The sequence below is a fragment of the Lathyrus oleraceus genome, chromosome 5 (genome assembly GCF_024323335.1).
Source record: "Lathyrus oleraceus cultivar Zhongwan6 chromosome 5, CAAS_Psat_ZW6_1.0, whole genome shotgun sequence".
NCBI lineage: Eukaryota > Viridiplantae > Streptophyta > Magnoliopsida > Fabales > Fabaceae > Lathyrus > Lathyrus oleraceus.
Genome location: NC_066583.1, coordinates 52,485,192 through 52,546,139, shown reverse-complemented (window position 1 = coordinate 52,546,139; position 60,948 = coordinate 52,485,192). Strand labels below are relative to the sequence as shown.

The 60,948-nt window shown below is 40.0% G+C and overlaps 2 protein-coding genes and 1 long non-coding RNA gene across 3 annotated transcripts; all 3 read right to left on the bottom strand.

Annotated features, from left to right (window-relative positions):
- Positions 1–14,239: 14,239 nt before the first annotated feature.
- Positions 14,240–15,543, bottom strand: LOC127083889 (uncharacterized). Its single transcript, XR_007788573.1, has 2 exons — positions 14,779–15,543; positions 14,240–14,612 (listed from the first exon to the last, which is right to left on the bottom strand). It is a non-coding gene; the product is annotated as an uncharacterized LOC127083889 (long non-coding RNA).
- A 26,251-nt stretch (positions 15,544–41,794) lies between these two features.
- LOC127078676 (uncharacterized mitochondrial protein AtMg00860-like) lies at positions 41,795–42,355 on the bottom strand. Its single transcript, XM_051019109.1, has one exon. It carries the CDS (start codon positions 42,353–42,355, stop codon positions 41,795–41,797), a length of 561 nt encoding a protein of 186 aa, XP_050875066.1.
- Positions 42,356–42,623: 268 nt separating this feature from the next.
- On the bottom strand, positions 42,624–44,108 carry LOC127078675 (uncharacterized). Its single transcript, XM_051019108.1, has one exon. The coding sequence runs from the start codon at positions 44,106–44,108 to the stop codon at positions 42,624–42,626; it is 1,485 nt and encodes a 494-aa protein (XP_050875065.1).
- Positions 44,109–60,948: the final 16,840 nt, after the last annotated feature.

The following is a 60,948-nucleotide window of genomic DNA, read 5'->3' as shown; positions in this document are numbered from 1 at the left end:
TATCAGGTCGAGTTCTGCGCAACTTCTGTTTCACTGGAGGACAATCTGCTCTCAACGGTAGCTTGTGCATAACAATATCGGTATCCAACCCTGGCATATCTTGATAAGACCAGGCAAAGATGTTGACATACTCTTTTAACAATGCTACCATTCTGCTTTTGACACTTTCCTCCAAAGCAGCCCCGATTTTCACTTCTTTCTTGACCTCGTCGGTACCCAGATTCACAACCTCAATCGGTTCCTCATGCGGCTGAATCACCTTCTCCTCTTGTTTCAACAACCTGGCTAATTCCCCTGGCAGTTCACAATCTTCTTCGTCTTCTTCTTCAGCATGATAGATTGGATTGTCGAAGTCATACAGAGGTGTAACAGGATTGTTATCAATGAGATCCGGAGAATAATCGCATCTGCATGAATGTGGATTCATGCATTGCTTTAGAACCAGTGTGAGACAAATTGAAAAAGAAAAATGAAAGCATTGCCATTTTTATTTTGTTTTTATTTTTAAACTGCAAAAGTAAATGAAAAACAGGGAACACCGCTTTTAACTGAAAAACATCCTTTTATTGATGATGCGAATTTGCAAATTAAACATGAGGTGGCCCTTACAATGAACCATTACGTGTCGGGCAACACGTATGGCTTTCATGCATATAAAATCGAAACAGGAAAAATATTACTCTTCAAGCAGAGTGACCCGAATGATCTTTTCAGCCTTCCAGTTCTGGATTCCCATCCCTGGTGCGCACGGCTTTATCCATTGGTCTATTTCACAGTCACTATCAGCTTCATCACTCATCATGCAGATGTGATCCGGATCCAGCATTCCGGCACTAGTGAAGGTGACTGACGTACGGCGTCCTCTGCCTTGTCCTGACGAGCCTCTGTTCGGCTGATATCCCACTCCGAAGCGGTCCTTCTTTGCAGAGATATCCATCATCCTGCCCCAACCAGGAGCCTCTCCACTCTTTACCACCTCAGCGGCCTGTTTGTACGAAGCAATGGACGGTTTCTCCTCTTCTTTTGCAAAAAGAGCATTCTCCACCTTAACGGTTTCGAATGCTTGACTGGGCGTCTCCCAGATTTCGCCGTCCATCTTTACATATTTGAATGAGGACAGGTGGCTGACAAAGATGTCCTCTTCTCCGCACACAGTGACAACTTGGCCCTCCCAGATATACTTCAGCTTTTGGTGTAACGTCGAGGTTACTGCCCCAGCAGCATGGATCCACGGCCTACCCAACAAGCAACTGTATGCCGGCTGAATATCCATGACATAGAAAGTCGACTTGAACACCTCTGGGCCTATCTTCACAGGCAGCTCAACCTCTCCAAACACAGCCCTCTTCGACCCATCAAATGCCCGCACTATTAGATCGGTCGGAGTCAGAATCAGCCCATCACAGTTCAGCTTAGCCAGAGCCTTCTTCGGCAACACATTCAATGAGGAGCCGGTATCAACCAGCACATGTGAAATCACGGCCCCTTTACATTCCATGGCGATGTGTAATGCCCGATTGTGATTCCTCCCATCCACAGTCAGGTCCATGTCTGTAAAACCCAACCCATGGCTGGCATGTACGTTAGACACGACCGTCTCCAACTGGTTAATTGTTATCTCTTGAGGAACATAGGCTTTCTTCAGGATCTTCATCAAAGCCTCCCTGTGCCCCTCAGAGCTTAACAGCAAAGATAGAATCGATATTTCGGAAGGAGTTTGCTGCAGATGGTCCACCAACTTGTACTCAGATTTCTTGATGATCCTTAAGAATTCCTCTGCATCTTCATCAAGTTTTTCTTCCGACCCAACCGGCGCCGGTGTCACTACTGGAGTACCGTCGTTCACCACTGCTTTCCCTTTTGCCCTGGCTAAAGCCTCGGCCTTTTCTTTTTTCTCTTTCTCTCCTTCTCCCCCCCTCAAGGCATCCGGAGCAAATAATCTTCCACTGCGAGTGAAACCGCTGGGACCGGCATTATCCACCTTTGACACGGTGGTTTCACTTGCAGTCTGGTCTTCCACCTTCTCACCATTACAGTACACTTCTCCACCATAATGCCATGGCACGGTGTCATCTTTGTCATACGGAATTGGTCCAGGTACCGTGATGGTAACTGGAGCCGCCTCAGCAAGGGTAGACAAATCCACCGGATCAAAATAAATTGTTATGGTGGAGACCTCTTCCTTTCCCATATCAACCTTCTCAATTAAAATACTCCCCTCGTCCATCAGACCCTGGACAGTTTTCCTCAACAATGAACACCCATTAACAGAAACAGTGCACTCAGCACAATCAATACCGCAGCCCGGGTGAACCCCATTTAACATCAACTGCCTCTTGACCTCAGCCAAAGGAGTCTTCAACTGCTCAACAGTAGACAGCCCAACCCTACTCTCCTCAGAAATAGCATTCACCCCCCTTTGACCATGCGCGGGCATGGGATTAGCATTGACATTGGGAGATGGTGCAAGGTTGATTGCCTTCGAATCCACCAGGTCTTGAACTGTATGCTTAAAAGCTTTGCAGTTCTCTATGTTGTGTTCGGGCGCACCTGAGTGAAATTCGCATTTTGCATTCTCATCATAATTGGCTGGCCTTTGATCAGGTCTCAAAGGTGCCAGAGTCCTTAACTGTACCAACCCCAGGTCTTGCAATTTCTTGAACAAGAAAGAGTAAGTCACAGGTGGCCTGTCAAAATGCCGATCATTCATCCTTCCCTTGACTTGATAACCAGCCCTCTGAGGCCTCTGCTGAAAGGGTTGTCTCTGCTGTTGAGGTTGTTGTTGTTGTTGTTGCTGATTTTCAGCAGGAATAGTTACCGCAGTGGTGTGTTGGAAGTAACGATCCCTACTGGGTCCTCTCTGTGCATACACTGCACTGGTATCTCCCTCTTTCTTCCTCTGACCATTACTGAAGGGCTTCTTCGATCCTGACGACGAAGCTGCACCCTGAATCTTCCCGAGCTTCAACCAGCTTTCTATTCTCTCCCCTGCTACAACGATATCAGAAAAGTTGGTCACCGGACAACCAACCATCCTCTCAGCATATGCCCCCTGCAGGGTCCCCATGAAGAGATCAGACATTTCCCTGTCAACTAGAGGAGGTTGCACTCTGGCAGCCAACTCCCTCCACCTTTGGGCGTATTCTTTAAACCCTTCATTATTCTTTTGAGACATACCCTGCAGCTGGGTACGACTCGGGGCCATATCAGCATTGAACTGATACTGTTTAAAGAAAGCGTCCCCAAGATCCTGCCAGTTCTTGATATCTGAGGACTTGAGCTTGGTGTACCACTCCAGTGAGCCTCCGGACAGACTGTCCTGGAAGAAATACATCCACGGCTTTTGGTCCATGGTGTATGCAGAGATCTTGCGGACAAAGGCTTGAAGGTGAGTCTCCGGGCAGGAACTTCCATTATACCGATCAAATGTGGGCGCTTTAAACTTCTGCGGGATCACAATCCCCTCTACCAGCCCCATGTTTGACATATTGACCAACCCAGGAGTGGCATAGCTCTCCAAAGCTCGGATTTTCTCAGCCAGCAGCTGAATCTCTTTGTTCTGTGGCGGAGCACTATACGGACCGAACGGTTCGTTGTGCATCGAGAACTGATCAGCCTCCCGGTCTTCCTCTCTATCGTCATCAACCCCGAAGAATGGAGGGAAAAGACTATCTTTCATGTTCTGACCTGGTTGGCCACCCGCAGCACCAAAACCTCCAGCAGTGTTATTCACTATACCGACTATTGTCCTCTTACCGCCGTCTCGAGAACCACCCAGCCCCTGGTTGGAGACTCCATCCAGGTTCACACCACTGTTTGCTGCTGAAGCCCGCTCGAGCTTCTCAACCTTATCAGCTAAAGCCTTTTGACCAACTGCAAAGCCTTGCATAATGTTGATCAGCTCATTCATCTTGTCCTTCAGCTCGAGGATATTTGTATTTGGGAGATCCATTAGTCTGGGAGTATTGCGTCTGGTGAAGTATCTGTGCGGGCGTGTTGAGTGCAAAGGTACAATTCTGCGAGCACGAGCAATGATTCCTGAAACAATCAAGCACGTTAGCAACAGATACCTGCAAAATAAAACACAAGTTATTATGATCATGCATGAATGCAGTTTTTATCCATATGAGGCACACTTTGTCTCTCAATCCTGGCTTCATCGAGACAAATAATAATCCGGCAGCAATATTCTGATATTCAGCATCGAATTTCGTCATACAGACCAGAGATATATGATTTAGCAAAATACCCCCCAACCATGTGTGTGCTTGTGTGAGTGCATACGGGAAAGCAAATAAAGCTTGAAGATCAATCACTGAATGAAAATAACCATCACATAACAGAATGCACAATAAGTGCCATAGTCATACATCAATTTAGATACAATTCTCCAGAATCGGGAAAGAAAATACAAGCAAAATGAATTCCGTCAACAAGCCTGACGGTAATCCACACAAATGATAAAGCTAGCCTGATGAGGGTCCCACAGAAGGCCCTATCTCATCAACCATCTTCGCGAACTCTGCGGCGAACCTGAGCTCGGTGTTCTCCTGCTGTAATCTCCCCACCTCTTTCTGGTGAATCTTCATCTACCTGAAGTAATGATCTCTCTCATCCATGTAATGATCTCTCTCGGCGATGATCTTTGCTTTCTCCGCTTCCCACTCTGCAGCGAGGACTCTGGCTCTGGCGTCTCTCTGATCTCTCACGAGGAATTGCCTCCTCTTCTCATCTTCAATGACCTTTGAAGCTCTATCCAATCTCTCTTTGGTGACGTCGTGCTCCTTTGTTGAAGATGCCAAAGCCTGACTGACCTTCCCATAGTAGGCAGTATCCATCTCAAAGCGCTTTGCTTCCAGGGCATGTCGCTTGTCTTGATCTTCCATCTTCCCTTTGATCTCCTGGTTAGCCATCTGAACCCGAGCAACAGTCATCTCCAATTCCGCTTTCTCTGCAAGCAACTGATCTCTTTCCCGCTTCATCTCTAAGAACTCGTCCATACTAACAGTAGAAGGAGACTCCTCAATCAACGGATACCACGGATCAACCATAGGAAACGGTAAACAAGTGAGTTCCACTCTCTTACGGAGCCAGTCATCAAACGGAGGAAAAGATCTGTTATTGGCTCTACCCCAAGAAAACTTGCCTTTCCTTTGAATACTGCGCCATGCATCAGATACCTGCTTCAACCTGGCCTGATTGCCCTCAGCTGGGAAGTACAAAGTCTCCTGAACTTCACTCTTGAACGGAGGAAGCTCCATAGCGAATCCCATTTGTCTCTTAAGAAGTGTCGGGTTATAATTAATGCAACCCTGAACTCCTATAAGTGGCACATTGGGAAAACCCCCACAACTGCAAATGAAGTCTTGTCCAACCCCACTACTGTGAGTCCAAGCTATGTCTTTGGCCCTCAAACCCATCAGCTTGGTCGCCCAATTGACATTTTGGCCAAGAAGAACAAAAGCACCCCTGGTAGGCAAATATCCCATAAACCACTTGTATAGCAACTGAGTGCAACATCGAATCAATCCCCCACGCCGCTTCTCGTTCCTGTTATGGACCGAGTAATAGACATCTCCGATCAAAGTAGGGATAGGATTCCTCTGAACAAACAAACGGATGGCATTAATATCCACGAAGCTCTTCTGATTAGGAAACAGAATGATCCCATAAATGCCCGCAGCAATCAAAGCACAGACAGCTTCCCAGTTACCCAACTCAGCATTCTCCTTGGCCTTAACTTCTAGGAAACTCAGATGAAAACCAGGCAACTTCCCCTTCTCTTTCAGACTCCCCTTAACCATCTCCGGGCTCAAATAAAGAGAACGGGAAATCCCACCAATATCAGGCTCTTCCTTAGTAGCATAGAAAGGAACCTGATTTCTGATCTGAATGCCCAAGATATCAGCATAGTCCTCCATCAAAGGCCCCAATAAGTAATCTGGGAAGACAAAACACCTCAGACCAGGATCATAGAACTGGAGGAGAGTATGAATGGCGCTCCTGTCTCTATCAGTGAGTCTGAAAACCATCTTCAGAATACCACCGTATGCCTCACGAAACATCCCCACATGGTCGGGTGTAATCAAAGCTATCATATCCTTCAACACACTGATCTCTGGGTCAAAGAAGCTATAGGCGACATCATCCTTCAAATCGGGCCTCCTCATGTCTAAGAAGTCTCTCAACCAAGATCTCGATCAAAAATGTCCCTGCATATGGATAAACATGTGTTAGATGCAGATAAATGCAGAATGTAATGATGCTGATGAATGAATGCAATGCATTGTGCCATCCTCCAAGTCATTTGATCATTTGTTGCACTGAAACCCTGATTTCTGAACCGATCACAACCATCTGAAGGAATATGTAACCACAAATCCGACTTGGTAGTTCCGAAATATACGAAAGACAGATACATCATCATCATCACCAAACAATCTCTGAGCAGATACCCATAATCCTCTGAATCGGCCCGGGGAATCCTGAAATAAACGGATCCCCACTGATAAAAAACTCGGACAGCACTTCGGCGTCTCAGAAACAAAGGTCCATAAATCCGACTTATAAATATGACTCTGATCAATGGAACCAATGGTCACCATCAAAGTCACCATCAGAACATGCGTCTGTAAGAATCACCCTCCCCTCACAGGTAAATTCTAATCAGGTCATCCTAAGGCGGATAATAGTCTCGACAATTGGGCGGAGATACTCAATGGGTTTGCCCTTTCGGGTGTGCCATTGTAGCTCCCTTAAGACCGTCTAAACCAAAGATCCGGGAAATGATCGGTCACCAGAGTCAATAATCCAAAAGAGGTAACCCAACCAAAGTGGAAAACCCCACTGAGGAAAAGCACTCTCAGATGAACCTCGTCCGACTTGTGGTATGTCACGTCGCAACAGCATGCCCAACCGACATGTGAGGAACGTGAGACCACACTAATCCTAGGTGTATACTCGGGCCTGGGTTTTAGCCCCACTCAGAACACCCACCCCAACAGAGGAATCACCTGTACAGAGGACAGCAACATGATAGTATGATGCATGCAAGTATTTATGCAAATATATACACAATCAGAATAATAAATGCCATAAATAAAGCAACACAAGCAACCTAAACTATCCTAGAACGCTAGGAGAGACTCGCTTAGGGAAGATGGACCAGCACAGGTCAACATCTATGCGTCCCCAGCAGAGTCGCCAGCTGTCGCATCCGCGAAAAACAACCGGCGGGCTGAAACAAAAACAACACAGAGCCGCCACCGTGCGTTATTTATCCCAAAAGAGGGAAAGGAAATGCTCAGAGTAAACCTAGGAAAAGCATGGTCTCGCGACCAAAGAGAAAGGGTACGGGAGTCGGTTACGCAAGGGGAAGGTATTAACACCCCTCACGTCCGTCGTACTCGACGGGATCCACGCTCTAAAAGAAAGAAAAGGTTGCTAAACAAACATCACACACACACACTGAAGACCACACAGGTGGGCTAAAAGAGGAGGGGGCTCGCTAGGACATCGCATCCTATGCCTACGTACCTCGTCTGGAATGAGAATTAGAGCTGCCGTAGTTCGGCTCACACACGCCAAACAAGCAAACACAAACACAGGCAAACATGGAGCTTGAATGCCAATCACTGGACTTACATCAGCATCCGAACCAAACAAACACACTCAGGATACGGACAGCCAATCGTTGGGCTTACATCCATATCCTGACACACAAGAGGGTTAACAAGCAAACACATACAAAAAGGAAAAAAAGTGCCCGGAGAGACCTCGCACGGTCTCCTGCCTACGTACCTCATCTGGTATGAGGATCAGGGCGACGTAGTTCCCCTGATCGGAAAAGAAATTCTAGCCAGAAACCAAGGGGAGACACACTACTAGGGAGCTGTACTCGAGCCTAGTGTTATCATGCATCATTGCCCTATGTTATGGTTTCTACCTACTTGCACCATAGCAAGCTAATCCTAACCAGGAAAAACAAGCATGCAAGCATCAATCAAAAATAAAACAAACATTCACATAGCACACACTATATCCAGTCAAGTGAGGCTCAAACAAGGGTGGATTGCCGAGGCAAGTCATCTGTACAGGGTAGTGTTCGCTCTTAACCCTGACATTGAGAGTCAGGGTGAAGCAGATGAAAGGTGAGTGAAGATTAGACTTCACAGCTCTTATCCCTGGCCAGGGAGAGCTTCAGACAAAAGAGTGTGGGTCCAGAATGGAGGAACCCTTCTACACTCAAGACTCTGACTCAATTGTACAAACGTACAAGATCTTGGGTTAATGTCCCAATGCATCAACACAGTGGTGTGAGCAGAGGAACGACTCAACAGAATAGCGGGGGATAGATTGCATATCCCTTGGGTTCCGCCAATTGCCTCATAGAGGTCTTTACCTGCTTGGGGACAAAAGTAAACAATCACAAACATCGCCTCTTAAGGAGGACTTCAGACAGTTGCCTGGCTAAATAACAAGCCAGGTCTTCCAGACTACATGGAGACAAGAGATTCTACCTCAACTGGTTTATACAACCAAGCAGCAGCACAACAAGTTCTTAAAGAACTAAAGCGACTAATGTACCTAAAATCAATCAAGTATCATCAGTATACTAGACAAACCAACAGTAAACAGCAAAAGTCAATCTGAACAGTCAAACACAAGTTAATGCACACAAGTGCAAGCCATGAGCTCAAACTCAAGCATCAAACCCTACAACACAAAGTCAATGTTAATCATAAACAATTCACAAGTCAACTTAATTAACTTGAAGCAATCTCCTTAAACCATTTGCATCTCAACCTGAAAATCCAAACCAAACATGAGAAACAAGACCACTAGGCCAAGCCTAGGGTCCAAAGGAGATGAAAAAATCAAAACAGCAAGTGAAAATTATCCAAAATCACAATTAAACAAATTAGAAACAAATGCAATTGGTACCATGCTCATATCCATCACCATTATCAGTTCATGCACAAAAAGGTATCACACATGCAATTTGCAACTTCAAAAGACCGAACAGAATGATCAACATCAAATCCATACCAAAACAATTCAATTAATTCCACAAAAATTCAAGTCTAAACAGAACATATCCAATGAATAGCATATCAAATTTCAGCTCATTCGGATCAAGGGAAATAGGTCAATGAAAATCAAGAAGTTCAGACAAGTTCAAGCAAGCCAACACATGGTATCCAAACAAGTATCACCTTCCATAAATCATAAAACAGTGACACAACAAGATAAATGAATGGGATTAAAACCAAAATGACCTATTATGTGTCTACAATCCACATGTCAAATTTCACACTCATACAATCAATGACCAGAATTTCACAAATCAAATGGTAACATGTGTCACAAACAATCAACAAAATGACCAAACAGAGGGAAAAATTTCAATCAAATAGGAAATGCCATCAATAAATCCAGAAAACTTCACATGTCATCTAAACATACATATGTTCATTCATGCAAAAAATTAGCTCAATCCAACAATCCTAAGAAAGGCAAATAAAATCATGAAATTCATCAAGCTTGGTGTGACACAAATTGTCACACCTCTATTCAAAAATTCATATCTCAACATCCAGGGATCCAAAAATTGCAAACCACATATCAAAATCACCATCCAAGAGTCCAGAATAAGCACAAAAAAATTTATGAATTTATTTGGAAACATCATCATTTCATGAGTGAAAAGGCAAGACATGTACAAATTGCATACATCCAATCAAACCCTAGGCATTTTTAATTTTCACACGTGCACAAAAATCAAAAAAATCACCATTAAATTCTACACATTACAAGGAGCACGGTGAAAAAAACCTCACAAATTTTGGACAAAGGATGAATTATTTATGATTTTTATAAAGATCATGGATGAAATTGAAATAGAAAATGAAAAAGAAATTGAAATAATGAAATAATAATGCTGAAAATGGCAAAAGCGTAATTCTTAAACGCATGACCAAAACGGCGCCGTTTCAATTTAATTCAGTGGCGCTTCCTCATTGGCTTGGAGGCGCGGGAAACAACTATTCAAACGCAGGCAAAGGAAATGAAGATCAAACATGGCCTGGCACGCGTTCTTGCTCAAGAACACCATCAGAATTTCCAGAAAATGATGAACATCAAATCTCAACCAAAATGAGCAAACTATACATCATTAGAACCAGCAAAGCACGCACATCATGAATATCCAATTATTTTAACCTAATTCTAAACATGTTAACCGGATCGATCAAAAAAGAAATGAGCATCAAACTTCAATCTCAGATCTCTCTCACAATTCTCAACCAAATCAAAAACTATGAGCATCATGTTAATCTACAATCAAAGACCTACACAAGCCATATAACAATTTGAGCGATGAAGAATTTCGAAAAATCACCTTGTGAATGAAGCAGATGAGAATTCGTGTGTTTTTGGCTCCAAGAAGGTGAAACAGATGGAGATCCTTGCTATGGAAGGTGATTGCAACACGTGCTTTAGCTCAAAGATGCTTCAGGTGCAAGAATCATGGAATTGCCATTGTTGTGCAAGCTTTGGACAGTCCAAGTTCTTGAAGCTTTTGGTACGGATTCAGCAAAACAGTTCTTCCTCAAGGTATATGGAGCATGGATCCACGAAGAATGAACAAGATTGATGAAGATTTGGATCAGAATTGTGAAAAATGTGTGATGAAGTTTTGAAGAATTTGAGAGGTTTTGATGAAAAAGTTTGTTGCAATCTTGGAGAATGTGATTGTGATTAGCAATTCTGTTACAGTTAAGGCTTTATACCAACTTCTTAATCCATCTCTTAATCAGAATTAACAAAATTGGATGAATTAATGTTAATGTGATTTTAAGTGAAAGTCCAAAAATGACCTTTTCAAATTGGCAATGTAACAGTACCATGACAGTTCCAACAAGTCATATTTGCTATTTGGAGTGTGTTGGAAGTGGTTTCATATGCATAGGCCTTGTAAATCTCAAATTCACATGTTCACACCAAAAATTCAAAAGAAGTCACTTAAAAAATGACTTTTTGCCTTGACCATTTTTGATGAATTTTGATTATGCATCATGAAAGTACATGTGAAATGGGGTATGCTCAAAGAAAGATCACCCAAATTGGACATTCCATGTGAAAGTTATGCCACTTTGAATTTAGGCATTTTTGAAAAATGATTGGACCATAACTTGTCAACCATACATGAGAAATTCAAGTTCTTGGACTTTTTGGAAAGGTGAGAGCAAGATCTACAACTTTAATGTTGAACAAAATTTCGTGTGAAGCCTTTTTGGACATGTAATTTTGTGGTGAAAAACTTTCCATTTTTGGAAACTTTCATTACAAGTCACTTTCTATCTTTGGCAACTTTTCTTCTGATTTTATTTTCTTCATTCTTGATGTTTGAAATGTCAAATGAAACTTGTTTAGACATGAATGAAGTGTATCCAACTCTCTCCCACCTCCAAATCCATAAAATCAAGCACAGTTGGCACAATTGACTTTTTCAACTGATAGATGAATTTGGCAATGCACTGATCAAGTTGAGCCTCAAACTCCTGATGAAATGGCTCAAGGATGAAACCCTAGCTTCCACAAGCTCAATACAATCATGAAATGATCCCCATATCCATTGTAGACCCCATCTCCTTCACAAGCCCTGATTGACCCCAATACAACTGATTAGGGTTGACCAGAGGTCAAAACCCTAATCTCAAGGTATCTGATCATGAACTTGAATCTTCTGGATGATAACAAAACCATGATGATGATGATGTATCATTTCAACCAAGACCAAGACCAATCTCCTTGAGCATCATAAAACCCTAATTTGAATCACCACCCTCAGATGGCTAATGATCAGTCCAATGAAACCCTAGGCTTGCATCTCCAACCTCTTATCTTCTGACCAAGACCTAGGAGGATGATTTGCACAATGTAACCACATGATATGCAATATGCCATGCCTAATGACCTACAAATGAAATGCAATATGTTAACCTAGTCCCAAGAGAGGAGGGCAAATTTTGAGGTGTTACATGAAGGAATAGGAAAATATCGATAAAACCTTTTTAGAAAATAGAATAATGGTCGTCGCAACCATATTCGGGTTCGGGAGTCGATTACGCAAGGGGAAGGTATTAGCACCCCTCACGTCCGTTGTACTCAACAGGAACCTTTTAGTCTAATTTGCTATTTGAATGTTAGTTAAATGTTATTTGCTTTCTTCGAGTAATTAAAGTTGATGATAGATATGGGTGAAGACCTCAGGAGGAGAACGGGGAGGTTTTTTATTAGTGTGCTCGCGAAGATACAGCAATCTCCTGCCTACGTATCCTTATGGTGTAATATGGAAATCAGGACATTCGTAGTTCGGGCAACTACGGTTTTGGTGTGTTTTGTTTGATGAACGACTGTGTAGGTCGGCGTTCTAAAGGCTAAACGCTGGCTCGTCTACTCTCGGCGGAGGCTTAAGCACTGGTTTGTTATGCGCATTAGAAAGGATTGACAGTGTTCTTTTGAAGAGGTTTTGGTCACGCGGGGGTGACGAGTTGATTTGATGTGTTTGGGTTTGATCGGTTTCGATCGCTCGGGGGCGAGAAGTTAGTTAGATTTGTTTGAGATGTTTTTGGAGAACGACGAAAGGTTGAGCAATGTGGTGTTCACCAATCGTCCAATTCTTTCGAGGAGTAATAAGGCGTCCGCCTTCTATTCCTTTTTCGTTCGAATTATTTTGAAAGTTTGTTTGTGGATGTTGAATATGCACGGTAGTGAGGCGTACGCCCCCTACTTGCTTATTCAAAGGATAATGAGGCGTACGCCACTTATTCCTTTATCTAAGTTTATTTAGCATGTTTTAGTCGGAAATCGATAATTTGTGCAATATGGCGTTCGCCAATTATTCAAATAATCGAGAGATGGCGAGGCGTACGCCTTTCATCTTTTATCATCCAAAGTTTAAATTGTAAAAGTAATGTTTGGATGTCATATTCGATTTGTGAAAATAATTTGTATTTTGATAGGCTTTAATTTGATGACGAAGATTCGAGCAATATGGCATACGCCAATTATTCGAATAATCGAGAGATAATGAAGCGGATGCTCACTATTCTCCTTTTCATCTGAAATGTGGAATTAAAAGGATTTAGGATTTGTAGAAATGATTTGAAATATTATGATTTGAAATGTTATGGTTTGAATAATTTGAATTCGGGAATTATATTTGATTTTGAAATGTGATTTGAAATTGTGTGGTTTAAGATTTAATCGGGTGACAAGAACTCGCGCAATATGGCGTACGCCAATTATTCGAGTAGTTGAGAAATAGTGAAGCGTACACTTACTATCTCCTTTTCATCCCAAGTTATGTTTGAAATTGAATGGTTTGAAAAAATGATTTGAATTTATGTTTATGAATGGAATGATTTTTATTTGGTGTATTATTCATCTACTCGATTAATCAATAACCAAGTAGGTCTCATTGTAAGAAAGCCCAAGAGTAAGCTATGTGAGGTTGATGGCGATGCGAAGAGCAATCGACTTACAAGGGTGTTTTAAAAATGGGCTCGACTTTTAATCGAGATATGTGATTTGTGCTTTTTGAAATTGGTTTAGATTGATGGTGATTTGGAATGAAACAAATCAATAAATTTCTAATTAACCAAATTAAGTTCTTAAGGTTTGAATGAATCAATTAATTAACTTAATTAAATTTAATTAGCAAAAATCATTTATTTAAACTCAAATAATCATGTTAATTAACATTAATTAATAGTAATTAATTAATTAGACAAAATTTAAATTAATTGACTAATTTAATTAAAAGAATGAAAATATATGATAATGTTGATTTACAAAAAAATAATCGGATCGAGTCGGTTAGAATGTGCTCATGAACCGGTTTATACATTGCGACAATTTGAAACGTCGTATGTAAAGATGAAAACACGGTGAAATATTCCTTTGATTTATTGAGACTTTGGCGGTATAACGACATAACATTATCGAACCCGCAAATTAAAATCCGATTTATAGCGACGAGGTAAAATGGTATAAAAACATAAAATTACATTCATATATCAAAAAAAATTTATTTATATTTACATATCCAACGGTTTTATTTATATTTACATATCCAACCGTTTTATAATCACCGGCGGTATTCTAGCCCACCAAGATGCATAATTGTTATCTATGTAGAAACAAAATACACCTATATTCTAACAGCATGCCAAAATAAAAAATCAAGTTAACCATAATATGAGATAATGTCCTAATAACATAACTTGACAATTAACTTTCAAATTTTACTTTATACAAAACTAACCTTAAACGTGAAAGCATAAACAAGATAAAAAGAAAAGTGGAATAAGGAAGGAAGAAAAGAGAATCACCATGATATTCATAACCACCCGTCCGAGAAACATAACGGTAGCAGTGCCACAACAAATACTTAATAAACCAAAGCCTTATGTGAACCATTCATAAAATGAAAATTTTTTAGCAGCAGAATTTCTAACATGATAAGGTGCCCACAATAAGAACAACTTAATGGTTTACAGGACTCCTGCAATGTCGACATAAATCCAACCCTTATTCCGAAACACATTCTGTCATGAAACATATGGAATCAAAATAAACTTATGCAGTAAAGCCGACACGTAATGCAATCAAAATACCGAAACTAATTTTTGAGTTGTACACATGATTCAATAACTAAAATAGCATCAAACTATGGAACCATTCGTAATCAGTGTTTTCGGTTCGAGATATTACCGAATGCAGCACCGTTGATGAAGCGAATCTGGATCTTTCCGTTCCGAGTCTTAACAGAACCCTTACCTGCATAAACAACCAAACAAAAACCAGCAGCGAACCGATCAAAGAAAACCCTCTAACTTGAAATTGTCCAAAACAAAATTGAAGCAAGTGGCATCGTCCTTGTTTGATATCCTATGGCACCACTGAGTTGTTTTCGGTTTGGTGGAAGAAGATCAACGGCGAATGCGTGAGGTCATGGTTTTGACGGTCGTTTGCGTGTCGTTGTCCCAGATGACGGTGACGGACCCGTGTTGTGATGTTGTGAACAGTATTGATGATGGAAGGTTTAGCTATCACCGACAAGATTCTGCCACGGTGAGTGGTCGGATGTGCGGTGAATAGGACGACGGTTGTGAAAGGATTGGAAAAGAAACGGAGGTCGTTTGAGGTTGTGGTTTTGGGATTCGTCGGAGGGTTAACGGTGAAGAGGGTGAGTTTAAGGGTTTGACGGCAAAGGGTGGTTTAGCGGCGCATGTGGAGATTTTGTGGAGGTGGGTCGGAGGTGCTTTGATGGTGAGAGAGAATCTGGAGAAAGATAAAGAAGATTTTCTGAGATAGAGAGATGAATCCTGGAAAAAGTTTTTGTTTGTTGGTTAATAGAGAGAGTCTGAGTGGTGAGAGAGAGATAGTGAATGAATTTGTTGTGAGTGGTGTGTGTAATGAGTGGTCTCGTGAGGAGAGTGAAGAGAGACGTTTATTGTTATATTTTTTTATTTTGTACTGTGAAAGACAGCTGTCCATGGAATCCAATGTACTCAATATATATATTTTTTCAAACAATTATTGTTGATTTAAGAAAATGAAATTATAAGAAAATTTAATTAATATTTAATTTAAATATATTCTAATTACTTTAATTTAAATAACTAACCAAAAATATTACTAATTAGAAAATGGAAAACGAGCATAAGTTTACTCGGAAAATTAAATCAACTATATTAAAATTGTCAAGACAAAATATACTTATAAAAAAATACAGTCTTTCCTCAAATTTTGAAATAATTTTGCACCGGTTAAATTCTTGAGAAGCAATTTAACCGATTTGTCTGTATTCTCGAATAAGTTCATTCTGACTGACATTTTAGGTATTATTCATGATGCAAATGTATGTTATGCTATGCATATGATGCAAAAATAAAAATGAAATCAATTCCATGACAATTTAAATATGCCCGGACAAAATTGGGGTATGACAAGATGGACGCTATGAATGATCAATTTCTTGAGCTTCACAAGGAATTGAAGACTCTTAGAGGAAAGGATCTTTTTGGCAAGTCTGCTGCCGATCTCTGCTTAGTTCCAAACGTGAAGATTCCTGTGAAATTCAAGGTCCTTGACTTTGAAAAGTACAAGGGAAATACTTGTCCTCTCAGCCACCTGGTCATGTATGCCAGGAAGATGTCTACTCAGACTGATAACGACCAGTTGCTCATCCACTACTTTCAGGACAGTCTGTCCGGTGCCGCCCTGAGATGGTATATGGGTTTAGACAGCACAAACATCCGATCCTTCAACGACCTTGGCGAGGCCTTCGTCAAGCAATACAAATATAATGTGGATATGGCTCCCGATAGGAATCAATTGAGGGCCATGTCCTAGAAGGACAAGGAAACGTTTAAAGAATATGCCCAGAGGTGACGAGAGGTGGCAGTACAGATCGTGCCTCCGCTAGAAGAGAAAGAAATGACCAAGATCTTTCTGAAGACCTTGAGTTCATTCTATTATGAGCGGATGATTGCTAGCGCTCCTTCTGACTTCACCGAGATGGTGAATATGGGGATGCGTTTAGAAGAAGGGGTTAGAGAAGGGCGTCTAACCAGAGATGAAGGCTCTTCTGCCAAACGTTATGGGGTCGTTTGCAAAGAAGAAAGATGGAGAGGCACATGCTGTGACCTCCCATGTGAAACCTAGAAGACCCTCTATGAGGAGGAAGACTATGCGTCCCGCCAGTAACCAGCACCAGGTGGCTCACATAGCACCTGTCTTTAGAGATAATCAACAGTATCAGCAACACAATAACCATCAGCAACCACCTCAGCAATATCAGCAACAACAGCACCGTCTGCAACAGCAGGCCTACCAACCTCGAAACAGTAATCAAACCAGCACGAGTTATGAGAGGAAAAGGGTCACCTTTGATCCTATTCCAATGACGTACGCAGAATTATATCCCTCTTTGATAGAGAGGAAGCTGATTACTCCGAGAGACCCACCGGCTATACCTGCTAACCCTCAGTGGTGGTATAAGCCCTAATTGCATTGTGTCTACCATTCTGGTGCTCCCGGCCATGACGTGGAGAACTGCTATCCTTTGAAGACCAAGGTTCAAGACCTTGTGAGGTGTGGCATTCTGTGTTTCGAGGACGTAGGTCCTAACGTGAAGAAGAACCCATTGCCCGAGCATGGGAAATCTGTTAACATGGTCCAGGGTTGCCCTGGCAAATACAAGGTCAAATATGTCAGTCATATTCGACAGTCTCTGGTCGAAATGCATCATTTGTTATGTGATTACAGTCACTATGAACACGACCATGATAGATGTCGAGTCTGCTCTGTTAACCGATTGGGTTGTCGCCAGGTGCGTAAAGATCTTCAGGAAATGCTGGATGAAGGAGTTATTGAGATTCTTCAGAATAGGAATATTGACGAAGATGAGCCTGAGGTCAACGTAATCTCCCCAGTATTCCGGATACCCGAACCTGTTATCATCAAGTACGATGGTAGCAAGTAGAAGGTTTCTCCTTCTCTGATCATTAAGCCTGCCGGTCCAGTGCCATACTCATCTGAAAAAGCAATTCCCTTTCGTTACAACGTTGTTGCTGTAGAAGATGGGAAAGAGGTGACTTTGCCATCCTCCTCTATTGTGAATATTGCTGACGTAAGCGGTTTGACCCGTAGCGGTCATGTGTTTTCAGCAACACCGAAGCCTCAAGCTAGTACTGATTTTGCTGAACGCCCGATTGGGACTGCTGTGAGACCTCCGAATCTGGCACTTGCTGTTAATCCCTCCTCTGTACTGAAAACTCCTACTTCTGTTGGCCCTAGTGGCAATGAGAAAGAAGACTGTGATGAGATGCTGAGGCTCATCAAGAAGAGTGAGTACAACGTTGTAGACCAGCTTCTACAAACCCCATCAAAAATATCCGTGTTATCATTGCTTCTGAATTCAGAACCATATAGAGAGGCTCTGAAGAAAGTTTTGGATGTGGCATATGTAGATCATGATGTCACAATAGAGCAATTCGATAGTATTGTTGCAAACATCACTGCTTGTAACAATTTGAGTTTCTGTGACTCTGATCTCCCTGAGGAGGGAAGAGACCACAACTTGGCATTACACATCTCCATGAACTGTAAAGACAACGCCATGTCCAATGTGCTGGTGGACACTGGGTCATCCTTGAACGTATTGCCAAAGTCCACTCTTTCAAGACTGTCATATCAAGGGCCTCCCATGAGGCAGAGTGGAGTAGTTGTGAAAGCTTTTGATGGGTCGCGTAAGACTATGATTGGGGAAGTTGATCTCCCAATCAAGATTGGACCAAGTGATTTCCAAATTACCGTCCAGGTTATGGACATTCACCCATCATACAGTTGTCTCTTGGGCAGACCATGGATTCACGAGGTTGGCACCGTGACATCCACCCTACACCAGAAGCTGAAATTCGTGAAGAACAAGAAACTGGTAGTAGTAGGGGGAGAAAAGGCTCTCCTGGTTAGCCACTTGTCTTCCTTCTCGTACATAGATGCTGAGGATGAAGTTGGAACTCCTTTCCAAGCTTTATCTATAGCTGAGCCTATTGAGAAGAGAACTCCTTCATTTGCTTCCTACAAAGATGCAAAGTTGGCCATTGAGTGTGGCGCAACTGCTGGTTTAGGAAAAATGATTGAGCTAGAAGACAACAAGTCCCGGGCTGGCATAGGCTTCTCTTCCGGGGTCTTCAACGCGCAAGGGCTATTCAAGAGTGGAGGTTTTATCCACACTGATCAGGATGAAGAAGCTGTTGCTGTCTTGGAAGAAGATACAGAGGATTCGGGCAATTTCATCATCCCTAGAGGGGTCTGCAACAATTGGGTCGCTGTGGATATTCCTACAGTTATCCACAAGTCAACGTAATGATCACTTTGTTTAAAAACCTTTCTCCCATGCCAAAAGGAGGAGTGATGACATTGTTGGCAACATAAATAGAATGATATTTTCATTCAATAAATTCATGTTAAATGTTTGTTTTTCTAATTATTTTCCCTTTTCGCTTTTTGCATGAAATTGGTGATCACATAAAACCCTAAAAATAGAATAAAATCAATCTTTTCATCTGCATAATGATTTGCCTTGTTTGAATTCTAAAGCTTTTCATATCCAAAATCGTTATGCAGGTTGATCAAACCCATTGAACATAATGACCCAACACCATCTCCCAATTTTGAGTTCCCTGTATTTGAGGCAGAGGAAGATGATGTTGAAGAGATTCCTGATGAGATTACCCGTTTACTTGAGCATGAAGAGAAGATCATTCAGCCACATCTTGAGAATCTGGAAACAGTCAACTTGGGGTCTGAAGATTGTGTGCGAGAGGTGAAGATTGAGGCACTCTTGGAAGAATCCGTTAAGAAGGGGTTGATTGAATTGCTACGAGAATATGTTGATGTCTTCGCCTGGTCATATGAAGACATGCCCGGTCTAGATACTGATATTGTGCAACATTTCCTGCCTTTAAAGCCTGAGTGCATGCCTGTGAAGCAGAAGCTCAGAAGAACTCATCCTGATATGGCAGTAAAGATCAAAGAGGAAGTTCATAAGCAAATTGATGCGGGGTTTCTGATGACTTCTACGTATCCTCAATGGGTGGCCGATATTGTGCCCGTGCCTAAGAAAGATGGAAAGGTCTGGATGTGTGTGGATTATAGAGATTTGAATAAAGCTAGTCCGAAAGATGATTTCCCTCTACCACATATTGATATGTTGGTAGACAATACAGCTAAATTCAAAGTCTTCTCATTTATGGATGGATTTTCCGGATATAATCAGATCAAAATGGCACCCGAGGATATGGAGAAGACAACATTCATCACACCTTGGGGAACATTCTGTTATCGAGTGATGCCCTTCGGTTTGAAGAACGCCGGAGCCACGTATCAACGAGCTATGACTACCTTGTTTCATGATATGATGCACAAGGAGATTGAAGTATATGTTGATGATATGATTGTTAAGTCGAGAACGGAGGTTGAACATGTAGAGCACCTGTTGAAGCTTTTTCAGCGTTTGAGGAAATATAAGCTTCGTCTGAATCCCAACAAGTGTACATTTGGAGTCCGTTTTGGCAAGTTAGTGGGCTTCATTGTCAGTGAAAGAGGTATTGAAGTTGATCCTGCAAAGGTCAAAGCAATACAAGAGATGCCTGCGCCCAAAACTGAGAAGCAAGTCCGAGGTTTCCTTGGCCGCTTGAATTTCATTTCCAGATTCATATCCCACATGATTGCCACATGTGCGCCAATATTCAAGCTCCTCCGGAAAGATCAGTCTCATGATTGGACCGAGGATTGCCAGAAAGCCTTCGATAGTATTAAAGAGTATCTGTCTGAGCCTCCGATTCTGTCCCCACCTGTGGAAGGGAGACCATTGATTATGTACCTGATTGTTCTTGAAGATTCAATGGGTTGTGTCCTTGGACAACAAGATGAATCAGGAAAGAAAGAGTTTGTTATCTACTACTTAAGTAAGAAGTTCACTAATTGTGAGTCTTGATACTCAATGCTTGAGAAAACATGTTGTGCTTTGGCTTGGGCTGCTAAGCGTTTACGCCAATATAGGATAAGTCATACGACTTGGTTGATATCCAGAATGGATCCAATCAAGTACATATTCGAGAAGCCTGCTTTAACTGGAAGGATTGCCCGTTGGCAGATGTTGTTGTCTGAGTATGATATTGAGTATCGAGCTCAAAAAGCTATTAAAGGTAGTATCTTGGTTGACCATTTGGCACACCAGCCGATTGAGGATTATCAGTCAGTTTAGTATGACTTCCCGGATGAGGAAATCTTGTATTTGAAAATGAAAGATTGCGATGAGCCTACACTCGATGAAGGGCCAGAGCCTGGTTCCCGATGGAGTATGGTGTTTGATGGCGCTGTAAATCAGTATGGAAATGGTATTGGGGCAGTAATCATTACTCCTCAGGGCACACACATTCTTTTTACAGCAGGCTAACTTTCAAATGCACGAATAATATGGCTGAGTATGAGGCCTGTATTATGGGATTGAAGGAATGCATTGACCTCAAGATTAAGCATCTTGATGTTTATGGTGATTCGGCCCTTGTTGTTAATCAGATTAAGGGTGAGTGGGAAACGAATCAGCCTGGTCTCATTCCATATAGGGATTATGCGAGGAGGATTTCAACGTTCTTTACTGAGGTTGACTTTCACCATATTCCTCGAGATGAGAATCGGATGGCGGATGCTCTTGCTACGCTTGCTTCAATGATTGTGGTTAAATTGTGGAATGAAGTTCCCAATATTACTGTGATGCGCTTGGATAGGCCAGCTCATGTGTTTGCGGTTGAGGAAGTAAAAGATGATAAGCCTTGGTATTATGATATCAAGTGTTTCCTTCAGAACCAGATTTACCCACCCGGGGCATCTGTGAAAGATAGAAAGACTTTGAGGAGATTATCAGGCAGTTTCTACCTCAATGGCGATGTGCTTTACAAGAGAAATTTTGACATGGTTCTGCTCAGATGCGTGGACAGACACGAAGCAAACCTGTTGATGACTGAAGTTCATGAAGGTTAATTTGGTGCTCATTCCAATGGACATGCCATGGCTAGAAAGATGTTGAGAGCAGGCTACTATTGGCTGACAATGGAGTCTAACTGCTGCAAATATGTGAAGAAATGCCATAAGTGTCAGATTTATACGGATAAGATTCATATTCCTTCGACACTTCTGAATGTGATCTCATCACCATGGCCTTTCTCCATGTGGGGAATTGACATGATTGGCATGATAGAGTCGAAAGCGTCCAATGGACACAGATTTATTCTCGTAGCAATTGATTACTTCACCAAGTGGGTTGAAGCGGCGTCATATGCAAATGTGACCAGGCAGGTGAAGGTGAGAAAAACAAGAAAGGGGGGTTTGAATTGTTTTGGAAAATAAGCACTTTTTAAAATAAAAAACCACACAAGGAATTTATACTGGTTCGCTTATAACACAAAGCTACTCCAGTCCACCCGACCAAGGTGATTTCGCCTTCAACAAGGACTTAATCCACTAATCTTGAAAGATTGATTACAAACAACGTCTAAGAGAAAGATCTCTTAGTCCTCTCAAGTATACAGACTGTGCAGAGTCACTTGAGGAAATACAACAAAGATAAAGACTTATGTAATCTAGAGTGCTTCTAAGATAAGCAAATATTACAACAGTAAGAACAAAAAGTGTTTCACGTTCTAAGCAAAAGCTTCGTGAAGATTGAGAGAATAAAACGTTTTTATGTGTGTTGATGTTTCAGTATGTTCTCTATATTGATTCTCAATGTTGATTGCAGTCCTTTATATAGGAGTGAAGTAGTCGTTGAAATTGATGGCCAATAATTTGAATTAATGCCATAACTTATATAGCTTCTTGCCAACACTACTTTTTCTCCTTGAATGACTTCTTTCCAAATATAGTTCCTTTTCATTTGAATTTGGAGTTAACGTCTCTTTCTATATTAGGAAATACATTTCCAAACCTTTATTTGAAGTTAACGTTACTCTTTCTTTATTAGGAAATCCATGATCAGAGTCTTCATGTTTCTGGGAATCTTGGAATCTTGCTTTCTAACTTCTGATGTTGATCTCTTTTGAGTTTTGATGGTTTCTTCAGATAGCGCTGAGAGCTTCTGGAGTTTGACATACCGTTGTTCAGAGTCAGAACTTCTAGAGCGTACTTCTTGTTTAGATGCTTCTGATATTTTGCTGTTTTGCTCAGAGTTAGACTTTCTTGAACGTGTTTCTACTTCTGGTCTTCTGATAATTTGTATCTGATATGATTTTGTATCTGATGACGTCATCAGATCTCTTCCTTCTTCCTTAGAACCCTGCACACTTAGAAACTTTTCGTTAGGGTGCCATTTTTGGTTTCATCCTTTGTTATCATCAAAATCATGGAATCTGTTGTAGAACAATTTTTGTTCTTACAATCTCCCCCTTTTTGATGATGACAAAACAAACTCAATTAGCAGATGAAACATAAACAATATCAGATCAGATAGACAAGAGCTCCCCCTGAGATAGGCTAGGGAGTTTAGAAGTCCTTACCAGAGCTTCCAAGCAATGAGGTTTCTTGATACCTTCTGCAATTTCTTAAGTCTAGTGTTAGATAAATTTATTTTTAAGAAAAATATGTTGCAGAGTGCTTAAGGTATTTAGACAGTATTTTCATCAGAGCTATTAATGACTTCTCCCCCTTTTTGTCAGAATCAAAAAGACATAGCAAAAAAAAGAAATTCAAGTGAAAAGCATTATATTCAGATAAAAAGGCAACGGAGACAAGGGCAAAAAGAACAAGTAAACATCAGAAACAAGGAAAGCAAGACAACAGGCAAACAAAATCCTAAGTGCCTAGGGGTTGGGAGGCGGAGGCATTCTCTGAAGCAATTGAGCTAACATGTTCTGAATGTTGTCGTTGACAGTGTCTTGTTTATCCATTCTGGCACGGAGTTCTTTCTGATCTTTCTTCAGTTCTTCCAGCGTCTGGAGAACCATAGGAACAACAGATGAGGACTCCCCCTGAGTCAGAGCCTGCTGTGCTTCAGCAGCGGCCTTTGCTTCAGCTTCAGCAGCAGCCTGTGCTTCAGCTTCGGCAGCAGCAGCAGCATCGGCCAGAGCTTTAGCTTCAACTTCCTTTGCCCTTAGGATTTCAGCTTCCCTTGCTCTTTCTTCCTCCAGCCTTCTGGCTTCTTCTTCAGCTTCTCTTGCAAGTCTCTCTTGTAGTCTTGCCTCAGCATCTCCGATAAAGTCGTTTCTGACTTGTTCAGAGATGTGCTTTAGTTTAAAAGCCTCAGAGGTCATCCAGCCAATGACTCTGTTCCAGTGTGTCCTTACAGAATCAGGATCATCACTGATGCTAGAGTTACTGGTCAGAGACTTGACCTTCTGAACTGAAGCCCCTGCGAACAACATGATGGCTTCCTCAAGGGTAGGTATAGAAAGGTCAGGTTCAGAGGTATGAGGTGGAGAGGTTGGAGGGCTGAGGTTTAGTGTTAGAGGTTCAGGTTCAGCTTCAGCGGAGGTGTTTGGCGGGGTGATATCAGAGGTGTGGAGGTCAGAGGGTTGAGCTTCAGAGGGTGTGGTTGTTGTTTGTTGTGGTGGTGAAGTTACTTCAGGTTGTGTTGGTTGTTGTGAAGCGAGGTTTTGAGCCTGAATTTAGGCTAGGGTTGGAGAGTTAGGGTCAGAGTGTTCTGGGTCAGAGGAGAGGATAAGGTATGGAGGTGATTCTGGGCTGAAGATGATGAAGAGGAAGTGGTTTGGTTCATTTCTTCAGTTTCAGATCGAGGTAGTGATGTATGAGCAAGATTAAAATTGGGTAGAGGTTGTGAGGTTCTGGTTGTAGAAGGTGGGGTTTCAGAGGATGTGTATATAGGTGGTGTTGGGAGAGGATTAGAAGAAGCCATAAGATGTTCAGAGGGAATAGAGGGAGCAGACTTACCAGTAGTTACTTGCAGAGGTGCTGGAGATCTGGTTCCAGAAGTCTCTCCTAGCCTTGCTTTCTTGGCCTTTGAAGATTTCTTTTCAGAGGGACCTCTTTTGAACCTGACAAAGTCTTCTTCTGAATCTAGACAGTCGTCCAGTCTGAAGTCAAAGATGTCGACTCCTTCATCCTTCAGACGCTGCATATAGAAGAGGATAGCTTCTCTGGGTTCATTCTTGTAGAACCTTGCAAGACCATGGGGCAGCTTCCTCTGATCTTTCAAGGCGTCCCATGAGGTGTCCAGCGTGGGTCTGACTTGAATCTTCTTCAAGATTCCCATGCTCTTGAGATTTCTGGCGTTCAGAGGCTTTCCAGTATCTATCGCCAGATCTTCCATCAGTTTGTTCTTCTCCAGATGATCTACCAGCCCATTCTCGATCATAACATCAGACAACAGTCTTCCCAGGGGGATGTAGGTTCTGGGTTTCATGTTGTTTCTTGTCTCCCTTACAGAGTCTCTGAGATATCTGAAGAGTAGTGCAGGAAGGCAGAGCTTCAAACCCTTGTGAATGCAATACAGAATGCACTTGTGATCTGTATTGATGTAGTCAGAGGAGTTTGATGCTGGGCGATGATGAATGGTTCCCAGAATGATCTTGAGCCATACTCTGAGGTTCTGATGAAGTTCTTTGTTCTTTGAAGGATTGCCTTCAGTGTTGAGTTTGAAAATGGTTGGATTTATTTCCTGAGCAATGCGCCTTGACCTAGGGTTGATGTTGTAGATCCTTCTTCCTCCATCTTTCTCCATGTTCAGTAAAGAAGCAATTGACTTTTCAGTAATCACTATCTTTACCCCCAATATGTAGGAGACGATGAAATGGTCATCAGCGTCAGCAAATCTCCAGAATTCTTTGATAAGATTTGGGTAAACAGGGCCATAAAGCCTTTGGAAGTAGTTTTCCCACCCTTGTTGACGGAGTTCTTCAGTAAGATCTACTCCATTTCTCCTCATGTTGTCGAAGTCCACCAGTGTTTCACATAACACTTCCAGTCCCTCAAAGGGAGTTGCTAGGTTTATATGGGGTTTACGATCAAGAACATGGGGTTCCTTGTACACGGAGTAATGGAAACGCCTGTAACTGTTGGAGTGGAAATGCTTGAACTTTGGGCAGTGGTGTTGGATTCCATTTGTTGAGAAAAGTTGAAAACTTGTTGTTGTTGTGCATCCATAATTGATGATGAAGAAGATGAAGATGAAGTGTTTGTAGAAATGCTTCAGAGAGGGTTTGAGAGTGAGTGAGAGTGATAAGTGTGTGAAATGTGAGAGGAGTGTTTAAATACCCTAAACGAAAACACATGCAAAACGACACACAATTCAGTGTTAGCACAGAACTCAAGTTAGCACGCTTGGGGAAAAAATGATTAAGGCTCATTAATGAATGTCTAATCCCAACAGTATGCACACTGCTCGAGGAGATCTCAATCGTTTGGCCTTTGAATTTCTTCTGGACAGCTGTCTAGAAGTTCCAAGGTTTAGACGCTAAGTGCTTCACGTGTTTTGATGTATCTGATCTTCAGGAATACCAAAGGATTGGTTCCTGGAGATTTCTAACTCAGATATCTTCTTAACTTGGTAGAAGTATCAGAGTCAGAGACAGAAACTTGTTTGTTTATGTCAGGGTCTCATTTTACATCTTCAGAGGCACAATTTATTTAGGGCAATTTTGAATGTCTAGATTTTCTAAGATAAAAAGAAATCTATCTTCAGCTAAAGACTTAGTAAATATATCTGCCCATTGATGATCTGTATCAATGAACTTCAATGTTACTATCCCTTTCTGAACATAGTCTCTGATAAAATGATGTTTTATTTCAATGTGTTTAGCTCTGGAGTGTAGAATGGGATTCTTACTTAGACAAATGGCAGCAGTATTATCACAAAAGATAGGAATGTTACTCTCGAAAATTTGCAGATCTTCTAACTGATTCTTCATCCAGAGCATCTGAGTTGTGCATAGTGATGCTGAGATATATTCTGCTTCTGCAGTAGATAGAGCAATAGTTGACTGTCTCTTGCTGGCCCAGGATATCAGATTGTTTCCCAGAAGCTGGCAATTTCCAGATGTGCTTTTTCGTTCTAATCTATCTCCTGAATAATCTGCATCACAGTAACCCGAAAGTCTATACTCTGATGTTTTCTCATACATCAGGCCCAGGTTAGGAGTTCCTTTCAGATACTTGAGAATTCTCTTAACTGCTGTTAAATGAGATTCTCTAGGATCTGACTGGAATCTGGCACAGAGACAGACACTAAAGAGAATATCAGGACGAGTAGCAGTCAGATAGAGAAGAGAGCATATCATACCTCGATAGAGCTTCTGACAAACCTTTTTGCTTACTTCTTCCTTTTCAAGAATGCATGTCGGATGCATGGGAGTTTTTGCAGAGTTGCAGTCAGCCATATCAAATTTATTTAGAACATCTTTAATGTATTTGCTTTGATGAACGTATGTAACTTCTGAAGTTTGGTTAATTTGAATTCCCAGAAAGAACTTTAGTTCTTGCATTAAGCTCATTTCAAATTCTGCCTGCATTAACTTAGAGAATTCTTGACAAACAGAGGCGTTAACTGAACCAAAAATAATATCATCAATGTATATCTGGCATATCATGAGATCATTGTTAAGGTTCTTACAGAAGAGTGTGGAGTCAACTTTCCCTATGATAAAATTGTGTTCCAGAAGAAAATTGCTTAAACGTTCATACCAAGCTCTGGGAGCTTGTTTAAGTCCATATAAAGATTTTTTAAGTTTAAAAACATGTTCTGGAAAATTTGGATTTTCAAAACCTGGAGGTTGGTTGACATACACTTCTTCTGAAATATAACCATTAAGGAATGCACTCTTGACATCCATTTGATATAATTTGATAGAGTGGTTTATAGCAAAAGATACAAGAAGACGAATAGATTCTAACCTTGCGACTGGAGCAAAGGTTTCATTATAGTCAATACCTTCTTGTTGACTATAACCTTGAGCTACCAGTCGAGCTTTATTTCTGACGACTTCTCCTTTCTCATTCAGCTTGTTTCTGAATACCCATCTGTTTCCAATAACGTGAGTGCCTCTGGGCTTTGGAACAAGATCCCAGACATCATTCTTTGCGAATTGATCTAATTCTTCTTGCATGGCTGAAACCCAGTCGTTATCTTGAAGTGCTTCATCACAGGACGTAGGCTCAATCAGAGACACTAGTCCCAGAGGAGTATCTTCAGAATTCCTGAAGGTAGATCTGGTTCTGACAGGTTCGTCCTTGTTTCCCAGAATCAAATCTTCAGATACGTTGATACGACTTTTAACTTTCTTTGGGATTTCTGGGGATTTAATTACTTCAGAGTTCTGAGTGACAATTGCTTCTGGAGTTTTATCAGGTCCTACAAGAGTGATTTCTAAATCTGCAAAATTTTCAACTAGCTTTGACTTTTCAGGGTCAAGCTTATCATCAAATCTGACATGAATTGATTCTTCCACAATTTTGGTTTCTGTGTTGTATACTCTGTAGCCTTTAGAGCGTTCTGAGTATCCTAACATAATACCTTTCTGTGCTTTGGAATCGAACTTGTTCAGATGTTCTTTAGTGTTTAAGATAAAGCAAGAACATCCAAAAGGATGAAAATATGAAATGTTTGGTTTTCTTCCTTTACACAGTTCATAGGGAGTCTTTTCCAGAATAGGTCTTATAGAGATTCTATTCTGAATGTAACACGCTGTATTTATAGCTTCTGCCCAAAAGTGCTTTGCCACATTAGTTTCATTGATCATGGTTCTGGCCATCTCTTGGAGTGTCCTATTCTTCCTCTCTACAACTCCATTTTGTTGTGGAGTTCTAGGACAGGAGAAATCATGGGATATTCCATTAGAGTCAAATAATTCCTCAAAATCTTTGTTTTCAAATTCCCCACCATGATCACTTCTGACTCTAATAATTTTAGAGTCAAATTCTTTTTGCACTTTGGAGCAGAAACTAGTGAATACAGAGTGAGACTCACTCTTGTGCTTTAGGAATTTCACCCATGTCCAGCGGCTGTAATCATCAACAATGACTAGTCCATACTTCTTTCCATTGACTGATGCTGTTTTCACAGGACCAAATAAGTCAATGTGGAGTAGTTCCAGAGGCTTAGAGGTAGAAACAACATTTTTCTTCTTGAAAGACGTTTTTGAAAATTTTCCTTTCTGACATGCCTCACATAGAGCATCTGAAGAAAACTTTAGTTTAGGTAGGCCTCTGACTAACTCGAGTTTATTTAGCTGAGAAAGTTTCCTCATGCTAATGTGGCCCAAGCGTCTATGCCACACCCATTACTCTTCGTGAACAGTCATCAGACATTTAACATTTTGTTCTTTTAAATCAGAAAGATTGATTTTATAAATGTTGTTTTTCCTCTTGCCTGTGAATAGGACTGAACCATTGTTTTGATTTATGGCTTTACATGTTTTTTGATTAAAGATTACGTCATAACCGTTATCACTTAATTGACTTATGGATAACAAGTTATGCATTAATCCTTCTACGTAAAGAACATCAGATATAGAGGGAAGAATGCCATTACCAATAGTTCTGGAGCCTCTGATCCTTCCTTTCTGATCTCCTCCGAAGCCTACGAATCCAGCATCTTTAAGTTCCAGGCTTTGGAACGTAGACTTTCTTCCCTTCATGTGTCGCGAGCATCCAGAGTCCAGGTACCATGACTGGTGTCTTAACTTTGCTGCATAGGATATCTGCAACATAAACAATCTTATCTTTTGGTACCCAAAATCTCTTGGGTCCTCTTTGATTAGTTTTCCCAGAGTTTCTTATAACTTTGGGTTTTCTAGCATTTTCAAATTTTTGTTCTTGTGTGTGCGTATAGTGATATGAAAACGGAGATTTAAGTTGGTCACCAGTAGAAATTTTATCTTCCTTAGAATCATACCCAATTCCCTTTTTATTGTTCTGACTGACTCCATAAATCATGGATGCCATGACACTCCTTCCTATCCCATTTTTCAGAAATTCTTGAAAGGCTTCTTCGTATTTATAAATTATTGCATTTGAAGTCTGTGGAGTTTGAGATAACACTTCTTCCAGTTCTAAACGTTTTTTATTCGCTGCATCTCTTTGTAATGTTAAGGATCTGATTTCATCCTCTCGTTTTAGAATTGTCATCTCAAGTTTGCCACATTCTTCAAATTTTGCTTCAAGACAGCCTTTTATATTTTTAAACTTTTGTTTTAATTTCTGATATGAGCTAAGAGTTTCTGACAAGCATGATTCTAGATCAGATCGAGAGAGTTCAGAAAATACCTCTTCAGATTCTTCATCTGAGCTGCTTCTGGATGTGGTAGCCATAAATGCTACATTTGCCTGTTCATCAGAGTCAGATTCTGATGAGCCAGATTCACTATCATTCCAGGTAGCCATTAATCCTTTCTTTGTCCCGAAGGTATTTTTCTTGAAGCTTTCTTTTCTAGAATTGTCTTTCTTTAGCTTGGGGCATTCATTCCTGTAGTGACCTGTTTCTTTACATTCATAACAAGTAATATCTTTGTTAGTGTTACCTTTTGAGGTTGATTCTGATCGATCCCCTCTGGGTCTTGGTCTTCTGAAGTTGTTATTCCTCTTTTTCCAGAGTTGTTTAACTCTTCTGGTCAGGAGGGACAATTCTTCTTCATCATCAGAATCTTCTGGTTCAGAGTCATCAGCATCTTCAGTTTCTGCCTGGAAGGCTTTGGTTCTGTCAGATTTGCGTCTTTCAGATCTGGACTTTAATGCTACAGACTTGTTCTTCTTCTGAGGTTCATCTTCCTCTAGTTCTATCTCATGGCTTCTGAGAGAACTGACCAGCTCTTCAAGACTGATATTGTTCAGATCCTTAGACAGCTTCAGAGCAGTGACCATGGGTCTCCACTTCTTTGGCAAGCTTCTGACTATCTTTTTGACGTGGTCTGCAGTTGTGTACCCTTTGTTTAGAACTTTGAGACCTGCAACAAGAGTTTGGAATCTAGAGAACATTACCTCTATGGCTTCGTCATCTTCCATTTTGAAGGCTTCATATTTCTGGATAAGCGCCAGAGCCTTTGTCTCTTTGACCTGAGAGTTTCCTTCATGAGTCATCCTCAGAGAGTCAAGTATGTCTTTGGCTGTTTCTCTGTTGGTGATCTTTTCATACTCGTTGTAAGATATAGCATTGAGGAGTATGGTTCTGGCCTTGTGATGATTTTTGAAAACTCGCTTCTGATCATCTGACATCTTACTTCTGGGAACTTCAGCTCCATCTTCTGTGACAGGAGGTTTGTATCCATCTGTGACAATGTCCTAGAGATCAGCATCATAGCCTAGAAAGAAACTTTCAATTCTATCTTTCCAGTAATCGAATTTCTCTCCATCAAAGACAGGAGGCTTAGCATTGTAACTATCCTTTTCATTTGTGTGGGCCATAGTTTTTCTCGTTCTGGATCTCTCTACACTGTTAAGTGTTTGATTAGAAAATCAATAACAGAGCCGGAGCTCTGATACCAATTGAAGGTGAGAAAAACAAGAAAGGGGGGTTTGAATTGTTTTGGAAAATAAGCACTTTTTAAAATAAAAAACCACACAAGGAATTTATACTGGTTCGCTTATAACACAAAGCTACTCCAGTCCACCCGGCCAAGGTGATTTCGCCTTCAACAAGGACTTAATCCACTAATCTTGAAAGATTGATTACAAACAACGTCTAAGAGAAAGATCTCTTAGTCCTCTCAAGTATACAGACTGTGCAGAGTCACTTGAGGAAATACAACAAAGATAAAGACTTATGTAATCTAGAGTGCTTCTAAGATAAACAAATATTACAACAGTAAGAACAAAAAGTGTTTCACGTTCTAAGCAAAAGCTTCGTGAAGATTGAGAGAATAAAACGTTTTTATGTGTGTTGATGTTTCAGTATGTTCTCTATATTGATTCTCAATGTTGATTGCAGTCCTTTATATAGGAGTGAAGTAGTCGTTGAAATTGATGGCCAATAATTTGAATTAATGCCATAACTTATATAGCTTCTTGCCAACACTACTTTTTCTCCTTGAATGACTTCTTTCCAAATATAGTTCCTTTTCATTTGAATTTGGAGTTAACGTCTCTTTCTGTATTAGGAAATCCATTTCCAAACCTTTATTTGAAGTTAACGTTACTCTTTCTTTATTAGGAAATCCATGAGCAGAGTCTTCATGTTTCTGGGAATCTTGGAATCTTGCTTTCTAACTTCTGATGTTGATCTCTTTTGAGTTTTGATGGTTTCTTCAGATAGCGCTGAGAGCTTCTGGAGTTTGACATACCGTTGTTCAGAGTCAGAACTTCTAGAGCGTACTTCTTGTTTAGATGCTTATGATATTTTGCTGTTTTGCTCAGAGTTAGACTTTCTTGAACGTGTTTCTACTTCTGGTCTTCTGATAATTTGTATCTGATATGATTTTGTATCTGATGACGTCATCAGATCTCTTCCTTCTTTCCTTAGAACCTTGCACACTTAGAAACTTTTCGTTAGGGTGCCATTTTTGGTTTCATCCTTTGTTATCATCAAAATCATGGAATCTGTTGTAGAACAATTTTTGTTCTTACAGCAGGTGGTCGTGAAGTTTATCAAGAATCAACTCATATGCCGGTATGGTGTGCCAGTTAAGATCATTACTGATAATGGATCTAACTTGAACAACAAGATGATGAAAGAGCTGTGTAGTGAGTTCAAGATTGCACATCATAATTCTTCTCCTTACAGACCCAAGATGAATGGGGATGTTGAAGCTGCTAATAAGAATATCAAGAAGATTATCCAGAAGATGGTTGTTACGTACAAAGATTGGCATGAGATGCTGCCATTCGCTTTGCATGGATATCGTACTTCTGTCCGCACTTCAACAGGGGCAACCCCTTTCTCTCTTGTTTATGGCATGGAAGCTGTACTCCCAGTAGAGGTGGAGATCCCGTCAATGAGAGTCTTGATGGAATCCAAGTTGACTGATGCTGAATGGGTTCAAAGTCGTTATGACCAGTTGAATCTGATTGAAGAGAAGAGATTGACTGCCATGTGCCATGGTCAGTTATATCATCAGAGAATGAAGAAAGTTTTTGATAAGAAGGTCAAGCCTCGTGTGTTCCGAGAGGGTGACCTTGTGCTCAAGAAGGTCTTGTCTTTCGCGCCCGATTCCAGGGGCAAGTGGACTCCAAACTATGAAGGTCCATACGTTGTTAAGAGAGCCTTTTCAGGCGGTGCTTTGATACTTACAACTATGGATGGGGAGGATTTCACTCGTCATGTGAATTCAGATGCAGTTAAGAAATACTTTGCCTAAAATAAAAACAGAATAGCTCGCTAAGTTGAAAACCCGAAAGGGCGGCTTAGGCAAAAAAAATGAGCATCTTGGTGGATTGAAAACCCTAAAGGGCGGTCTAGGCAAAAGTTAGAGACATAAAAAAAAATATATATGTATCCCGCTAGGTTGAGTACCTCATCTTGGGGCAATCTAGGCAAAAATTAGGGATTTGGCAAGTAACTGCAGCTTGACAAGACTTTGTTTTACAATCATCATCCGTCAGGGATTCTTGTTCATTCGTCATCAACCGAAGCTTCAAATACATCGGATTCGGAATTGGTGGAGAAACGGTCATTATGTTCAATGTAGCCATTTTCCAATATATATCACCAATTTCAAATTTGTAAAGATATATGGAGTCTTGCCATTTGTAGACTACCATTCCATCAAATAAATTTGAGCCTTTATCCAATTATTTGCACTCTTATTTGTTTCTATTCAACAAATGTTTTGCATGTTTTAGTTGAGAAAATATCATTGTTTTAAACAAACAATTTTTTTCATAAATTGTTTTAAAAACAAAGTGAACATTCACAAAGACGAAAGGATACTTAAGAGATCCTCAGTGCTCTCCCAAGGGTAGTATGATCGCCGACAGAGAAAGACATTTGTTCATATTTCCGGCATGACTGTATCCTCTTCCTCCAGAATATTGTTGTGGTTCAATCCACCGAGTGGGGTGCTTGTTGAGGTTATTTACTTCTCTTCCCTTCAGCAGAGCAGTTGTTTTTTTCCTCCTTAGCAGATTTGTTCTTTTTGGAAGATTCGATTTTTGGTGGTCGGGCCCCAGAATCCCTTTATCCCTCTGTTAGATTCCCCAATAGAGTTGCTTATGTGGCAGATTCTATTTGTGCATTAAACTCTTTTCCCCAGTTGTGACTGATGATTCATCCCCTGCAGAGATATTGTTGTTTCATGGTATCTCTGATCCCCGACAGATTGGATACTCTCCATTGATTCTGGCTTTCTTTCTTGAGATGTAGTACCGGGTGGATTCCTGGACCTGTTTGTGTTAGATATGTCTGTTTGTCAGCATTCATCAAACATAAACCACGCATATACATGTATAATCATAACATTCAGATATTCATGTTGCATTCTTTGCCATATATTGTTGTTTGTTGACTTCTGCTACTTGGTGATGCATGTCTCCCCTAGCAGATGTGTGTGTCTGATCTCTCCATATAGAGTCAGCTCCATAGGCAGAAAGCGTTTATCCTTTCTTCCATATTCCCCACCGAGCTATATCCTCGTGGATGATGGTTGTTTCTGTTTCCTCCTAACACATATATTGGGATGGGCTTCCCTATTGAGATATATCCTTATTAGGACGAGTCTTGATTCGGTGTGCCTCTTTGGTTTGATCCTAAATTGGCATCTTGTGGTTGTTTCCTTTGTTTCCCCGCGGTATAAATGAATAATTGCTCAGTAATTAGTAATCATTCATCTCATCCCGGCGGAATCTGTGGTTTTCTACCCTAATACCGGTAGTTGTAAACCCTATTTTCTCCCCTTTGCAGAGTTAACCTTTGGTTCATCATAATCGATGACGGTTACTTTTCCGTGGTTTCCTACCCAGTATCCGGTAGGTGTAATCCCCTCTTTAGTGGTTATCTTCATCCAATATTCGGTGTTGATATTCCCTTTTTTTGCCTGGATAATTGCTCTGATTACACAATTTATCCCCAGCGGGCCATCTTTCGTCTACCTTGTTGTTGTTGGTAACGATCGTTTCTCTCCTGAATTGGTCATCATTATATACCTAATTTCGGTATCCCGATGCCTTTTTCTTTTCGGTTGGTCTATCCTTTATTAACCCAGTAACCGGTTGTGGATAATCTTCCATGCGAGTATATTACCTACGTTCTGACGGTAATAGATAATATATCTCATGCACTCTTTGGTCGAAGCCTTTTGTTCTTCCCCAGTAGAGTAAGATTCGTTTCCCCTTTGCGGAGTCGAATATCCATCCTATAATCGAGTTTGCTTTTAGCCCTCTTTTGGATGATGAGTGTTTTGGGAATATTCCCTAATTCACGCCTTGGTTGGTCACCTATTATATGCCCAGTAACCGGTATCCCTGGTGTTCCTTCCTTTCTGCTCCCTATTATGACTTTTAGTCCCCTGTGGAGTCAAATTTCCCTGAGTTGAAATATACCTTTTTAGGTCTTCCTTAGATGATTTTGGGAGTTTTGATATCTCTCACCCTTATACCGGTCTTAGATATTCATTTCTTCCCGAGCATGTTGTATCTCTGACCCTTATGTCGGTGTTCAGACCACATGTCTCATTGAGCTTGTTACCCAGTAACCGGTAACACCTCATCTTGCTGCTTCCCCAAGAGAGTTTTTTTTAGACATCCCCAGCAAGGTCCTTTAGTGGATTGTTTTCGTCCGGATTTCTATCCAAAGTATCCGTTGTGGATAATGTTGCTGTATTGGCATATTCCCCAATACGGGCGCCTTTGAGTCAGTTCGAGTCTTTCCATTGGTTTTTCCCTTTGGAATTCTGCTCCCCAAACTTTGAGTCGTGCCCTGCTCACGCATTTCTTTCTTGTCCCCATAAGAGTCCCCAGGATTTTTGTCCCGTGGAATGTATTACTCATATGGATTGTCAGTGTCTCTGGACTTTCTTTACTCCTTTGTGGACACATATCCCCACAAAGTATTATCCTTTTACATACATACATTTGCATCATGAGGTATCTTAGGGACTAAAATTCGTCTCTTTGTTATTATTTAAGCCCATTCTACCTCATCGAAACGAAGATTTTAACCTTCCCTTCTCCGGCTAGAATGACCTTAAATAGGGGCATCTATAAGACCCCAATTTTGTCCCTAAGATCCCTCATGGCATCATAACATTTCATTTGCATAGCCTCAAGGATCATTGAGCATCTTGGTTCCCTTTACCTTTGGGTGGGACTCCTTGTGAGTGATTTGAGATCACCAAGCATGTTTGAATTGTATATCATTGCTTTTCTCATTTTGTTTACTAACCAAAAGCACAAAAATATGTCACTAACATCTTTTGTTTGTAGCTTGAGCAATCACAAGGTCAAAAGCTTCAAGGAGGTCATTGGTATAAAGACATGGTCAAGAGGAGGTGAAAGCAAGCATGGTAATGGTTCCCAAAGCTCTCATCCATAAAATATGCCTCCCTAGCATCTCAATTCATCATTTTGATCAAAGCAAGTCAAAGGATTTGAGGTTTGTTCTTCAAAGAAACCCTAATTCATTTGTGCACTACAATGCCTTGCTCATGAAGCAACCTCAGCCCATGGTCAAATACAATCATGGGAAGTTCTTTAACTCTTCATTTCATGCATATTTTAACTTATTTTAGTGCCCTAAATCATCAATTCATCAAGACATGAGTTCTGGACTTAAGAAGTTGATCAGTCAATTCATCTGACTATTTTGAAATGCACTTAGACCTAACTTTTTATGTGTTAGTCAAATGGAGATGGTTCCAAAATAAAAAATGTTATTAAGGACAATATGAACAACTTTCATGTTCATCAAAATTTGATTTGAAGCTTGGAAGACCATCTGCCATTCCAAGACATTATAGGTCATTTTGACTGAAACCCTAATTTTAGGTCAACTTCCCAAGGACATAACTCATTCATTGTTTATGATTTTGAGGTGGGATCAAATGCATTGGAAAGCTTAAGATGTCTATTTCAAATGTTATGTTGAACAAAATTTCAAAATCTCAAAGGAAATACATGTGATAATGCAAGACATTATAGGTCCTTTTGGGTCAAAGGCATTAAAAGTCAAAAAAGTCCAACTTCAAGTGCCCATAACTTCTTCATCAAAAATAAAAATGATGCAAAATTTAAGTCCATTTTGATTGAATTGAAAATATCTACAACTTTGATGTTGGAGGTTTTTCCATTTGAAGCTTTCATCATCAAAACAGAAGGGCTTGAAAGTTGGCCAATTTTAGAAACCTTGCCTTGACATGTTTTGCACATCACACTTTAAACTCAAATTTCATAAATTTCCACACTCCAAATGAGTTTTTGTCCAACATAACATTTGTTCCTCATATAAAGACCTTTCCAACCATTACCCATATGCCTATGCTTGGAGTTTCTAAATGGGACTTTCGAAGAGATGATTATTTAGGTACAATTGGAGAATTCACTTGAAATCTTGTTACATGAGCATTTGCCTTGCAAGCTACACGTCCAATTCCCTTTGGCTATTGCTCAGAGTTCATTTGGCATTGTTTTTGGGCCTTGTGCATGATCATGCAAGCCCATGCAATGAAGCTTCACATGCCATGCACACGGATCATTCCACACTTTCCTTGCCACTTCCTCTATAAATAGAGACTTCATTCCCTCCATTTCACACGCCTAATTCAACCTGAAATGCTGCAGAAATCTTTCCCTAACCATCACTAGAGAAGCAAATGCATTTTCTTCAAAAAAATTCAGATCTAGAATTCAGCTTCATCTGGTTGTATTCTTAGATCTAATGCTTCTAGACCTTCACCATACACTTCATTGAACTTCTGTTTTGATAAAGCAAGCAAGGTTTCAAGCTCAAATCACCAGAACTCAAGCTTACATTCCAACTGGTATTTCCTTCGATTCTCCTAATCCATTGACCTTTTGGCTTAGATTTTGTGTTGGCTGAAGTCCTCTCAATAGAGGCATCATGTTTATGCTTTTAATTTTTGCAATTCATTAAGTTCATGATGAACACCAGATTTTTCCATCTCTGATTTCTCACACCATGGAGATCTAGAGGGAAAAAGGATGGTACATGGATGATGTACGTCATCCCAGCTTTCTATTGATGTATAGATCGCATGAATTGGTTGAGGTTTTAATTTCTGCAATTTGGCCGAAAACTGCAAGCTCACCGGAGAAGACGGTGGCTCCGGTGGCTTCATCATCTCCAGTTTAAATCTGGACCGTGTGATGGTGTTTCCAGATTCGATCCCAGACGTCCATTGTTATGACTTTTATTTCTTTTCCCTGTGCGTGCATTGACCAAAGACCACCATCGGTGCGCGCCTTAGGAGCGTGTGATCTGCCACCTCAATTAATGAGCTCAGATCCAACGCTCCTTGTTTTTTTGCTTTTTTTATTTTCTGATTTTTATTTTCTTTATTCCCTTTTATTTCAAAAAGTCATATCTCTCTCATTTTTTATTCAAAAAATATGGGACCAATTGCATTATTTCCCAAATAAATTCTAGTTTCTATTTCTGGTTATTTTTAATTCATTTTAAATAGTTTTTGATATTCAAAAAATACAAAAATATTTTCCTAACCTATTTGAATGATGATGGATCTATGAAAAATATTCTCATCAATTTTTGAATTGATTTGAGATTTATTTGAGATTTTAGTTCAATTAGGTTATTTTTATTCATTTTTAATTGATTAAAAATAGTTTATGACTTTTAAAAATGCTGAAATTTTTTTGTCAAACTTTGTTTGACCTTGTTGAACTTAGGATAAATCACTTGGACCTTTCAAGGTTGATTTGAAGTGATTTTGAAGTTTGACATTTCTTTAATATTTTAATTCAAGTTTATTTTTAATATTAAAAAATGCCAAAAATATTTTATTCTTTTCTTGACTTCCAATCTTCATCTCACTTCTGTGTTTGATTGTTTGACCTTGACTTTCAATGTTATTGGTCAACATATGAGGATTGGTACATGATGTTTCATTTAATGCACTTTAATTTTGTCATTTTCCATTTCTCTTATTCATCTCCTTCTTCTTCTTCTTCTTCTTTTTCCTTTTGATCAATGAGTTGAAGGTTGATAAGTTAGCATTGATTATGAAGATTTAATCTTCCTTGATTCAAATCTAATTCATCTTGATCAATTGATCAAGTGAATGACTTTGCGTTAAGGATAGGTTGTCTTTTAAATCATGCAAAAGGCTTAAACCAATACAAGATCAATTTTCTTCTCCTTTTTGGCATGGCAAGTTGTTCGGACTTGGTTCACTAATCAAGACTCCTAACTTGTGTTTGTTGCCTACATTATTATTGACCGGCCTCAGATAGTTGTGACTTCTACATAAGTCCAATTACGATTACTTAACATAGCGCTAAATTTGCCTTATGGCACACTAACTACTAACACTAACTATTGACAATTAACATTTACTTTATACAATTTACTTCATGCAATTTACTTTTATGCAATTTACTATTCTTGCACATATTATCCATTTGCTTTTCTCTTTGCTCATTTGAGCACATGTTTATGCTAATGCCATTTGCCTCTTGCTCACTTGAGCATATAATTGTGTATATATTATTTTGCTTGTGTTTTGTTTTGATTATGGTGAACCAAATGCGAAGAAATGGACTTAGTTTCTAGGACTTTCCCTATGCAAAGAAATGGAGAATTGGACTTAGTTTTTAGGACCTCCCTTATGCAAAATTGGAGTAAAAGGATCTTAATGATGAAGAGGGGTTAGAAGGACCAAATCTCTAAACTCACTCTTGTCCATTCTTGTTTTACTTCATGGAACTTTTGATGTGTGTGCTTTTATGCTAGGAGTTCCCATTTGAGCTTAATTGGAGGACCATTGCCATGTTCATCTAAGTGAAAGAAACAAGATACATTGAGGATCTCTTATGAGACTTGTTTGATTGCTTATGCTTTGTGATTGCTTATTCCAAAGGATGGGAGCTACTTGGATCATCAATATGATCTCAAGAGAGGAACTCCTTGTGTGGTTCATTTCTTTCCCTTTACCTTTTTGCTTTTGCTTAGGACTTAGCCCTTCTTCTTCTTCTCTCCACTCTAACCCAAGCCAAAACCTTTTTGTGCAAACATTTCATTTGTTTTCAACATTAGAAACCTAAGCCTTATGCTTTTGATTCTCAAACTTTCTTTTTATAATACTTATTTTGAATTGAATCTTTAAGTCAACCTTGACCATTTTGTATATACTTCTAATTGGTAAATATAACCCATTCAAATTTCTTTTTGTGGTTCCAATGGCCACCTCCTTAATCAACTTTTCATAACCTTTAGCTATTAGGTTTGAGTTATCCTTGAGGAAGATGTAATACTCACCTATATCCTTAGTGATGGATAATGAGTCTTCCATGCTTATTATAAGGTTAACCCCTCACTAGCATGTTGAAGCTATCCTCACATAGTGGATTTGTGGTTTGGTTGAGTTTTCTCCCTTTGATAACAAAAGACCTTAAGGCTTTTGGACCAATCAATTCACCAACTTGTTTTGAGATTTTTACCCCGAACTACGAGGTTTTGATCCTAATCTTTTTATAAGATGGTACGTAGGCAATGGGTTTATCCATTCAAACACAAAATGTAAATAAACTTGTACATTCTTTCCTCATCTCTTTGATCATGTTTGCACAAATAAATTTGTCACACAACAACAACCTTTGCAACAAGTATGAAAAGGGCTCCCTAGGAGTACCTAGGATGTTTTGGGTGTCTAACACCTTCCCATTGCATAACCAACCCCCTTACCCAGATCTCTGTTTCTTTTACTAGTTTTTGTTAAAACTATTAGGTTTTTGTTCGCTTTCTAACCATTCCTTTGGATAAATAGAAGTGCGGTGGCGACTCGACTTGTATGATTTACCTTGGATTTAGTCAATATTTCTAATGGTAACGAATACTCCACTACACATACAAAGCTTCATAAGGAGCATCCCAATACTTGCATGATAACTATTGTTATATGTGAATTCAATCAATGGTAAAAGCTCCTTCTAATTCCCCCCACTTTCAAGTACACAAGCTCTTAACATATCTTTCAGTGTCTGTATTGTCCGTTCAGTCTGACCATCTGTCTGAGGATGATTAGAGGTACTCAAACACAATCTCGATCCCATAGCTTGTTGGAATGCTCTCCAAAACCTTGAAGTAAACTTTGGGTCTCTATCGGACACAATGCTAGTAGGAACACCGTGCAACCTAACAATTTCTGAAATGAACAACCGTGCAAGATGACTTGCTTTATAAGTAGTCTTCACGGCCAAGAAGTGCACAGACTTAGTCAACCGATCCACAATCACCCAAATTGAATCATAACCACCTTGGGTCCGAGGTAACCCTACCGCAAAGTCCATTGAAATACTATCCCATTTCCAAACCGGAATATCTAAAGGCCGCAATAAACCACGTGGCTTTTGATGTTCAATCTTTACCTGTTGGCATACAATGCATTCTGACACATACTCTGCGATATCCCTTTTCATCCTAGGCCACCAATAGTCCTTCTTCAAGTCTTGATACATCTTCGATGAACCTGGATGTATAGTAAACGCCCCTTTGTGAGCTTCCTCCAAAACCTTCCTTTTCAGTTCGACATCATCCAGAACACAAATCCTTTGGTTAAACAGAATAACTCTATCTGGTGACTAAGTGAAACCTGGTTGAGTTGACATCTCTTGCAAATTCTCATCTATCACTTGTCCTTGTCAGATCTCTTCCCTTAGATTAGAAGTAATATTCAAGTTTCCCATTATCACGCCATCCTGCGTCCAACTAAACTGAAGATTAAGATCTCAGAACTTTTCCAACAATGCGTATTCCAACATCATCAACTCAGCTTTATGTTTCTCTTTCCGACTTAAGGCATCCGCAACCTTATTCGCCTTCCCTGGGTGATACTTAAGCTCAAAATCAAAGTCCTTCAAATATTCCATCCATCTTCTTTGTCTCATATTTAACTCCTTCTGATCAAATAAGTATTTCAAACTCTTGTGATTACTAAACATCTCAAAAATGCACCCCATACAAGTAATGTCTCTAAACTTTCAATGCAAAGACAACAACAGCCAGTTCAAGATCATGAGTTGGGTAGTTCTCTTCATGAGGCTTCAACTGACGAGAGGCATAGGCTACAACTTGACCACTCTGCATTAACACCCCTCATAATCCTTTCTTAGAGGCATCACAAAATACTTCATAGGACTTACTAGGATCAGGGATGACTAAAACAGGGGCAGTCGTTAGCTTCTCCTTCAAACTCATAAAACTCTTCTCACATTTCGAATCCCATTTGAAAGAAATTTCCTTTCGGGTAAGCCTAGTCATTGTTAAAGCTATATGTGAAAATCCCTTTATAAACCTTCGATAGTAACTTGCCAAACCTAAGAAACTTCTGACTTCGGAAGCATTTTTCGGTCTTTCCCAATTAATAACTGCTTCAACTTTAGATGGATCCACCGATACTCCCCCTTGTGATATTACATGACCAAGAAATCTCACTTCGCTCATCCAAAATTCACACTTACTTAACTTGGCAAAAAGTTGTTTCTCTTGCAGTACTGATAGAACAATCCTTAGGTGTTCTCCGTGCTCTTGAGGAGTACGAGAATAAATAAGAATGTCATCAATAAAGATTACCACGAACTGGTCCAAGTAGGGTTGGAATATCCGATTCATATAGTCCATGAACACAACTGGGGCATTCGTTACACCAAACGGCATTACAAGGAACTCATAATGGCCATACCGGGTTCTAAATGCGGTCTTCGACACATCCGAACTCTTAACTCTTATTTGATGATAGCCCGATCGTAGATCAATCTTCGAGAACACGCAGGCTCCTTTCAACTGATCTAACAAATCGTCTATCCGAGGAAGAGGGTACTTGTTCTTGATGGTAACTTTATTCAACTGGCGGTAATCAATACACAACCGTATACTACCGTCCTTCTTCTTTACTAATAACACTGGAGCTCCCCATGGTGAGACACTAGGTCGTATAAAATGCTTGGTTAACAACTCTTCCAATTGATTCTTCAACTCTCTCAACTCTAGTGGCGCCATGCGATACGGAGATTGGAGTCGTCCCAGGTATCAGATCAATAGAGAATTCCACTTCCCTTTCAGGAGGAAGAGAGGAGACATCCTCAGGAAAAACTTCCGGAAATTCACAAACAACAGGGATTTCTTTAACGCTCAGATTATCGCTAGGCTCCTTGGTGAGAACCAAGAGAATTGACTTTTGATTCTCAAATAAGAAATTAACCATGCCAACTGTACCTTCCAAGATTGTAGTTAACACATCCTTTGGAGTAGCTTCACTAGATGGAATGATAATCAACTTCTCTTCACAACCAATAAACACCGAGTTGGCGGAAAGCCAATCCATCCCCAAAACCACATCAACCTTCTTAAGTGGTAAACAAATAAGATCAATCTGAAAAACTCTACCATTTACCGAGAGCGAACAATTTTCACAAATCAACGGTGTCTCAACCATATCACCCATGGCGGTAGTAATCACCATAGGAGGAGACAAGGGAATTGCTTGCAAGCCAAGACGCTTCATGCACCGAATTGATACAAAAGAGTGTGTCGCCCCACAATCAAATAATACAAAACAAGGATGATCATTGACGAGACACGTACCAGCAATTAAGGCATTGTTGCTCTTATCCTTTCTTGCATCCAAGGTATAAACTCGATCGGTACTCCTCCCTTGCATCTGATTCTTATTCTGAGGGCATTCCCTAGACAAGTGTCCCTTCTTCTGACAAGTAAAACACCTAATTCCGCTTACACCACATCTTCCAAAATGATACTTCTTACATGCTTGACATTGAGGAGGTTGGTTAGGTCTCGCATGTTGCACCTGTTTCCCCTTGAAAGCCTGAGATCTAGGCTTGAACTGGTTTCCTGGCCTTCCTTGGTCTTTCTGCCCACTCTTGTATTGATCCCTTTCTTCTTGAACTTTCTTCAAACTATTCTCAGCCACATAACACTGCCTTAACAATTCAGCATAAGAAGTGAATTCCCTTTGAGAAACACTATGAGAAATTTCACCCCTCATACCAAAAAGAAACTGATCAATCTTCCACCTCTCATCCGGTGCGTACACAGCTTGCGTAGAACAAGCAGCCATATCTTCGAACTTCTCAGCATACACAGCTACTGACATAGTACCCTGCCTGAGCTGTTGAAATTCAAACTCTTTCTGAGTCCTCAAAGAACTAGGAAAATACTTATCCAAGAAAATAGTCTTAAAATGCTCCCAATCTCTAGGTATTCCTTGATTGGTCATAAGAGTCGAAACACTCTCCCACCGTCTTACAGCTGAACCCTTCATCATGTGAGAAGCAAACACGAGCTTATTTTCTTCACTACAATACACTATTCGAAAAATCCTTTCCATGTTGGTTATCCACTCCTGAGCCTTCACAGGATTCAGCCCACCATGGAATTCCGGAGGATTCATGCGGAAGAAATCTCAGAAACTACCACCTGCAGCTACCTGTGGAACTCCTTGAGGATGCAAACCACCATTCCACTCTTGCATCATCTGTTGCATGAATTGATTCTATTGTTGTTGCATCTGTTGCATAAACTGTGGCCATTGAAAACCTTCACTACCACTTGGCGGTTCAGAGTCTGAATTCTGGGTTCTGGGTCTACCACGACCTCTGCGTCTGTCAGCCATGATTCTGAATGTCATACAAATAGGATTAAGTTGATCAGGCTCAATACTATGAATATAACACAAAGGACAATGATGACAACCCACATGTGAGGCAAAAATGAATACTTGTAATATTTCATGGCTAGGTCGAGGATACGACCTGCTCTGATACCAACTGTAACACCCACATATAATATATGTCTAGAATACATATTATACATAGTGTAAAATTGGTACTGGAATACATAAGTGCCTAGCAGCACCGTGTACATATACAACTACATGCCCAAAATAACACAATATGGCATAAATGTACATAAGAGTGCCCAAAATAAAACTACTGATCTAGATCACTAGACAATGATCTCAAAAATATCTACACAATGGAAGAAAAGCCATCAGTCCTCAGGTAAGCAAGGCATCACTCTATCTTGCCCTTACCCTTATCCTGCTCAGAACCACCTGAAAAATAATCAACAACATGGGGTGAGATAATAATCTCAGTGGGTTTCCTATCTTATGGGTCCACTCATCTCTACAGGGTTTCCTAATCGATGTTCAGCTCATATCCAACTCAAGTCAACAAGGGAACGAAGACTTGAGCGATGGGGAACTAACTCGCAATTGTATGGCAACATGCATCTGAGTTCTCATAACTCAACCACGATCATTATTCAGATCACGAAACATTAATTCCCGAACGGACTTACGTCTAAGCCAGGCCCGATTCATGCATGCTCGTATGATTCGACTTTCACGATGGATATCGGGTCCTCTATGAGGCTTAATCCCCAGTTCAAGCGATTGTTACCCGTATGGGGCTCTAACCCACTTAGGGTATCTTTCACCGTATGGGAATCTAACCCACTTAGGTGTCCACCTTTCCCTCATGTCCGCCATGGTTGGGGCTCAAACCCAATTGAGGCTCGAATCATTGGTCCCACATCCCAATGCTTACACGTTTAAGCATACCAATAGAGATGTGTACCATCACAGAAAACACACATTCTGAATACATGATCGGTTCCACGAACCATACCAATATAGGTGACTTCATTCACCATAATACACAACAATAACATGGCATGTTCCCTACAATGCGTCTCGTTCTCAATCATGGCAACAATTCGTCCACGACCTCCACATAAGCGTCGTACGAATGATTATCGTATTCTCACATTATCTAGAATATAAACCTCACTCATGACCTAATTTCAATCCTAGGTTAACTCACTAGATTCATCATGTAATTTTCACCATTAACATGTATTCAACATAAACATAGCATCACAATTGATTAATGGATGAAAGAATGCATTTAGAAACACTTAGAAAATGGATTTTGAGGTTTTTAACTAGAGTCAATCGATTGGTTGGGGAAGCCCAATCGATTGGTTCCACTCACGTTTCTGTTTTTTCAAAATTTGTTGAGTATCAATCGATTGGTCCTGCAGAAAATTTCCACTATTCATAAACAGAAGGTTTGTGCAATCGATTGACATGCAGTGTCAATCGACTGGTCCTGTAAAAATTTCATTTTTCTGCTAAACTACAGGCTGCTAATCGATTGATAACAAGGGCCAATCGATTGGTACACACACATTTTCATTTTTCCACTTCTCAGAACACCATTTTCCTCCGTAACTCCATTTCCAACCAAACCCACACTCATTCTTCCAACACATCCATCTTACTACATGCTCACATACACATGTACAACAAGAACCCCAAATTCATAACTACAAGGATTTCAACATCATAACATAACCATAGCAAATCATATTATCATACAAATCACCAAACACATCAAGACACATGTGTAAGACCCCAATTTTTCCCCTAAGATCCCTCATGGTATCATAATATTACATTTTGCATTGCCTCAAGGATCATTAGCATCTTGGTTCCCCTTGCCTTTGGGTGGGACCCCTTGTGAGTGGTTTGAGATCACCAAGCATGCTTGAATGGTATATTATTGCTTTTCTCATTTTATTTACTAACCAAAAGCACAAAAAATATGTCACTAACATCTTTTATTTTGTAGCTTGAGCAATCACAAAGTCTAAAAGCTTCTAGGAGATCCTATGTGCATTGAGAGGGCCAATTGAAGATGATGGCAAGCATGGTAATGGTTCCCAAAGCTCTCATCCATCAAATATGCCTCCCTAGTGTCTCAATTCATCATTTTGATCAAAGCAAGTCAAAGGGTTTGAGGTCTTGTTCTTCAAGAAACCCTAATTCATCTGTGCACCTCAATGCCTTGCTCATGAAGCAACCTCAGCCCATGATCAAATACATTCAAGGGAAGTTCTTTAATTCATCATTTCATGCATATTTGAACTTATTTGAGCATCCTCAATCATCAATTCATCAAGGTATGAGTTGTGGACTTGAGAAGTTGATCAGTCAATTCATCTGACTATTTTGAAATGCACTGAGACCTAACTTTTTATGTGTTGGTCAAATGTAGATGGTTCCAAAATAAAAAATGTTCTTAAGGACAATATGAACAACTTTCATGTTCATCAAAAATTGATTTGAAGCTTGGAAGGCCATCTGCCATTCCAATACATTATAGGTCATTTTGACTGAAACCCTAATTGTGGGTCAACTTCCCAAGGACATAACTCATTCATTTTTTATGATTTTGAGGTGGCATCAAATGCATTGGAAATCTTAAGATGTCTACTTCAAATGTTATGTTTAGAAAAATTTCAAAATCTCAAAGGAAATACATGTGATAATGCAAGACATTACAGGTCCTCTTTGACCAAATGCATTAAAAGGCAAAAAAGTCCAACTTCAAGTGCCCATAACTTCTTCATCAAAAAACCAAATTGTTAGTACCTTAATATTGGAATTAATTTTGTAAAACAAATAATGTAATCACGTCTGTTGTTTTAATATGTTGGGTTGAAGAAGTTCAACATCTGGACCAACATGTCAGGGACGATGTCACGACATCGTGATTGTGACATCAAGCTGGTGTATAAAACTGAATCAGTTATTTCTAGTTTGGTTTGTGATTAATTAGGAGATCTGGTGAATATCCTAACTCCTATGTGAAGATCTTGAAGATTCAATCAGAAGATTTGGTAAATATATTTGGTGAAAATACAGTTTCCAAATATGGAGATCTTTTAGGAAATAAAAGATTGAAGACCTTGATTGTAGCAGAAGAATTTTGCCAACTCTGTAACAGCAAAGGAAAGATTTGCTGTGATTTTTGAAGGCCCAAATTCAGTTGGGTGGTTAGGTTATAAATAGCAGATTGTAACCTAGGTTTTGTAAGCCTCAAACAATGTAAAAATTAGGGGTATGTGTGAGGTAAACCTCCCAACCTGTGGGAAGGTTACCAGGTGTTTCTCAGTGCTTGTAAGCATGAGATTATTTTTAACTCAAAGCCTGTAGGCAAGAGTTGTTATGTTCTTGAACGAAGCTGTGAAGCATGTTCAAGGTGTCTAAGCATTACATGGTAATTGTAGTGATAGGAATGGAAACTGGAGGTTTCTATCTAGGAGTGCCTAGGTATAGATTGTATTGGGTAGGGATTAAGTGAAGAGTTGTAAATGGGGGAGTTTAACTCTGAATTAATACTGCTAATAGTGGATCTTCTTCCTGGCTTGGTATGTGTAACACCTCAAAATTTGCCCTCCTCTTCTTGGGACTAGTTTAGCATATTGCATTTCATGTTTTAGGACATTAGGCATTTGCATATTGCATATCATGTGGAAATACAAGTCATCCTCCTAAGTCTTTCTCAGAAGATAGAGAGGTTAGGAGATTCATGCCTGAGGGTCTCATAAATTGATCACTAGCCATCTGAGGGTTTGTGCTTCAATTAGGGTTTTCTTGGTTCTTCAAGGAGGTTGAGCATTATCTTGATTGCGAGGGTACATCATCATCATCATGGTTATGTCCTTATCAAAGGTTTCAGAATTCATGCTCATGTTCCTTGGGATTAGGGTTTTGACCTCTGGTCAACCCTAATCATTGACTTCTCTTCCAACTAGGGATTTTCAAGGAGATGAGGTATTCTATTGAGATGGGGATCATATGATCATTATATTGGGCTTGTGTAAGCTAGGGTTTCATTTTGGAGCCATTTCCTCAAGTGGTTAGGGTTCAAGCTGATCAGGGCATGGCTAGGTCATCTGAGGACCTAGAAAGCAATAGAAAGTCAACTGAGGGCTATGAGGTGGAGAAATGAGTTTCAAAATCTCATTCATGTTAAAAAGAGGTTCATTTGTCATTACAAACATATATATTGAAGAATTTGAAGTCATGGCAAAAGTTTCCAAAAAAGGAAAGTGACTTGTAATTTCAAGTTTCCAAAAATGGAAAGATTTTGGTCCAAATTCAACTTGATTTTACATCATCAAGGAAGCTTCAAATGAATTTTTGTCCAACATTAAAGTTGAATATCTTTCCCTCCCATTTCCAAAAAGCCCAAGATCATGAATTTATGATGAATGGTTGAGGAGTTATGCTCAAATGATCACCAAGTGTGCATGAAACTTCAAAATGCCATATCTTTTGACTCAAAACTCCAATTGAAGCCACTCTTTTTGCATATTGCTTCTCTTGACATATATTTTCCAAATCCATCATCACATTGCATGAAATTTCATCACATGATCATTTGCTCATTCATGAACATTTTGGAGGGAAATTTAAAAATTCAAAATTGGTGCATTATATGAGTTAAATACCATTGCCATTATGCTTATGAGATGATTTTGAGTGAGTTTACACCTCCATGTGGTACTGTTCACGTGTGAATTTGCATGGCACCTCACATTTTCCAATTTTTGCCATGCACCTCATTTTCACTAATCATAATTAACTCATGCTTAATTCTGATTTGGATGTGATTAGGAGACCATATATAAACCAAATCATAACAGAATTTCACAGTTTTCAATCATTCTAGATCTAGATCCAAATTCCCTCCAAATTTTTCTCTCCATCCAAATTCAAAAATTCTTCACATAACATCTCCATTTTATTGCATATTCTTGTTCCTTGATCATCATTTGGTAGGATTCAAGCATTGAGTTGAAGAAATTGGTGAAGAATCAAGCACATGAAGCTCAAGAACATGAAGATGGAAATTGACTTTTGAGCTAGATCCAAGCATCTCCAAGCCTCAATTCACGCACAAAGCTTCATAACATCACCTCAGGAGTGGATCTGGATACTTGCAAGACCTCAAATCCACTGTTTCATTGGACTGCTCTTCAAGAGGTTAGGTTTCCGAATCTCTTAATTCTCCTTTTTATGTGCATAGACTTGTGGATCTTTGAATGCTGGTTACACTGATATAAATTTCATGAAATTTGGTTGAGAATTGGCTGAGTTATGTGAAATTAAAGTTTGTGTGTCAAATATGTTTGTGTTCGATTTGCATGATTCATGATGAATTAGACCAAAATAATATTGGATTTGTGTTCTACATGTGATGACCTTTCCATTGATGTATATATTGCATGGATCTGGATTTTTTTTTGATGATGATCATTGTAGTAACCACCGTCTCAAGGTAGGAGACGGTGGAAACCACCGCCTGGCACAGTAAAACCGCCGTCTGGTTTTTTAGGCTAGGAGTTGTCCATGTCGCGGCCATGCGTGCGTCCAATTGGCGAAATGATAGGCCATGCTTCGTTGACCTGCTCCACGCGTATTGTGGACTGTGAGTTGGCATGACAACTCATTAATGAAACGACCGTGCTTTGGTCTTGGCGCGCCCTACATCCTTCGATTCCCAACTCTGGCACATTGTGATTTTTATTTGTTTCTTCAGCGCATTTTCACTCACACACAGTTCGATTCCCACCGGTTCCATTTTTTCAAATTTAATCCAAACATTTCATTTCCCTCCATTTCATCATGTGTTTTCTTCATTATTTCAAATATTTTTTATCCAACTTCAAAAAATCATATCAAATTGAAAATGCATCCAAATCATCTCCAATTTTTTTGCTACATGCTCCTTGAAGTGTCTATTATTTTATGATGTGATTTTCCTGATTTTATCATTTCTGGATTTTGGATGGTGAATTGTTCTTTGGACATGTATACAAATGTGACATGCTTCATTCATTCTATTGTGAAATGCTCATACATTGGCCAATTGATTTGAAATTTGCTATACTGATTCCCAACATGTTGCATGATTTTTGAGGCTTGGTTGTGCATTTTTAGCATTTCTCATCTCTGTTTGGGACACATGAATGTATGGTGTGACAATGTGTGTCACACAATTTGATGTCATACTTGTTCATTTTCATTTATAGGTCAATTGAGCTCTGTTGATTCTAATTTTTGGCATGATGATTGTGTTTGACATGTTGTGTGCACATAAAATTTTTCAGAATTGTTTGATTCATTTCTGTTTTAATATGGAATTTTCATTCTTGATATCCAATTGTGTGCTTTGTAATTATCTTTGCCATATCTTGCTCATGTAATGACTTTGCTTGATGCTTTAGACATGGTCCTTTTTAGGACAGGTTCTCACTTACTTAAAGGTTCTTTATGTTGAATATTGGTTGCTGTTTTGACTTTTTGCCTTACCTTTGACCCTAGCCTTGGTGCTAGTGGTTTGTACTCATCTTTTGAGTTTTGCATTTCAGGTTCAAGCTTATAGTCCTAATGGTTGATGTTGATCTCATACCTTGAGATGCAAATCCTTTGTCCACTAACTTTTGTTGTGTGTAGGTTCACTGAGTGTGGTGGAATATCTTGAATGCTTGCACATAGAGCATGACTTGTGTACATATAGTAACACTGTTGACTGTTTGTTTGATTTGTCTGAATGTGAATATTGACTTGTTTGACTTTCTTACAGGTACTTTAGTAGCTTTAACTCATTGCTTGAGTTGCTTTGCTTTGCTTGTGGTTGGCATACCACCTAGGTAACCATTCTAACTCCATGTAGTCTAGAAGCCCTGTCGTTTCTGTTTGGCAGGCATTTGGCTGAAGTCCTCCTTAAGAGGCAATGTTTGTGATTGTTTATATTTGTGCCATGTACTTCAAGTCCTCCTAAGTGAAGAGGCGATTGGCAGATAGAAGGGATTTGCAATCAATCCCCTGCTATTCAGTTGAGTCTTTCATCTTGCTCGCACTACGTGCTGATGCATTTTGAATAAACACCCAATATCTTGTATATAGAGTCAGTCAAGTGGAGTAGGGTCCCTCATTCTGGACCCCCATGTTTTCATTGATTTGAAGCTCACCCAGGCCCGGGTTAAGAGCTATGAGGTCTTACCCTCATTACCTTTTCATCTGCTCACCCTGACGGTCAATGTCAGTGGTTAAGAGCCTCAGATACCCTTCCAGTGTTGGCTTGTTTGTCGAGGTTGATATGACCCCTCGACTAAAGCCCAACCTTGTATGAGCCACTTGTTTGCATATAGCGTGTGATACCTGTTCACCTATGCTTGTTTATCTGCTTTTGCTTCTCATTTCCTTTCTGTAGGAGTCGTATGATCAACTTTCGAGGAAGTTGAACGTACGTAGAGATAGACTTGAGTTGACTCACTGCCTGTGTGAGTCAAACTCTTGTTAGAGACCTCAATATAGGGATCGTTTGCATGACAACTTCTAGGCTCGAGTCGTAGTCTCCCTTTTAGTTATTATCTCCCTAGTCTCTGGTTAGGATAGAAGTTTTTCCCTGTTAAGGGGAACTACGTCGCCCTGATCCTCATACCAGATGAGGTACGTAGGCAGGAGATCGTGCGAGAGCTCTCCGGGCACCCTTTGTTTTTTTTTGTGTGTTTTGCTTGACAGCTATTAGGTCCGAGTTCCCGACTCCCTTCTAGTCTGTGTGTGCACCCCTTTTCTTTTTCAACCCTTTTCTTTTTTTGTGTGTGTTTTGCTTGACAGCTATTAGGTCCGAGTTCCCGACTCCCTTCTAGTCTGTGTGTGCACCCCTTTTCTTTTTCAACCCTTCTGCTTTGTGTGTGTGTTTGGAGTCTGATGTAAGCCCAGCGATTGGCATTCGGTTTCCCAGTGGTGTTTGTTTGTTTGGAGTCTGATGTAAGCCCAGCGATTGGCATTCGGTTTCCCAGTTTTGTTTGTTTGCGGAGTCAGATGTAAGACCATTGATTGACTATCTGTTTCCTGTTTCTTTTGTGGAGTTGGATGTAAGACCAGCGATTGGCATTCCGTTTCCAGTTGTGTGTTTGCTCTGACGTCTCAGCGTCTCTGGTTTAGCGTTTCATTTCGGCATGCGTTATCCGAACTACGGTAGCTCTGATTCTCATTCCAGATGAGATATGTAGGCATAGGATGCGATATCCTAGCGAGCCCGTTCCCCTCTTCTTCCATCTGTGTTATTCCAGTGTGTGTGCATTTCTCTGAGCAGTTATTTAGCAACCTTATTCTATTCTTTTGAGCGTGGATCCTGTCGAGTACGACGGACGTGAGGAGTTGCTAATACCTTCCCCTTGCGTAACCGACTCCCGATCCTTGCAATCTCCGGTTGTAAGACCATTCCCTTTCCAGGTTTACTTCGAGCGTTTCCTTTCCCTCCTTTGGGATAAATAACGCACGGTGGCGGCTCTGTTTGTTTGCTTTTTCCCGCCGGTTGTTTTTCGCGGATGCGACAGTTGGCGACTCTGTTGGGGACTACAGAAGTTGACCTCTTGCTGGTCCATCTTCCCTAAGCGAGTCAGTCATCGCGCTCTTTAGGATGGTTTTGGTTGCTTTTGTTGCTCTATTTATTGCATTTATGATTATTATGCTGTGTATATATTTGCATATATGTTTGCATGCATCACATTATCATTGTGCTGGACTCTGTACAGGTTGGTTCCTCGGATTTGGGGTGGGTGTTCTGAGTGGGGCCAAAACCCAGGCCCGAGTATACACCTAGGATTAGCGTGGTCTCATGTTGCCTCTCATGTTAGGTCAACATGTTTTTGGCGACGTGACATACCACAAGCCAAACGAGGTTCTTTTGAGAGAGCTCTTCCTTTGTGGAGTATCCACTTTGGTTGAGTCACCTCATCTGAGCTGTTAACTTCGGTGACCGTTCTTTCCCGGATCTTTGGTTTAGACGATCTTATGAGAGTTGCAGCGGCACACCCGAAAGGGCAAACCCGTTGAGTATCTTGTCCGATTGTCGAGACTATTATCCGCCTTAGGATGACCTTGTTAGAATTCACCTGTGAGGGGAGGGTTGATTCTTACAGATGCATGTTCTGATGGTGACTAATGGTTCAGTTATCGATCAGAGTCCTATTTATAAGTTGGATTTATGGATATTTATTTCTGAGACGCCGGAGTTTTGTCCGTGGTATTTATCAGTGGGGATCCGTTTATTTCAGGATTCCCTGGGTTGGTACATATGATTGTGTTGTTATCAGATCAGTGGTTCTCCAGTGATGATGGTGATTATCTGTTCCGTTTATTTCGGAACCCTGAGTTGGATTTGTGGTTACTCAGTATCTCAGATGGTTGTGATCAATTCAGAGGCCGTAACTCAGTGCAGTGGATGTTCAGATGACTTGGAGGATGGCACAATGCATTGTATTCATACATCAGCATCATTCCCATTTTGCATTTATCTGCATCTAACTCATGTTTATCCATATGCAGGAGACATTCTTGATTGAAATCCTGGTTGAGAGACTTCTTTGTTCCAGACATGAGGACCGGCTTGAAGGACGATGTTGTCTACAGTTTCTTCGACCCAGAGATTGGTGTGCTGAGAGATATGATAGCATTGATTACACCTGACCGTGTGAGGATGTTCCGTGAGACTTATGGGGGTATTCTGAAGTTGGTTTTCAGGCTCACAGATACAGATAGGAGTGTCATCCATACTCTTCTCCAGTTTTATGACCCAAGTTTGAGGTGCTTTGTTTTCCCGGATTACTTGTTGGGACCTTTGATGAAGGACTATGCCAGCATCCTGGGTATTCAGATCAGAGACCAGATTCCATTCTATGCCACTAAGGAAGAACCTGATGTTGTTGAGATTTCTCGTGCTCTTTATTTGAGGTCAGAGGTGACTAAGGGGGGTTTGAAGGAGAAGGGAAAGTTGCCCGGTTTTCATCTGAGTTTCTTGGAGGCTAAGGCCAAGGAGCATGCTGTGTTGGGTAATTGGAGGGCCGTTTGTGCTTTGCTTGCTGTCAGCATCTATGGAATCATCATGTTCCCTAATCAGAAGAACTTTGTGGACATTAATGCCATCCGGTTGTTTGCTCAGAGGAATCCTATTCCTACCCTGGTTGGGGATGTTTATTACTCGGTCCATAATCGGAACGAGAAACGGCGTGGGGGATTGATTCGATGTTGTGCTCAACTGTTGTAAAAATGGTTCATGGGGTATTTGCCTTCCAGAGGTGCCTTTGTCTTTCTTGATCCTACTGTCAAGTGGTCAGTCAGGTTGATGGGTTTGCGAGCCAAGGACATAGCTTGGACTCACAATGGTATGGCTGGACGAGACTTCATCTACAGTTGTGGGAGTTTTCCCAATGTGCCTCTCATAGGAGTTCAGGGTTGCATTAATTATAACCTGGTGCTTCTTAGGTGTAAGACCCCAATTTTGTCCCTAAGATCCCTCATGGCATCATATCATAACATTGCATTGCCTCAATGATCATTGTGCACCTTGCTTGCTTCCTTGTGGGTGGGTTATCCTCTTCTGAGTGGTTCTTGATCACCAAGCATTGTTTGCATTTGTATATCATTGCTTTTCTTTTAATCTCTAACCAAAAGTACAAAAATATGTCATCTAACCTTTATCTTGCAGCTAAAGCAATCACAGGTCAAGGCAATTCAAGGCATTCATTGAGCAATAGATGGTGGTCACTCATGAGATGTGGACCCCACAATCATTATCAAGAGTTCATATGAGTTGTGATGTCATGTTGAAGCAAAATCCCAAGTGGTAGAGGCTTGAAATTCATCAAGGAATTTCCAAGTCAACTGAAACCCTAGAAAGTCAACTGTAAAGTCAATTGTGGATTTGGAGGTGGGAAGTGATTAGAAATACTTCATTCATGTTCAAACAAGTCTCATTTGACATTTCAAACACTCACATTGAAGAATTTGAGGTCCAGTCAAAAATTTCCCAAAATAGCAAGTGACCTATAATTTGAACTTTCCAAAAATGGCAAGGTTTTTGACCAACTTCAACTCAATATTAAATCATCAAGAAGGCTTCAAATGAAATTTTGTTGAACATGAAAGTTGTAGATATTTCTCTCCCATTTCCAAAAAGTCCATGATCATGGATTTCTCATGTGTGGTTAAGGAGATATGATCAAATCATGGCAAAGTGTGCTTGAAGATTCAAATGGGCATAACTTTCCAACCAAAGCTCCAAAATGAGTGGTTCTTTTTGCAATATTCTCCTCTTGACCTCTAATTTCCAAATCATGCATCACATTACATGAATTATCATCACATGATCATTTGTTAATCCATTGGCTTTTTGGAGGGAAATCACAAAATTCAAAATTGGTGCATAGTTTGAACTTTTTGCCATTACCATTGGTTTTAAAATTTGATTTTAAGTGAAAATGAATGAAATTCGTGTACTGTTCACACATGCATTCCATGCATAAGGTGAAAAACCATATTTTGCACTTACACCTTCAAAGTTGCTAATCACCCTTGGCTTTGGCTTAAGCATGATCTAAACATGATTAGTAGGAGGTATATAAGCATAAGCATAACTGTTTTCAGATGAACATTCATTTTTCAGATCTAGATCCAAAATTCTTCAAACTTTTCTCTCAACTTTTTTTGCAATTTCTTCAAACAAGAACACTTTCTCTTGGTTGATTCATGATCCTGAAGTGTTCTTGAGCAAGATTGGACGTGAAATCAAACCAAACCGTGCGTGTTTTGTCCATGCTCGAAGCTTGAAGCATCCATGGTGATTTCAAATTCTGTTGGATTCATGTGCAATTGAGCCTCGTTTCTTCCATCAATCAACTCCATAAGCATTGTAAAGAAGATTTGGAGCATTGGCTGAGCTTGTAGCGCGCGATTCCAACTTCTCCTCTTCAAGAGGTCAGGATTTGATCTCTTTAATTCTCAAAATTATTGCTATATTGTTGTAGATCTAAGCATGCTGATGATTCTGAGCTTTGAATCGTGAATTTTAGTGCAATATTCACTGAGTTAGGGTTGATTAAAGTTTGGTGTATGAAAGTTCCTTTGCTCGATTCTCTCTTAACATGTGGAATTAGGTTTAGTTATTCATTGATCTTGAATCTACATGAGAAATGCTACAAAATGCTGTGCTTGATTTTGATTTTCGTTGAGAATTTTTTCTGGACATGCTACTGTTCATCTTCTTCGCGAGGAAGAAGATGAAGATCTTGATTTCCAGGTTTTGCTATGGCTTCGCTACAGTTTTGCTACAAATTCCACCATTAGCTACGAAATTTGTATTCTACATGTGTTTACTTAGGGTTCATTTCCCATTGGTCCGCGTCGTGCCATGCTAGCCATTCTATTGGCTCACGTTTGTTTGACTGCTTTGACTGGCCACGTATTAAATGAAACGACCGCGTTTCATTCATTCAGCGCGCGCCACATTCAAATTTGCGCCTAGTTCGATCCCTGGCCATTCCATAATTTTCAAATGTTGTTTCATTTTCATCTTTCGCTCCTTATTTCATATACTATGCTTCACATGTTTTTTTAATTTTTCTCAAACTTCCAAAAATCATAACAAATGGAAAAATGCTCCAAATTCATCCCAATTTTTTGCATTGTGATCCTTGTTCTGTCTATTATTTTTTGATTGTTAATTTCAAAATTGTGCTTGGCTGGATTTGATTTTGTGCTAGAATGATTGAGCATGTATCCATTCTTGACCTTGCCTTGCTTATGCCTTTGTGAAATGCTTGTTTCTTATCCAATGAATGTGAAATTTTGCATGATGAAACTAGACACATTGCTTGACATGTTGGCTTTGGTTTGGTATTTTTCCTATGCACCATCTCTGTTTTATGCATGTGCTAACTTGGTGTGACAATTTGTGTCACACCTTTGCTTGTTCAACTTGTACCATGTGATTGACATGCCAAATGATGTTCAATGCTCCTGATTTTTTGTATGTTGATCATGTTAGATGTCTTGAATATGCATGAATTTTTTCAGATTTATTTGAATCATTTCTGTTTTGATTTGAATTTTTCATTCATGTTGATCACATATGAGCTTTAAAATCGCCTTGAACTATTTTTGATCATGAAATGCTTTTGGTGATTGATCTTGATGTGAGACCTTTTGGAATGTGTCAAGATGTGATTGAAGTTGATTCATGTTAAATTTCAGCTCCTGTTTTAAATTTTTTCTCCATCTTTGACCCTAGGCTTTGACCTAGTGGTTTGTTACTTATGTTTGAGCTTTGATTTCAGGTTTAAGCATTCAAGTTCCATAATTGGTGATGCTTCATGATGTGAACATTGATGTTTGCTTTTGATTACTAACACTTGTGTGTTTTGTAGGTTGATGCTAACTCATTTGAGTTTGCCTTTTGGCTTACACATTTTGTACATTGTCTGTCTGTTGCTCATTAACTGTTGATTGTTTATCTGAAAATTGAACTGATTTGTTTAGTTGTTTCCACAGGTACTTAAGTTGCTTTAAGTTAATTGTGAACTTTGATTTGCTTGGTTGATTAACCACTTAGGTATAATCTCTAATCTTCATGTAGTCTGGAAGACCTATCCTGTTATGTGGGCAGGCACCTGTCTGAAGTCCTCCTTAAGAGGCCATGTCTTTGTGTGTTTAATTTTGTGCCAAGCAGGAAAAGTCCTCTTATGAGGCAATTGGCAGATAAAAGAGATGTGTAATCCATCTCCTGCTACTCAGTGTGTCATTCACCTTGCTCACACCATGTGTTGATGCATTGTGAATAATAACCCAAGATCTTATAGAGTCAATCATTTGTGGAGAAGAGCTCCAACTTTCTGAACTCTCACACTTTCCATTGATCAAAGCTCTCCCTGACCAGGGATAAGAGCTATGAGGCACACCCCTCATCTCCATTTCATCTGCTTCACCCTAACTCTCAATGTTAGGGTTAAGAGCACAAAATACCCCATTCCAGTTGGCTGTAAAGCCTAACCTTGCTTGAGCCTAGTTGATTGTATATAGTGTGTGCTAATTGACTTGTTTGTCTGCTTACCTGATTCATCTGTGCATATTTGCTTATGTGTGCCTTTGTGCATTTATCTTCATTTCTTGTATATCATTTCATGATCATTTGTTCATTACTCTGTGACATCTTTGTTTTGTCCTTTGAGGAGTCAATTGTAAGTCCATTTATTGGCAGTTGTTTCCTATGATCTGGTAGGAGTCAAGTGTAAGACCATTTATTGGCAACTTGTTTCCTCTTGCTTATTGCATTTGTCTGTTTTTGTGAGGAGTCAATTGTAAGTTCAGTTATTGGCAGTTGTTTCCTATGATCATTCTTTGTGAGACTAGTATAAGTCCATAGATTGGCATATGGTATCCATGTTTTGTTTCTCTTGTGAGACTAGTATAAGTCCATTGATTGGCATCTGGTATCCTTGTTCCTCTTTGTTTTAGGAGATTGGTATAAGTCCAGTGATTGGCATCCGGTATCCATCTTTGTTGGCTTTGCCTGATACATTGTTTACCTGTTATTTGCTTGTTGCCTATTCCAAAGGAACCACTTGAATCATCTACATATGATCTCAAGAGGTGAACATCTAAGAAGTTTTACTTCCTCACCCTCCCACCTTGTGTTCTTTTTTAACCTCCATGTGCATGTTAACCAAAACTTGAAAACTATTGTGCAAACATTTTCACTTCTTTTCAAATTAGAAACCTAGGCTTTAGGCCTTTGATTTTCAAACTTCACTTTTGATAATACTTCTTTGAATTGAATTCTAATCATACTTTGACCATCTTTTGTGAATACTCCAAACTGGTAAATTTCACTCACTCAATTGCTTTTGTGGCCCAAGTCCACTTCTTAATCAAGTTTTCACACATTAGCCATAGGTTTCAATTATCTTAGTGGTTGATGTTAATCTCGCCTTTTGTCCTTAGTGATCGAACTGTAAGACTTCCATACTAAAAACAGGGTTAACCCCTCTAGTATGTCGAAGCTATTCTCACATGGTGGACTTGTTGTTGATATAGGTTGAGTTTTCTCCCGTGGATAATGAAAGACCTTAGGGCTTTTGTTTTAAAATCAATTCACTTACTTTTTGGAAATCTTTTAGCCGAACTACGGCGTTTTGATCCTTACCTTCCATGGAAAGGTACGTAGGCAACGGGTTCATCCGTTCAAACACAAAAACAATAAAAAATGTATATTCTTTTCTTATCCCTTCAATCCATGTTTGCATAACAAATATTTCATAAACAAATAAACATTTTGTACAACAAGTGTGAAAAGAGGTTCCCTAGGAGTACCTAGGACGTTTTGGGTGCCTAACACCTTCCCATTGCGTAATTAACCCCTTACCCAGATCTCTGACCTTTTCATTAGTTTTCTATGTGTAAAACTTCTTAGGCTTTTGTTCGCTTTTTAGCCATTCCTTTGGATAAATAAAAGTGCGGTGGCGACTCTATCTTTGTATGCTTTGCTTTTGATTTAATTGATAAATCATAAAATGACGAATACACCGCTACAGAAAAATGGCGACTCTGCTGGGGACAACATTAGACCTTCCTTGGTGGTTTTGCCTACTTTTCACCCTTGTTGTATAATATTTGTTTATTTGTTATATGACATATTTTTGTACAATTTGGGATTACTGTATTGATTGTAATGTTTGAATTGCTTTATATACAATTGCTGTTTGCTTGGTGATCTCTGTGAGATGAGTTCTATACCCGAACTCGAGTGCACTCTAGGATAGGAGAATGGCATAGTCTTGTCGACTTGTGTGGGGTATTCCTTAGCAAGTTGACTTGCGAGCCCATTCACTTGGTGAAGGTCATGTTGGATTAATAATGTCACACAAGTTATTTGTGGTTAGGCATTATTCTTTCAATCATGTGCCTTAGAAGCCAAGGACCTTAGTTTACCAAGCCCATCTTGGCCTATTTTTAGGACGTAGTGCGGAAGTCGTTCAGATGTAAGATCTGATACGATTGTTACGCGACACTACACTCATAAGAGTCTCTCTTGAGAATATTTTTGGAATACGAGTATTCGTTCCTCCGATAATATTCGAAAGATGGGATGATGACTATGGGAACCTCTTGTAGAACATGTTCGGCAGGTTTAAACCCTAGTACACTCCCTTTGGGTGGTTTCTAACCGAGACTCCATGCTCGTGACTCTCAACAAACCCGTGATTCATGGTTGAGTCATTCAGACATCCTTAATATCAATGGAACTTGAGTGTTGATAAGATGAAAACCATAATCCACCAAAATGGATGATTGATATTAAGGATGATTGAGCCGATTCATGTATCGTTAATATCAGTGGAACTTGGGTGTCGATAAGGTGTAAACCATAATCCACCAAAATGGATGATTGATATTAAGGATGCTATGAGCTTTCCCATGACCTTTGTTTGGTGTGCTTTGCTTGATCCTTGAGTGTGATTGTTGCATTCATGCATTCATGCATTCATGTCATCAGAAAAATCAGAAAATTTTCAAGGAACTTAAAGGGTTT

Excerpts from the sequence above, each read along its gene's own strand:
- LOC127078676 (XM_051019109.1), bottom strand. The coding sequence starts at position 42,355 with ATGCCGTTTGGTGTAACGAATGCCCCAGTTGTGTTCATGGACTATATG.
- LOC127078675 (XM_051019108.1), bottom strand. The coding sequence starts at position 44,108 with ATGAATCCTCCGGAATTCCATGGTGGGCTGAATCCTGTGAAGGCTCAG.